General features: G+C 49.4%; 1 protein-coding gene across 3 annotated transcripts; it reads left to right on the top strand.

Moving 5' to 3' along the window:
- The first annotated feature begins 28,119 nt into the window (after positions 1 to 28,119).
- CRHR1 (corticotropin releasing hormone receptor 1) lies at positions 28,120 to 55,799 on the top strand. 3 transcript variants are annotated; one of them, XM_072028828.1, is made up of 13 exons: positions 28,120 to 28,508; positions 36,688 to 36,772; positions 45,155 to 45,274; positions 46,761 to 46,846; positions 47,953 to 48,059; positions 48,318 to 48,438; positions 48,795 to 48,948; positions 49,168 to 49,228; positions 50,099 to 50,171; positions 51,235 to 51,320; positions 53,086 to 53,221; positions 53,406 to 53,447; positions 55,237 to 55,799. In XM_072028828.1, exons 1-13 carry the CDS (start codon positions 28,212 to 28,214, stop codon positions 55,375 to 55,377), a joined length of 1,509 nt encoding a protein of 502 aa, XP_071884929.1. In that variant the 5' UTR covers positions 28,120 to 28,211; the 3' UTR covers positions 55,378 to 55,799. The 3 variants fall into 3 exon arrangements, with proteins under 3 accessions (XP_071884929.1, XP_021130379.3, XP_021130378.3); XM_021274704.4 differs by lacking the exons at positions 28,120 to 28,508; positions 36,688 to 36,772; positions 45,155 to 45,274; positions 46,761 to 46,846 and adding an exon at positions 47,599 to 47,734; XM_021274703.4 differs by lacking the exons at positions 28,120 to 28,508; positions 36,688 to 36,772; positions 45,155 to 45,274; positions 46,761 to 46,846 and adding an exon at positions 47,687 to 47,815.
- The last annotated feature ends 14,809 nt before the right edge of the window (positions 55,800 to 70,608 follow it).

The raw sequence follows: 70,608 nt of genomic DNA, 5'->3' as shown, positions 1-70,608 counted from the left end.
CCAGGGATGCCACCACATCCAGTGGGGGCCAGCATGGTGCACACAGCCTGGGTCTGGGCAGGGAGATCAGCCCCCAGGCATCCCCTGCAAACACCACACTCTTCAGCCTCAATCTAATAATATACAGAGCAGAAAGCCTTGGTGACATTTAGTTCCTTTAAAAGGATTTAGCCATTCTGCACAGAAGCAGCCACATTCGGGTCTCCAGACCCACAGCAAGTGCACTATGGGCTGTATCCTGCAGGCTGAAAGCCCTCCTGGGCAGGCTTGAACAGCTCTCCTCCAAGAAGCAGCTGTGAGCTGTGTGGCCACATCCCTTTTCTAGGATAATTCAAATACAAAAGGGCAAAACAAGCAAGGCAGCCACAATGAATCTGGATAATTTGGCATCCCCTCCGCACACCCATCAGAAATGGCTCGGGCTTTTTCCAGGCAGGTGAGAAAGAGCTAACCTGCCTCCACCATGAAGGGGTGTGGGGAGCAAGAGACAAAACTTTCCAGTGTCAGGTGAAGAAGCTCATTTCAAGGGGCTCTCTTCCAAAAATCAATTCACAGGTGCCAAACCGCTTCCTCCGTAACCTAGGCTTGAGATAATTAAAGAACATTTAAAGTAGTGCCTCCGACACTCCTGAGCTAATGTGGCACTCTGAGCCAGGACATCCCAGGGATAATTCTGCAGTTTCTGAAGGTAGATATTTGCTTGGAGGCTAATGAAGTCCAGGCGGTGTTATTGAAACCACAGGGCATTAGTTACAGGCTAAGGAAACAAATCTCATGGCATAATCCTGAGGCGTCTTTCATGTTCTAATTAAACCTATATATAGCAGCTGCAGGCAGGAACAATTGCCTGAAAAACTTTCTCATCTGCTTAGTATTTTTCCATCCACCCCCCGCCACTACCCCCACCTCCCCTAACCTGGAGAGGGTCTGAAAAAGATCCCTCGCATTGATTTGGAAGGAGAAAGAGAGAGAAATGCCAGGCAGATAGAGATCAGCAGCATTTCCAATCCCTGAATCCTGTCTGAAAGGCACAGTGCTGCTGACACTCCCTGATAAGACCCACTTGTGCTGTGATAAGGCAAGGCCAGCCCAAGCCACTCACTAGGGGTCGAGCACAGTATTGTAGGCACCGGCTTTTTCTCTTTCTCTAATTGCAAAGGCAGGCTGGAGATAGGACAATAAACCTGAGGTCCTGGGGAAATCACAAAGGCTGTCCAGGAGAATTAGTGTTCAGCAAAGGTCGGGAGGGGATGGGGCAAACTTCTCAGCCTTTTAATCTAGGAAGGGTCACAGAAGACAGAAAAAGGAGGGCAAAAGCCTGCCGTATATTTCAATGCTTAGCAGAGCCATCAAAGTGATGGATGATGAGTTTGGGAGACAGAAGGCACTGGCAGAAGCTATTTCATTGGGACAGTGAGGTCACAAGAAGTTTACAGGAGGCACTGGGCACAAACTGGAGCACACTATCTGAACACCGGGAAGTGTTTCTTCACCGCTTCAGCGCTGACAGCACTGGCACAGACCGCCCAGAGAGGTTGTGGAGTCTTCTCCTGGGAATTCTTCAAAAGCCTCCTGGATGTGGATTTGAGTAAACAGCTCTATTCTGTGATTCTGCAGTTCCGTTGGACTGGGATCCTAGTGTTCACAAGGGCTTGATGTTGCTCAAGCTCTTAATTTTTTTCCACCTTGCACAAGTGGTCTTTTATCAGTTAATTTAGCATCCATGTTATGAGCTTTTGTCCCCAGCATGGCATGCACAGAGCTCTTGATGCTCATGGAGTAGAAGTCAGACTTTCCCAGGATCTTGTGGGGGGAGCAGTGGGGCACACAGTGAGGTTGCACTTCCAACCGTATCAGACATGGGGAGGCTGGAGTTAGTTTAAAGTGCAAATCCTGAACCACAGCACTGGCTGAAACCTCTTCTAGCCATGTCAAATACTACCCAGAGACTGGGTTTACCCCAGGCAGAACACTTGTAAGAAATGTATCTGCTTTAGCAGACCTTTCACTGAGAGTGACAACATAGTCTGGGGTACAGATTCCCATGGGAGCTCCCTGGGTTGTCCATGCTGTGACAGACATGGAAATGAGATCCTCTATCATCATACCAGGGGTATCTGAAACCCCGTATCTTTAATTTCCCTTCGCAGGGTCTGCTTCAGAACTAACACTGAGGGTATCTTTAGCCGCAAGGCAGCAGATGAAGGGCTGAGCCTGCCGACAAGGAGGCGTACTGAGATGTTCATTACCACCCTCTCCATGCCAAAGGAGCCCCTCCCACAGCAGGGATTATTCTATAATTAGCTTAAAGAATAAAGAACTTTTAATTAAGGACTGAAATTCAGCAGGCCATCTGCCTGGTTTTATTTGCAAGCAATAGGCATATTCTACTGGCAGCAACATTTTTCCTGGTTCTTTTCTCTAACCCTCCAAGGCTGTCTCCTGGGCTGACACCAGGACTGAGCATGTGAGCCAGTGTCAGCACTTCACATCTATGCTGCCCAAGACACTGCATTGTAATTTGTTGGTTATTACATTTCAAAGCCACTCTCAGAGACAGGCACGACAGCAGGGAGGGCATCTCAATCTCCTCGCAGTCTTCATGCCACCGCTTCTCAACTCCATGACAGCATCTGCTGCAAGAAACCCACCCAGAAAATCTCAGCAGATGCTCTTGCCATTAGTTCATGGATAAGCAATTTAGGCTGCTCTGCAAATACTAAATGAGCTTCAGGAAGACCGGAGGCACAATTCCTGAAGCCTGCTTGTCTTGCACAATTGTGGGAGGTAAAATAATTTGGATAGATACTGATCTGGGGGCCACTTTGACCAACCTGTGAAAAGATGCAGGATCCAAAAGGCTCCTACAATTGCACAATTATTTTAACACCTCATTACATTCCCCTTTTATAATCCATATGATTTCTGAATCCCATGGAATAAGACATTTCTTCTTTAATATCCTTTCTGGACCTGCCATCTCATAGTTCTTACTCATTTAAACCAAGGTGAGACAACATTTAATGGTCTTGCAATGAAAACAGAAGTTTCCATTCTGACAACACAGACATATTTCATGTCAATCAAAAGCTGTTAAAATATTTTGACATCTCCAAAATTACTTTTTTTTTTTTTCTGTCCCTCAAAATCTTCTGTTCCCTTTATCACACTTGTAGAAATAAGCTGCATTCAGAGTGGCTCTGCAGGAAAAAAAGAGATGCTAGGGTAAAGCCTCAGTTTGTGGCTTGGTTCCTACAGGAATGCCCATGGGCATCTCATGTCCAGGAAAGGCCTCACTGACAGATGTTCCCCTGGTCCTGCCCATCCACCCTAACACAACTTCAGTCCCTGCAACTCCTCATCAAATGTATTTTGGGGGAGTAGAAAAGAAAAAGACTAACTAGTTCATCTCCCCATGCCATCCCTCTCTGCCTTTTCATCCCATCTCCAGGAGAGTAAGGGCTGAGGCTTAGGCAGGGGAATAGCCTTTCACAAGGGCTGACTCAGGCTGAATTCAGATGTTACCACCCATCAGCAGAGCCAGGGTGCTTGATGGTGTGAAGTCATGAAAATGGGTTAAATGGACTTACCCTATTTCTTTTCTGGGTGGGCCAAGAGGGGGGAAATAGTTGATTGCTATGGCTTAACAAAAGGAAGAAAGCTGCTAATTTATCAAACAGAGACTGCAACTATTCCCAGAATGAAAACCAGCTCATTTTGTAGCACACATTGGATCAAGTCCACAGGACACAAGCTGTTAAACGGGGCACCCAAGACATCTCTGATATTCATTCATTCATTCATTTTCTTGTGAGTTTCTCCAGCTCCATTCAACAGCTACAGCCACACAGACAAGAAATCAGCACCACGTCATACTGCCAAGCCACACCATTCAGTCTCACCCCTCCTCTTTGCCCTGCTTACACTTTTGTATTCAAAGGCTGTTGTTCTGGGCTTGAAGTGAAGCACCGCAGATCAGAACCATCTCTGGAACTCTTCATAATATCTGTTGCTCAGACTTTGAGGCATCAGGCAGCTTTTCAGAGCCAAAAGATAAAAACAAGGTGTAGTCTGCCAGTAATGCCTGAACTGAAACTGGTTCATAAATATATTTACCCAGTTGCAGATGGCTAACTAATGCATAGGAAACACACTCTGCTATTGTGTGAAGACAGAGGTACGGAGCAAATCCATCTAACAAATTATCTCCACAGTCCACATGAGCAGCTCACAAGAACATCTATCTCACCAGGCAGGCTTTCAGGCGGACACTAGTAAGGTGTGTGTTTCAGTAGCACAGCTGCAAGTCTTCATTCATTTATTTATTTTTCTTTGCAAAGGAGAACAATTAATTTCTAACCAGCACATTACTAGCTTTCAGCACCTAATCCTCAGGTCGAAAACTGCTTCAAGAGTAATATGAGGGAGGCATTATGAAAGGCACAACAATGAAAAAATCAGACAGTTGGTGACTTCGGCTTAAAGTAAATGATCATCCTTCCCCCCCTCCCCTTTAATTGAAAAAGTGGTACTGAAAAAAAAAAAAAAACATTGAAGGTATGAAAATGAAAATTAAACACAAAATTAAACAGCAGCTGAAAGCTTTCTCTGTGGAGAGGGGTGTTTGCAGAGCACTTTCCACAGTCTGTCACAGTGACAGCTTGGAGAATCAATAGGAGAAAGGAGAGAATAGCATATCAGGGTATTTTTGGAAACTCATGAAGGCTTACAGGGAAATTCCTTTGCAGGCAAAGAACAAATATTTATTGCCCTTGCTTTATTTCTTTGGCCCACTACAAGACACGAAGGGCTCTTTCTCAGATCTCAATAAACAAAAGCTGACATGCATCCTCTGATCTTTTGGTCAGGTTTTGATTAATGCTGAAAGACATGAGGAGCATAAAGAACTAGTCTGATATTAGTCTGGGGGGCACCAGTGGGAAATACCAGAGATAGAATCCAGAGGAGAAATTACCTGGATTGGGTTTTGTCCCTAAGTTTACTGAGAATCCCAGCCAGAGATCTTGAATGCCGAAGATGCAAGTACATGCCCAGCCTGAACTGAATGTCCAGCCCAAGGATCTGCTCCAAACCAAGACATGGGGAGATGCTGTGCAGATCCGACCCAGTCTGAAGGTTGTTGTTCTGACAGCCCAACAAGTTGTTCTCCCTCTACAATAGAAAACCTGGCAAAGTTTAGCAGCCAAATAGACTTTAACTGTATTTAAATCTACAGGCACAGATCTGTGGGCAGGAGCTCAGCCCTCTGGCAGCTGTTTTTTGAACTTCTTGATAAAATGCAAATCCTGAGTACCACCTAGGCACACACGTGTAACCTGCCATCTCAGTACAGGCAAATCTCTCCATGCTTGAAATGTTTATGGTTTCCTCTTTTTGCTTTAGAAGGGCAAATATTTATGATGAGAAAATGTCCTGGTCTGACAAGCAAGGTTTCTTTTCTATTTCTTTCACTTGCAAATGCCTGATTTTGGAGAGGAGATGAGGCAACAGGTGTTTTCCTGTGGTGGGGAGTATCATTGCCAAACGTTTGGAGCTCATCAGATGAAAAGTGCTATCTGTTCTCCAACCACAGACTACCTCAGGCCTTTGCTCCAGACCTCAAGTTCAGGCACAATCCTAACAGAACAGCCTTTCCCCACTCACACCTTGCTAATTTGCACAATTCCTATCACCTCCTCCAGCTGCCAGACTGCCGCCACCACCAGCACAGCTTAAACAATGCATCAGCGGAGGAAAGTACCCCCATCCCAATTAGCGTGGCGAAGACCTGTGACAGCCCTGATGAGGAGCTGCTGTTGAAGTAGTATTTATTCTACCTGAAAACCCACCCTCGCTTTCATGACACATTCAACAGCTTTCAGAAGGAGAGCTCTGCAGCATTAAGACCTGCCTCCACGTATTGGAATAAATATGAGAACACTCAGGAACAGGACCTGAATCCCATCGTGTTTTGCTGCATTTGCTCGTGTCACAAATTCAGGCACTTGAAAGACTGAGTCATCCTCCTCCTCCTGACTCAAGCCGAGGGATTTTGTCCAGTTGTTTCTCCTATAAGCTCCTGGTGATGTTTTCTTCTCTGGCAGCCTTCTTAGGGGGTGATTTCACTACAGGTTCAATGCTGACAGCTGGCAGAACAAGCCTGCTCGTGTGCCAGCCCATGGGGCTGGTGTTGCAGCTTCAGCTGCAAGACAGTGAATGGAGCAAAAGGAATAAGGCAGCTCACCAGCCATAAGGGCTTGTGGTTGAGTAAATGGAGATATCTAGCCCCACGTCGGATGCAACAAGGTGGTCCTCAGCCTTTGGCCATCTCTTTTGATGGGTCTATTATTTCCCACTGTCCCATGTCATATTTTCCAGCCTCAGGGATCTCCAGATAGCTTGCAGCAACTCAGCAATAGGTATCAGTGTTTGGACAGCTGAACTGCTCAAGGTGTCTATTTTAGGCGACATCTATTGAAACCATGTGGGACCAAGACAACATTCCTGACCCAAAATGGTTGGAGCTCTTGCTGAAATACTTCTATTTTCTGCCAGATGCTCTAATTCTACAACTGGAACTCTCCCAACATCAAAATGTAGCATTGGAAAACCTATTGCTCTGGCTCTGGGTGCATATTCCTGTTTTCCAGCAATGCCCTGACCTCATGCTCATCTCCTCTGTGCCTCAGGTCAGATGCAAGCAGAAGGGAGCATTGACTTCTTGGTTTGTGCTCCCTGGTTTCTGAGATGCTGAACTCGGTGCTTGTCATGCAAGCAACATCGTCTTGCTCCATGGCTGGTGGGTGGCTGTCTGGAAGTGGAGTGGAAGTTGTTTGTGGAATATGTAATGAGAACTTTGCATGTATGCAGATCACTTGGAGATTGGCTGAGCTCAGCATCTCACAATGATGCAACCTCCTTCTTGTCTCTTTTTGGTTTTCTCAAACACAGGAGAACCCTTCCGTTCCCCCATCCAGCTGAAAAATCAGGATTCTTCCTTCCCCTCTCCACCTGTTCCATCAAATTGAGGTGACTGATTTAAGTCACAATATTTTAGAAACGATAATTGACTCTGGGTGTCTTCAAGCTCCTACTTGATTTTCTGAGCCTGGAAAAGTAAAGATTTCAAACTAAACTGCAAGCACTAATCCTAGACCCATGTTTTAAATGGTAACTGGATTTCCAGCACCATCCCGGATTATTTTTTTTGATGGGACCATTGAGAATTGTGAAAGGAAGTACCATGGATTTCATTTTATTGTCTATTCCCAGTGCTGCAGTCTGAAGTGTCAGAGCAGTCTTACAAGGAAGACAGCAATGACAGAGCAATAGTTGAGGCTGGGGACTCACAGCTCCGAACCAACAGGGATAGGGTATTCCTGCGCCCCTCACCCAGGGTTTCTAAAGAGCACCTTGCTTCCTGTGGCAGCATTTGCAGATAGTGGACAGGGAGAGAAAAGTCCTTTTTTGTTCAAACCTGGAAATCAATCTGAACTTCTAGAGCTGGAAGGGGACACCTTGTCCATCCTGCCACTAAACTTCACTTTTTGGGGAGTAAAATTATATTTTACTTTGAAGCTGTTTTGTTCCTGTGCCAAGGTGTGTGTTTGTTTTAGGTCTCTGCCCTCCCTCTCTCTGTGTACCAGAACCCATGCTCTGTGCAAGGTGCCCTGCTCCATCCTGTCTCCCAATCTGTTTTTCACATCCTTCATCCCTCCTTCCTTGAACTGGGCTTCAAGGCAAGTGCTTGCTACAGAAACACTGGCTCAGATTGGGGAGGGCAAGGAGGGCAGAGGGATGGGATGTCAGCAATTGCAGTGGAAGGGAGAAAAAGACAACAGAAGGGCAAGGGAGGAGGAAAAGTATTTGCACCTTCTCCTGCAAGACTGTTTTGTTGATTATGAAGACACTGTCAGTAGAAAGATAAGAGAATATGTTTTTTGTCAGTAAATCAGCTGCATAGCTTCTACAGTGCAGAAGTCCAAGCTCCTGTTCACACAGCTCTGCTGACTCTCAGCAAAACACTTCCACCAAGAGACACTGAGATGCCCAGGAGCACCAGCAGTGTTGCTGTACTCACTCTCTTAGCCCTGATATTTGGCTCGAGTTCACAGCGGAGGCAGAGAGAAAGCCTTGGAGGTGTCTGGGGAAGCTCAGATTCATATTTCAAACAGCATTGTTGGCTGAAAAGTGTTTGAAAGATGAAGTGAGAGCCACAACCCAGGGCACAGGAATTATTTTGGCAGCCTTGGATGTGAGGAATGCTCAGTCTATCCACCTATACAACTGCTTGCTGCTAGTAGGTGTCTGAGATGTGCAGTGTCTCTGAACAGAAACGAGTGAGCAGTGGGACGCTTACTCCATCACTTCTGCTTCCTTCTTCTTCCTTCTTCCTTTTCATTTAGCTTTTCCTGGAGGCTTCAGTTTCTCACATCATGTGCTATAAATGATCACTCGGGCTTTAATGTGCTTTGTATAATTGTATTATTTCCAGAACAGAAGTCAGAGGTTGCCTTTGGTTTTTCTTTTGAAGTCTTTTAAGAAATAGCTTCCTCTCTTATGAAAACAGTGGTCATTTCTTTCCCCTAAGAACATTAACTGGGTTATTTCCAGGCTTGTTCTTTGATGAGGTTTCATTCCTCTGTATGTCTACATCGCCAAGGAACAGATACTGGCAGCCTTGAAAAGATCTCCAATAATATTTGGGGAGGGGTGGAGGGTGGGATGACTGTGGGTTTTTGGTTTTGGTTTTGGTTTGTTTTTGTTTTGTTAATAAAGAAGCAGAAAAATATGCTTGTATGACATGAGAAAAATAAAATACTTTCCAGTCCATTAGGAACTAAGGAGATTGTCAACCAGCATCTAATAGGAACAAAACTATATTTATATAATTTCAAATTGATAATCCCAGATAATTTTCATTCAGAAGCCTTCCAAAAGCTGCCAAGGAGCTCTCAAGCATTCTGATATTAAATGTTAATGAGTGATGAGTCCTTCTCCCTATGGGGGAACTTGCAGAAGTTAATGGAGCATTGTGCAGAGAGAACAAGCAAGGTGTCACAGACCACAACACATTCATAAAGCAGACGTCACTCAAGGGCATGATGGGGAAGTTGATCATGGGATTCAGTTAATAGTGAGCAAAAGGCTGGGAATGTCTTGCCATGGGTTGTCTGAGGCTGTCTCTGGTCAAGTAAATTTTCAGCCTTACACTTACGGTTGATAAAAGTACCTGCTCTTGTGTGATTGATTTCAGCTTCTGAAAGGCTGTTGGCTTAGCACTGATTAAAAGGTTAGCATTAAGCCCAAAGACGGCTTGGTCTGCCAGCTGGACTGAGAAAAGGTATCACCTCTTGGGCCAGAGCCTGGCTTGCCAGTGTTAATGAAGCACATGAATAAAGAGCTGCTGGGGAAATCACCTTTGGATGGGATGCTTCTGGGGGAGTGATGCAGAACTGCTTCCAGATGCTTCCCTCCCATTTCATCACCACCATGCAATAAAGGCATGTGCAAAGCTATGTAAATTGGTGAATAGCAAAGCAGTGAAGACAGAACAATATCACAACTCTCCCTTACAACAAGCCTGCTCTAATCCATGCATTTGTGCAGCTTTCTTCCCTTCAGCTCTCCCCAGAAAGAAAACTCGGCATTGAAGAACAAGCCAGGCTTTCCCACAGCAGGCTGTATCCTGGAATTTGACAGAAGATGAACCAGGCTACATAAGCACTGAACACCAGTTTGGCTCAAAGGGCCAGAGGCAGTGCATGCTTGCATTGCAACCAGAAATGGTCAGCTAATAAACGTGTGCTACCCTGGCTCTGCCAGAGAGCCTACATGAGCAGCCTGGGTGCTGTTTGCGTCTCCCATCTGTAAGAGAAGGTGAAAAATCAGAAGGGACTGAGAGCAGGAGTCAGGCGTGAGTGGAGACAGGAAAAATGAGGTAGTATGGGAGATTTAAAAAGCTCCGTCTGGTTAGCTGTTCAAAAAGGGGAGGGGGGGGAACAGACTTAGCGGTGATTTGATCACAAGGAGTAAGTGTCTCCCTGCAGAGAAAATAGAAGCTACTCAAGCGCTCTTGAATACAGAAGAGAAAGAATCAGTGGTGAGGATCTGAACCAAGGCAGCTTTGCATAGGAAATGAGGCAGAAGATTTTTCTGCAACGAGCATGACTAATGCATGCAACAAGGCATTAGCCATCCTTCTGTCATTCCAGCCATGAATCTAGATGCAATCTAGATGAATTTAGCAGCCTGACCATGTCCAGTGGAAATGATCAGGCTCAAGAGCAAATGATGTGAAAATTGAATAGTGACTTTGCAGTCCAGTCCAGGCTCTGCAGCAGCAGAGAGGCTGGAAATCATGGGCTCAGCTATGTGTATGAGCCCATGGCTGGAGCAGCCCAGAGCAAGGGTTTGTCCAGCAGAAATGCAGGGTCCTCAATACATGCTTTTTATCCAAATCTGGGATTTCTGCAGAAAATTGAAAATATTTAAACACTAAAAGTCTGCTTTTTATTTTTTGCTCTGGTGGGACACATCAGGCCTTTGACCTGAGCTGCAATGATCCAGATATTGGGGACAGGACATAGAAGTGCACAACTGCTCCAAAAACTGCTGAGAAACTGCCTCTGCAGAGAGTAGGAGTCTTTAGCTTCCTCTCATCTGAAGCACTGCGTTATCCCCAGATTTACCCGCAAATAATGCACATGCCAGGTTAACTCCTGATGAGTGAGTGCCATCCTGGTGGGGAATACAGCGCAGTGTCAGTGACTCAGCCTGAGTGGGAGAATGTGCTGAGTACGAGGCATGGGGGGGGATGACTCACAGCACAGGAACAGGGGTTTGCAGGTCCAAAGGCAGCAAAGGAATGTGAAGTCCCTGGTGCTGGAGGATGATATGAATCAGGCACAACTTTACACCTTTCTCATCCGTTAATGAAAAGGAAAAGTAGGCCAGATTGGAAATAGCTGGAAATGGAAACCCTCACTGGGCAGGGCTGACTCCACTTCTTTGCAAGTGGCATCTATGGTGATGGGGAAATTCCAGCAGCCTCCAATCAGAACAGCCTGGGCAGCAACAGCCTCCCGCAGTTTTAGGGAACCATCGCTCCCCTAGCACTGCCCCTGAACACCAGGGACCACCCAGTAATCCTGCCTCATCCTGAGGACTCCTAAGGAAAGATTGCCCCTCCTGCAGTGAAAGAAAGTTCATCAGATTCACACTAGCAGCAGCATAAACCTTCACAAAGGAGCTAATATACCCCCTTCTGGAGTGCCGTGTAGTTTAAATGAAAGCTTGCCGACTAATTAAAATCCCTTCATCCATCTCATAAACATCCTGGAATCGCTTTTCTCTCTGACTGAATTATTTAAGAGTCCATTCCCTCAGGATTCCAGATGATTGTTTTAGTGTTGCATTGCTGAAAGTTCAGTGTGGTGAGAAACCCTTTGGCCTCTAAGGAACTTCATTTGTATAATGAACCAATACTGAGATATTGTGGCTCTGCATTTAGACATTTTCCTTCAGTGAAACCTGCCACTGGTGCAGGAAACCAATAACGCAAAGCCTTCAAGGACACCTCTGCTGCCCTCGTGCTTGCAGAAGCATGGGAAAGGGTGAGAAAATGGGGCAACTCAAGGCTTCGATCAGTTCCCAACTCACTTGGCAGAGCAGACCCAGAAATTGCACCTCCAGCACAACCAAGAGGTTCACATGGGATTGGGCTGGAGGAAGAGGAGGAGGAGGAGGCAGGAGCTGCTTAATTAGGCCCTGCCACCATGGAAAACAGCTGTGGCATCATGACTAAATGGTTCAGGGGACTTGTAGGATATAACTACACAGCCGAACAGAGGGGCTTCTGCTAAACTGCCCCAGCAGACTCCCAAGTTGTTCTCTTCCACAGCTCCAGCTGAATTTCAGCCATCTGTCGGTGGCAGCCAGACACAGCAGGACAACAAGCACTGTCAGGGCTGGCTGAAGCCCCCGGCAGGCCTGGTCAGGAGGCCCAGAGTCCAAGCAGACTTGCTGATGTTGGTACCTTTGCTTCCACTTGTACCTTGCAGCGTGCTCTGCTGGACAGAGATGCCACAGGGGAAAGGAGCTTCTATTGCTACAGCCTATGCCATATCTTTACCTACAGCTAAAGTTCCTGCTAGCCCAGTCCTTCAAAATCTGCTTCAAAATCCACCGCTGTTCCTTTTTGTGACCCCTTTGGTAGGTCTCGACCCACCAACAGATGGGCCTTCAACTCAGGCAAAGCTCCTCACCCGTGGCAAGGGACAGACACACACCAGAGCCTGGCATTTCCCATCTGCTTAGCTTCTTGACCCATGAAAGATGCCTTTGGCGTCCCTCTTTCTTGGGCCAGGCATGTATGTGGCAAGGAATGATGCCTCCAAATGACTTTAATAATGTGGAGAAGTGATTGATCGAGGCATTTCACATGAGCGCTATCACTTTGCCTCCCTCACAGTCACTCTGGAATTGCTAATCATGGTACATCAAATCCAATTTAATTTCAATTACAATCTCTCTGAGAAAGCTTGTGGCTTCTCTCCCCATCCCCCTTCGTGTGCTGCATGCATCCTGCTCTCACAGACACACAGAGCACTCAGAAAGGAAAAGAGCCGATACATTTCTGTTGCATTAACAAAAGTTTTCACTGGCTTTTTGCTCCTCCACACATATAAGCATAATGAGAAAGTAGGAATATTATTAACAAAATGTTGCTTGCAATATTAGGAGTTAATAGATTCCCATGGGAAGGAGACACAGTTCTGACTTCAGCCTGACACTTTGGAAGAAGTAGAATAAAGAACTTGTTTTATTATTTGAATGACACTCAGCTTGGAAAGCTGAAGAAAATTGCATTGATTTCAACGAGGTTGTGGAATCATTATGAAGGATCTGGCTAGAACATAGAATAGCTGTTTACCTATTCTGCAAATGACATCTGCAAGCCTTTGTATGTTCAACAGGAGCTGTGAGATTCAGGGAAAGACAGAAGTGATCTGTGTCTGCACAGCTCCGTGGGAGACGAGGGAGGGGGGACATGCTGCAAGCAGGAGGGAGCACTTGGGGAGTGAGGGGAGGGAATGGGCAGAGAACTGAGGGACACAACCCAGGCTGGGACCTACCTTCACCGCTGGAAAAAAAAAGGGGGGGGGAGGATAAGGCCATGGCCAGTGGCAATAAGATGTGCTTTGTTCTTGGCTGTGGTGTGCATGGCCCAAAACATGTGTTTTTATGGTCAAACTTCCAGATGTGCTCATCCAGCTCAGCAGTGCCCTTCTGCTTCGTCTCAGGCCTGACACATACATACACATATATATCCGTGGATTTTATAATTAATTCCCACAAGTAGGCCAGTGGGGCTTTGACAGTGCTGAGATTGCCTCTAGCATTTTCATTTTTCCCTTTATTATTTTTTTAACTTTGCAGCTGCTCCTGCCTGCTCTACAAACCTAGTTCGCTTTGAAAAAGAACATGAAAAGTGGAGAAGACAAAAGCAGCAATTAGCTATGTGGCCCTGCACACAGTCATTAGAGCACGGGAGATCAGAGCCTCCCTCTGAAGAGCAAATTACGGCTGGCAGCTTTGTGGGGGCAACGAGACTTCCAAGGAATGTCACAACCAGGGTTACTTTCATTTCTGTTCCTTTCCAGTTTATTGCAATTGACTCTGATTTGGAAAATATCATTTAAAAGAATAATAAATTGGAAGCTCTCAGTAGCAGCTCTTCACCGCTACTCTGGAACGTATGGGGTTCACCCTGATTGCAATGTGGCTGGACCCAACCCCATGCAAAAGCATGGGATTTTGAAGAGGTTATTTGTTATTTTATTGCATGCCAGCACAGTACAAGAGCCTTGAGAATCTTCAAACACACCCAGACCCGCCACAGGTGAAGGCTTGGAGGACAACCTTATAACTTGTCTCTCTTCCCTCCTGTATAGAGATAGCAGGGAGAGAGCTGTGTGCTGCAGTCCCCCTCTTCCCTTCCATCTCTTACAAGAGAAATAAAAATCTATATCTTCCCCCCTCCCCCTCTCAGTTATTAATTTTTTCTCTATTTCCCCTTCCCAGAACACTTTTTTCTTTCTTCCTTCCCACAGCACACGTGCTCCCAACTTTCAGGAGTTAGCTCTAATGAGTTGCAGCCCTTTGGCACTTCTCCCTGAAAATAAGCCTTTTTTATTTCATATCCAAATACTTTTCAAATTTCAGCAAAGCCAAGAATCTGCCTCCAATTGGAAGAGCTTTTCAGAAATATGTCTCAAGCTGAAGCATGAGCCTCACCGGAGCTCTATACCCGTGCAAGTGAAAATGGAAGTTGTCAGGAGACAATGAGATTAAATCTTCACAAAGTGTGAATAGCAAATGACCAGACTGCTATGAAAAAGAGAGGGTTGGAGATACAAAATGCTTCTAAATACAATTTCTAAAGATTTTGAAGATGAAATATAATATAATAAGGAAAGAAAAGAAGAAGGAAATCAAAGGCAACAGGAGAAGCATTGACCCTTTGGATGGAGAAGACAGCCAGAGCCAAAGGTCATTCAGGGCTGTCTTTGGCTGGGGACCAGGAGGTTGCAGGTGGGGTGGCTCTTCCACAAGGGACATCGGGGCCACCTCCTCCTTGCTCAAGTCCCCAGTGACATGATATGCACTGAGCTGGTGCAGCCAAAACTGTGTCTGAATTGAGGAGGGGGCAGCACAGGTGTCCCCAGGCACTACCTTGGATACTCCTGTGGGCATCCTTTTTCCTTTCTGAGGCTCCAACCCTAGGACAAGATGAAATGTGCCCTAGAAGCCCCCAGACTTCCTTTATGGCTTAAAGCGTGATACCCCTAGCTTAATACTTTTATCCAGTTTCTTACAGGAGTGACTTATTAAGCAGCTGAGTGTTTTACCAGCTCATCCTTGCCCAGAAGTGAGTATGCCAGTGCTGGAGGAGAACTTCAGTGTGAATAAACCTTGACCCTTCGCTTTGTAGGGGTCTGCTATGAAGAAAAGCAAAGCTTCCCACTGCACCTGTAATGAGAGCTGGGTTATGAACCTGCTCCATTGGCTTCCACAAGATCCCTTGTTTTCAGCAGAGAGCATCCTAAATCAGAGTGGTGATGCCTGACCAGTTCATGGATGGTGGTGCCAGCAGGGTGTGGTGAGCAGGACTTTGCTTCTCTCCCCACACGCTTGAACACATTGGACTCAGCTCTGGAACTGAGCTAACCCACATACTCAAAAACATAATGAGAGTATTGGAAAGAGACCATGTGAGAACTGATTGACCGTGCATATGCTGACATCAGAAATTACTTAGATGAAAATGCCACCCAGAGCCAGGAGGGCTGGGGCAGCCTCAGCTGCCAGGACACAGGCGATGGCACTCACTCTGCCCACACCTGGGACTTTCTCATGTCCTCTGGCACTACGTGTTTTTGTCAAGGCAATTAAGTGCAGAAACGCTCCACTTTCTGATCTAGCAAAAGTTCCCTCAGGCAGTCCCTGGTGGAGCAGAGCAGTTATCAGAGCCACAGACAGGCAGAGCTCTCTGCGGATCTGCCTCCCCCAGGCACTGTCGCTGGACCAGGCGCCCTGCCTGCAGCCTGGCACCGCTCACTGTTTCCCAGCTGATCCTTTACATTTGCTCTTTGCCTCCGGCAAATCCCTCTGCATGGCTGCTGTGCTGTCAGCCTGGCTGAGATGAAAATGCTGTTGAGCACCTGCCTGGTCCTCGCTCCCTGCACCAGCAGCGCTTCTAGTGTGGAGAGTAGAGGACAAACAGCCTTGTCCATCTCTGTTTTCAGAGGTGAGCTGGACTCTGCTTGCAGGTGATCATTGTCATGACTGGAGCCACCTTCAGTCATTCCTTGGGCCCTCTGAATTATTTCAGCAGAATCCAGCTAGTCCAGGTGGATGAACAATGTCCACTCCTTGCCCTGTTGGCTCCGAGGAGCTGCTCTTCTCTCTGAGCACACCGTGGTCCTTCAAACCCTCGCAAATACAAACAGCAAACCTCTACAAATCATGGTGGAGCACAAGCCTGCTTTTTTCCAGTTAATGCATCACGCTGTGCAATTTGTGAGCCTTTTTTCTCCCGCTGGTACCAACACTTACATCCCCTGGGAACAGCTGTTATTGAAATAGAGGAACTGGGGAAATAACTGCATCCACACCAAGATATATATACAGGCAGAGAGAGAGACATCTAATTACTCTACTTTTTTAGGACCAGCTTTTTTCCTTGTAGGATGTAACTTTATTGGCTTACAGGTTATACCAAGGAGCTCACGATGTGCTGCAGCTCACCAGCATCCCCCAGACCAGAGTCTGATTTACTTCATCTCCAGTGTTAGTGAAACATCAAAGCTTGAACCCCTCCAGTCCAATCCAAAGTAATTGTCAACAGGGCCTCGGGTCAATGTCAGCAACCCTGGTTGGTTTTATTCCTTCTCTGAGGTTTCTTGGCATCACAGCTGAACACAGGGAACCTCTCTCTAGCTCTCACTCATTCAGCTCTCTCTGTGCCACTACATTTAAGTGGAGACCTAATGCATTGCAGCAGGTAGCTTGTCACAACATATTAGCGGGGTATCTCTGGATAATTCCCTTCCATCAGCTGAACTACATCTCACTTTCTGGGAAGATTTTAAGATTATTTTTTTTATGTGTTGTACAAGGCTCAGGAAATAGCTGTGACTTGCTTTGCAGGGCTACAGCACAGCCTGGATGGTCCTTCACCTGCTGATTTTGATGTATGCCTTGAACTGATTTTTTCCCCATATCTGATGACTTTCTTCCCCTTCTACCTTTGTCTTGCTGAAGCCTTCATTCGTCTGACTTGTCATGACGATGTCTCCTATGGGGTGGAAAGAAAGGAGCTTAAGGTGAGCAGCCCCTGTGCGGAGACCTCCACAGAGACAGATGACCACCTTCACCCAGCCAGAAAGATAAAAGTTGGAATGAAATGAACAGAAAGGACAAAGGTGAAATAAGTGGTTTTGCTTTACCAAATATTTCAGTGCCTGAAAAAAAATCTCCCAAGCCTGACACCAGGATACACTTAGGCCTTTTCCCACTTAACATCATTTCCCAGCCGCCAACTCATTTAGCATTAAATAATCCCAGTTGCCATCACGGGGCTGGTTAAATGGCAGGCAAATGGATACAGATCAGCCTGCCTCATCCTACAGCACAGTGATTACATGGAAGATGTATTGGCTGGGTAAGACTCGCAGCGCAGCTATTAAGCTGACTGGGGGCTGATCCAGGTCCTTTGGCTGGAATAACAAGGTTAATCACACAAACTTGTTTCATGACAATTATTTTTGTGGCTCAAGCTCCCCACGCATCTTCATCATAGCAGTATGAACACAGCATAGAGACCATGGGAATGGCATTGAGGAACAGAAATCATTTGTAATTCACTGCTGTCTTCCTGGGGTTTGGGATGAAGCTTCATCTCCTCTTCAAAGGGAGCCCCCTGAGAGGGGATCCAGGCTCTGGGATCACCACAGTGTTAGGAAACAAGACCACAAGAATCTGGGGATGATCTCAGCTTCCAGACACTGGATTTAGGGATGGAAACATGGCTGAGCCACTGCCAGAGTCCCAGCACCCCACGACGAGACCCTGGAGCACAGCAGCAGGGTTTTCCTTCCCCTGATCAGACCTGCAGCCCTACAAAGCTTGTGTTAGAATAAAACACAAATAAGCTCTTGCAAAATGTACTTTAATTTCAAGGGACCAGAGCAAGCCCCGAATCTGATAGGGTCACAAGGAAGAAGGGCTGGTCCCAGACAAGATGCACAGGTTCCTTCTTTCCACCAAGCTAAGCCAAGCACTTCTGGTCCCTGGCCAGCTGAGCATGCTAAATGATGACAACAAAGTGAGAAAAGGGACAGAAAGACATTAAAGGCTGGGGAAAGAAAATAAATAAATAAATAAATAAATCATCAAGATCTCTCTGACTTGGGCAACGCTTAAATCTCAGGAAGAATTTGAGCATTTTAACATTTTTCTGTGCATCCAAGGGCCCTGACAGAGGTCAAGCCAAAGGTTTTTTGGTTTGTGGTGGTGGACCTTTGCTCTGAGAACAAACCTCCACCCTTGTGTCTGCCGCCAAGGAGCAATTTGCCTCTGCAACCCCCTGAGCTTATAAAAGCTGACAAAGGTCCTGGGTCACCTCAGGACAGACAGGATTGTATTGATGGTGATACCTCAGCCTGGCATGAACATAATGGTTGTGTGCATTAGTTATATTTATGCATGTTTTTCTTCTTTCCTTGCTTAAAAAAAAAAAAAAAATAAAAAAATAAAAAAAAAAAAAGATGTACAGAGGTCACAGCCCCATCTCAGTAGCTGGGGGGCTCTTTACCCATCAGTCTCTCGGTGCTCCTCCACCCTTTGACTGCAGCAGGACATCCCTGGCACTGTAGAATCACAGAATTGGCCAGTCCTGCCAGCTACAGTAAAACTGAGCCCTGATGAAACTGCTCAGCAGCAGGTATAGTCTGAAATACATTAAATAAATAAATAAATAAATAAATAATCAAAAGAAATAGCTCTTGTCCACCAGCCAAGCACTGGGGCAGTGGCAGGTGAAGACTGCTGGTTGTTTCTGCTCCCCCTTATTTTGGGGCATCTGTGATTTTGTTTGCAGTTCTCGTGGAAACCAGGAGGCAGTGGAGTCTAGTCTTGCTTGTGTCCCCTAGGTGGCATCTACAGACTATGCCATGACGTTCCCAGCGCTTTCTCGGGGGTAGCCTGCTTTCTGAAACTCGGCGCAGCTCTTCCCACCGGGCTCGATGTTGACTGCTTGTGTTTGCAGCAAAGGGGCTGAAAAGCCACCAACCCTCCCTGGCCACATCTTCTGGGTTAGTAACATCTCCACCAGCTCCAGCTGAATTTCACCCCTCCCCTAATGCTCGTATCTCTTGATGGATTCACCCTGTAAAATTCCTGCTTGAATACCACATTGGGATCCTGCTCTGCAATTCACCCTGTTAAAAGCATTTATATATGTTATAGAGGCTCTGCTTTGCCTCTATAAAGTTCTTTACAAGCTGGGAGTTAAGCTTAGTTTGCAATATGGGAAATGAAAGCACAGAGGAGCCTTAATATGCCCAAAACGGTGGAGCCAAGCAGATTTCTCATAAGAATGAAAAATACTGGAAAAAAGCCTGATTTCCCTCACTGCCCCTGGTCTACAGCATATGTGGAGGAAACTGCATGGGGTGATGTTGGTCCAGGTCCCTCTTGTGATGTAGGGATTGGCCTTTGAGTGTCCAGTTTGCTTTAGCCCGATTTTTAGGCTTACCTCTGAAAAGGTTCCCATCTGCCTGGGGTCTGCTCTTCTGCAGCTGTCACCACTTCCCTCCTTCCCAGCACCCCTCCAGGGACTGTCACACCTCAGTGCAACCAGGCTGGAGGCAACTGCCCCTGTGTGCTCCGCCCAAACTGGGAATGAGAAAAGGAAACTGCTGGGAAATCCCAGCTCTGAATGCAGGAGCTAAGGAAAAAACAAGCAAGGACAGACCCCTTCAAACAAACATCTGCTGGATTAAGCTCACAAACAACACATTGTAGGACCCTTGAAATAATCCTGGACTTTGACATCTCCTCCCTGGAGGATAGTGGGTGGTGAGCAGTGGTTTGGGGTCACAGTCCGGAATAACAGCAGCCACTGCGCTCCTGTGCACCTGTGTCTGGGAGCAAACTCCAACAAGGCAGCTCATCCTTCCCTGGTCAAAAGGAAGAAGGTGCCTCAGAGAAGCTGCACTGTGACCTACATGTACTTACAGGAGGACAGGAGGTTGTTCTGGACATCCTGCTTATCGAGCACACATGTGAATTTGCTGGGGAAGCACGCTGCTCTCAAAGGGATGGGGTGCAGCAGGCTGCAGCGCTGGCTCAGCATCTTGGAGCGTGACATAAATCACCACCACTGCTCTGTCCAGTGAGTGTGGGGGATGCATGTTCCCTATAGGTGCTCCACACAAGATAATAAATGTCTGATCTCTGCCAGGAGGCAGTGACAAATCAGCAACATGTATAGTTCTGACCTCCTTGCACATGGCACTGCTCAGGGGCTGGGGATTCAGCCACAGCAGAATCCACTGGGACATGAATTGGCCAAGGACAGGGACACATCCCTGATCTTTTAGAAATTTTATCTTGCTAAGGCATTTCTTATTCCTTGATACGGGGTTTCTAAGGACACCAAGACTTGAGAGCATCTCTCTGGGGCTGGACCAGGCTCCCATCCTCTTGCAGAGCTTTGGCTGCTGTGTGCTCCTCACCTGAAATCCCAGCAGCCCAGAGAGGTCCCTGAGGGTCCCTGTGACCATGGCCATATCCATAGGAGCAAAACGAGTCTGTGGAAGATACCCTGACCTGCACTGCTTGCCCGTGGGGAGGAGAGGATACCTCTTGGCAACACCACCACATGATAAATTACCAGTCCTGTGACCAGGTTGAGGAGACAGAGCAGGTGACGCTGAGAGAGCCTGTGCATTTCTGGGCTGGGATTAGATGTAAGAAAGAATAGCCAGTGCTAGAAATCCCAGGAATGGAGAATAACCACACTGGAGGCCTGGGTGAGCAGCCCAGGCAGCCACTGCCTCCATGTCCTGACCTGCTTCTCCCTGCCACCCCTGCCTGCTGCTCCTTGGCTAATTTTAGGTTAAAGGAACTTTATCAGCTGCCGAGCCTCCAGCATGCTCCAGGCACTCTGTAAGAACCCAGACTGCTCCCTGTGGCTTTCCAGAGGGAAAAATATTCAAGAGGTTTTGAGGGCGGCAGAAGTGACAGCTTGCTGCGAAGCAGCCACAGCTCCTGCCTTGGAAGAGCCTAGGAAAACATATCTCCTGGACTGGAATTTCTTGAGGACCATTTCTTGGCATCACTGTGCTTGTTTTGGCACCTTCATCTTAGGGGAGACTCTCATTTAATGCTGGAGGAGGCATCCCAACTTCCTAGAAGGCCTCAGCTGTTAAACGGCCTAAATTTCCAGATGCTTTATACAGAAAAGATCCACTCTGGGCTTCTTATCCTCACAGGTTTCGTGCCTTTGGATCGTGTTTCTTTGCTTTCATTTTCTGTTTTTCCTATATGAACAGAAGAAGACAATTCCTGAAGGTTCAGGAGCTGGAGCCTGAACACAGACCAATATGCTGGGGCTCCCAATAAACCTGAGCAACATGAACAGCTCTGCCTTGAAAGCAAATGAAACTTGTTCCCTCCCATGGCCTTGCTCTCAGCCTTGAACGTGGCAAAAATTGCATCTTGCACCTTACTAGGCTCACCTTCCAGCAGGAGGTAGCTTTGAGCAGACCAGCGCACTGAAACGCCGAGATGGAGCCAAAACTTGCAAAAATGGGTTAATTCCGATGCATATGCTCAAGCTAATGGGAATGCAGGGACTTGTGTTGAGTCATCCCGTGGTGCAGCAAAACCACTAGTAGAAAAAGACCCAGGAGACCACATCCCTGCCCGGAGTGGGTGTGATTGCCCTTCTGTAAAGTGGATGAAGCCCATGAGTGGGGAAGATGGACCATGTCTGGTGGCGCTGAGCACAGTTTTCTTCTGCTCGTAGGTCATAGTGATGCCAGCACACCTTCTGCTGGCACACGAACAGAAGCAGCTCCAGCTGCTGCCCATTTCCTTCCTGCACTGAAGATCTAAACCTGCTGCTCTCTGTGCTGCCATCACAGCTGGTTTCTGGGCTGCTTCTCTTGATAATTGGCAAAGCACAAGCAGCAAGATTGATCGGAGAGTGGAATTAGATTCTGAGGCTGGTAGCTGCATGTCCCAGCACCCTGGAGACTGTAATCGCCTCAGTGAGCATCAGAAAGTAGGGGAGATGGACAGGGAGAGAGGAACAAGCTGTAGCAGGTATCTGCTAATGCCTCCATGGGGCTCTGCTGATGGATTCAGCCCTGTGGAATTGCAGCGTGGAGAGGTTAGGGGACAGTGTCCTTTCTCAGGGCAGCACACCCAGTGTCAAGCAGCTGGGAGTGAGGATGTGACAAGAGAGGACTTGTTCTCCTCTCCTCTCCTCTCCTCTCCTCTCCTCTCCTCTCCTCTCCTCTCCTCTCCTCTCCTCGTTTTTTCTTTTTCAACCAGAAAATAGCAATGCACTTCTCCAAAGGCAGCTCTGACCTGTTATTAACTCTGGAGTTAATACAGTTTCTACAGTGATGCTCTCCGTGTACGTGGAGGGAGGAGTGGGCTGCCAGACACAGCTTTCCCACTCACATGCAAAGTCCACCAAAACGACATTCAAAAGCATATGTCAAAGAGGGAAACACATCCCCCATCCAAACTGGATTCCTTTCTACAGACCAGCTTTGTGATTTCCTTCCCCTTTAATAAACTTTGGTTGACCCTCACTCAGCAGTTAATTTTACTTAATGAAAGCAAACTCCTGCTTGAACAACGATGGAGTAAAACATTCACGAGGAACACAGTTAACAAACTGCCAAGTTCTTAAACTCTATGGAATCGAGCATTAGTCCTCTCTATGCTCCTGATGGTCTTCATAAAGCAGGACAGCAGACCAAAAGAAACACCCAGTAAATTACTGGCCTTTCTTATATTTCCCCAGATGAAGCAGCAAAAATCTACAGGATCACAGTTACCATGTTCCTGGAGAAAAACATTTGATAGAAGTAGGATTTTTACCTACATGGCCAAACCATTTTATCACAACTAGTAGGCGAGATAGTTATCCCATCACTTCTCAGATCACCCACCTCATCCACATGCAAGCCACGGCTGGAGAACCAGAGGATGTGGAAACCTGGGGTTCATCAAGTGTCAGGAGATTGCCTGTGACATTATTGTAAGGAAAAAAATGTGCCAACATTCCCAAAGACAAACACAATAAAAATACAATAAAGGTAGAGAGGATATAGAACTGCTCAACACTTTGTCAGACTTCTTTTGTGGCTGCCCTGGCAAACTGTGTTGTACCAGCATTAACCACAATAGCCATGAATATTTTCCAGAAGCCACAGTCTTGGGCTCAGAAGGATGGAGGAGAATGGCTTTGGGGGATGTAGGCTTGCAGAACACCTCAGAACATCAGTGGAGTTCAGCTTGGGGTTGCAATACCCTAAAAACAGATGGAGATGGGGCCTCATACTGGCCTTGGGTGTTGAAAAGAGACCTCTCATTAAGGAATCATCCACCCTCTCATTAAGGAATGAGGAAAGGAAGAGGAAACCTTCAGCAAAATCCCAGCAAGAGCATAAGATCTGCCCGAGCAGGCAATGATCTTGGTCCCCCTATCCTCCCATACCATTCCTGGCAGGCTCTTGCTTAGCCTCCCAAGCCCATCGACCCCAAGGGCGCTGGGCCATCTGGTCTCTGCTCTTCATGCTACCATAATGATGCTTTTTATAGAATTTTCCATTATGTTTGTTTTTACTTTACTTTTATTTCGCTGCTTTTTTGCTCTCTGCATAGAGGCCCCGCGCGTCATTCCTTCTGGGTTTTATTTGATTGCCTTTTGGAGATGAGAAGATTAATATTTCATCAAATGTACAGGGAATAAATAACCAGATTTGAAAGACATCCAGAGTCTCTCCTGCCTTGACTGGCATTTACGGGGCTGAAAAAAGGGGAGGTATTTTTACAATGAGACATTTCTGAGGAAGCCACAATCCTTGCCATGATCTCTGCAGGACATTTCCATTGCTTGTGGCACATCCATACCCACGATGTGGTCACGCTCAAAGTGTGCATTAGCTGTAACATTCAGCACACTGTGGATGTGGCTTTTCACCCCACCTTGTCAGTGGCACGTCCCCTGGGGGCATAGGTACGTCCTCATGTCATCAGAGCTGCTCTGGCTACAGTCCATGCAACAGCATCATCTACACCTATGCTACACTGCCACGTACATCAGCACAACAAAACTTTCCTAAGAGAGATGCAGCCACAAGCAGGCTGGCTGGATGCTGGCAGGTTCATGCATCTTTGTCACACAGCTCATGAAAGCAGAGCACTTTGGGCTGCTGGCTCATTGGGATGAGTCTCCGGCGTAAATCTGGGGAGTTTTTCCGGATCACAAACTGTGGCATTTTGTCTGATAGGGAACACGAACATGGCAATTGGCAAATTTGGGTTGACTTAGCTAAAAGCTTTTTGATTGAGGAAAATAATAATTATGACTATTATTGTGATTAGTTTAGCATCCTGCCTTGAGGTTTAATTAGCTGTAAAACAAAAGCTTTTCTCTTCCCATTCTATTCAAAACTGACACTTCCCTCCAACAAAAATCTGAAAAATATGACAAGCTATTTTAAGAAACTCAGAAATCAAATTAGATGTTCAGTGAGATCCCAGATCTTTGTGGGTTTCCCAGCTTCCTTGAGTTGCTCGCTTTTATTTGCAGATGCTGTCTCAGCGTTTCTGTTGACATGATGTACTGATGCACACAATCTGGGAGAGGAAAAAGAAAGCATGGGAGGGAATTATCCGTGCACTGAAGGAATCAGTCGCTTGCTGCATGGAGCAGTGAGTCAGAGCAAGACTCAGCGCAACGTGTGTCCTGGCTGGTTTTTCCTTCTCCTGGGAGTATGTTGGTTTCTCTCCCTGCATGACTGCATCAACAACTCCAGCCTTTCTGGTAGAGTTTGATGGGATGAGCAGGGGCCCGAAGTGTCTGGAGGCCACCCAAGCCTTTCTCAGGGTCTTCAAGACCAACAAACCTTTCTGCCAGCACAGCTCTAAGGCATTAACCATTACAAGTGGTTGCTGGTTGAGCAAGGAGCCAACCTCCCAACAATGTATTCAGCAGGTCTTTGGGTTAAGCTTTGCCCTGTAAGGCTTGCAGGGACAAAGCAGGCTATATGGAACTGATAAATACAACAAGACTGCCCAAAATTTGGAGCACAGTTGCACAATGTCTTGGCATGTGGAACACCTGGGCCCAGCAAACACTTTTTTGGGGCAGATAGAATTAGAGAACATCTTCTTCCCTTCACTGCAGGTCCAGAAGGAGAAAAAATGGTCAAAGCTTGGAGACAGAGCCTGAAACTGGATTTTAAAGCAGGTCCTCACTGTGACAGCACTTCCTGCACTGAACACCACACTAAAACCCATCCTCTGCTTTCCTCAGTTGTCACAGGAAAGGAACAGCCCCAACAACCAGAAGGGAAACTGAGGCCCATTGCCAATCTTGGCTGTATTTTAAGCTGAAAAGCCAAATTCCACTCTTCTACCAGCTTGACCTCTATGTCCATGACACTGGGGATTGCTTTTTGCCTGCGGACATCCCAGTTGGAAGCACAAAGTACCTGTGGCCATCACTGCTACCGGTGCCCCAAGGGGGAAGTGGGGATGTGTGCCAGGTTCCCCAAGGGCAGGGACTGGCTCTGGTCTTGTCCCTGTTGGCCGTGCCATGCTGGATGGGTGCACAGAGCAGTCCCAAGGGGGCTGGGAGGATGGCTGCAGGGTGACAGGAGACAAGGGAGGAATGCTGCGGTGGCATAACTCACACAAACAGCCCCAAAAATCCAAACATCCTGGAGCTGCTCGGAAACAAAAGCATCAAACCATGTGCAGTTACATAAAATAATAATATATCAAAAGCAAATAAAGTCAGGCTAAATCACTCCTCTCCCTCCTTCCTGGAGATCCAATATTTCTCTTCATTTTCCCCATCCCTAATACCCATCTCCTACGTTTGTCTCTGCACCGCACCAAGGAGTTTGAGATTAACCATGACGAATGGACTGATTTCCTTGTCTCAGGGACTGTTTTATTTTTCCTTTGCCACATCTGACAAGTTGCATTTTGCTATAAATCCCCTCAATTAGGCCTTTAAAACAGCACTGCAGTCATTTCCCTGATATATGGGGAAGGAATTATCTTCACGTCCCTGGCAACCAATTCCTTAACTAAAAATAGTTGGTGCTCACTTTGGCTTTCACCCCACACTCTCAGGCACCTGAGATGACAGTGGCTATTATTGCATGTGTCCTGGCCTGGACATGCTGGGATGGATAAGGACTAGCCCCAGGAGGGTGAAAATGGTGTTTTCTCCCGGCATTTCTGACCAGCACATGCCACAAAGCCTCGCTCATGGCGTGGGAGTGAGGTGAGACTCAGCACTGCTGGGGATCAGGTCAGACCTGTGGCTATCTGCAGAGGGGTGAATGCTCACCCAAGCCTGATCCTGCAAGGATGTGGGAGCAACACCAACTTAGGCAGTGTCAATCCTACAGCTCATAAGTTCAATACCAAAAAAAAATAGCTATTACCAGAGAGCTGAGCTGAATTTGGGGCATGGTGTGGAAACAGGGTCCCCAGTGCTCCTGGCTGTAAGGTGTCACCTGTGCCTCAGATATGTCCCCAAAACCAGAGCGTGGAGCCGTGCCCTAGCCCCATGACACTCTTAGGGAAGGGGCTGAATTTTTCTGCCCATGGGGAAATGCCAGCAAAAATTCTGCCTTGCCCCAGAAGACTCAATCCCTGCCTCCTCACCACCAACGAGGCATTTTTCCCTTAGAAAGTTTTGAAGAGAAAGGAAATGCAGACATAGCTCTGGAGCATGTCTTGTCCTGTCATTTCTGGGGGGTAGGGATATTAGGAGACTTAAGAAACAAAGAGTTTCCTCAGTTTATCAGAGCTTTACATATTTTCAAACTTATTTTCCAAAGCAGTGACACAGTTGGTTAAACCCAGCTAATGCCGGAAGATTTAGGTCTGGGTTGTTTATTCCCTTTAATGACTGGGCTGGGAGCTTTTACCCTTTGGGGTCTGGGATGGGCCATTGGTTGCAGCCCTGGCCAGCCACTCACACCTTGGTCCAGCAGATGCAGGAAGGACCTCATTCACCTTGTTCATGCTCTCTCCCGTGCTTCACAGGCAGAAAGTGGCTCAGCAAAGATGGATGGAGGCATAGGCTGGGAATCCATCAATGGACACTGCCCTCTTATTGATCTGTCTGCCACATGCTGTGGTCAGAGGCTGTGACTGGGACAAAGAGGGGTGCATAGTGCTACACCCTGCAAGGGGCTGGCAGCAGGTGCACCAGAATCAGGAAGGGGAAATGTCTTTTTTACCCTCCAAAATGGTGACACAGAAGGTTATGTCTGCCATTGTCACCTTCCCAGCAGCACACCTCGACTCTCCTTATTTTCTCAAGGAAAATGGAACCATAACTTGCTGCCTGGCTTTCTGCTGCTAGGTCATTGAGCCAGGCTGCCCAGGGCAGGCGAATCAACCATGGCTGGAACAAACACTCCAAGCCCCAGGTGGGTGCAGAAGGGATGCCCAGAAACTGTTCTAGCTTCACCCAGAGATTCATCCAGCCCAGAGGTGGACTCAAGCTTGGCCATGGTGCCCCCAAGAGATGTGGGACACCACCCCAGAAGCTCAAGCTGGAGGCTTCCAGGTGATTGCACAGAACAGAGACCCCTTAACATCCAAGTTTTAGGCTGGAGGGCATCTGTTAGCCCCAGAAGCACAGTCCAGGCCCCCACTGCTCTCACCTTTCCCAAAACACGTGTCCCCCAGACCAGTGCCCCCCACTGTCAGTTCAAGTCCCACTGCTCCCACCCCATTGCTTCTGCCCCTTCTTCCACCCATCCTATGTGAAAAACAGCCCTAAAGCAACACCCCCTCCATGGCTCAGTTTGCCCTGTTACGATCAATGTCTCCAGCACATCCCTACTGCATGCAAGGACCCACGTCCCCCCCCTTGTCCCTACAGCATCTCCATCACGAGGAGGGGCTGAAGCCCTTTCTCCCCCATCCCTTTGGGAAGTGGAAGGGGGCTCCCACCTCCCTCCGATTCACCAGCCGGTTTGCAAGGCGCTGCCAACTGCAGCAGGGACGGGAGGGGAAGCTTCCCCTTCCCCTGACCCTGTGCCAGAACAAAATCTGTGAATGCATCAACCCCCCTGCAAACTGCAGCCCAAATCCCGCTGCATGCAGGCACAGGTGCCCGCAGCCTCCGCATGAGAGCCCGCAGCGCCAGCAGCAAAATGCCGGCTTTTGCGGGCAGAGAGAGGAGAGGTCCGGGTCCTGGGGGGAGGAACGGGGGGGATGCGGGACCTTTCCGCTGCCGAAGATGCTGAGGGAGAGGAGAAAGGGAAAGAAAGAAAAAAAAAAATAGTTGGAAGGCGCCAGGGAGGTGGAGGAAGGAAAAGGGGAGGAGGAAGAGGAGGAGGTGGGAAGGGGGGAGTGGGAGGCTGATGGGGAGGGATGCAGCCCATCGGCAGGCGAGCTGCAGGGTGGGCAGCCGGAGGGGCGGCTTCCAGGGAGGTTATAAAGGCAGGAGAGGGTCTCTGAGCGAAGCGGGGGGAGTGAAGGCACCTACTCCGTGCGGCCCCGGTACGAAGCCCCGAGGATTTTGTAGCCCCGACGGCAGAAGGAGCCCAGCAGAAGCGGGGAGTGCTGCCGGCCATGCCCCGGGGAGCTGGGCGCAGAGAGAGTTAAGGATGGTGCCCAGCCTGCGTCCTGCCCTCCTCCTCCTCCTCTTCCTCCTACAGGTAAGGTGCTCGCCAGCCCTCTGCTCCCCCGGGGACCCTCCTGCCTCCCTCCCCTCGGCACCCTGCCCCGCTCGGTGTCTCCGCGACGACTTTTCCCTTTCTTTCCAGGAAGGGAAAAGTCAAAGGAGACACAAAGAGCCCCCGGGAAGGCTCCTCCACCTGAGCATGGGGTCTTGGCAAGAGCTCACAGTGCCCAAAAACTACCGGGGAGGGGGCTAGAGCCAGGGACTCACCACCAGGTCCCCTCGAGAGCAGCCCGGCTCTCCCAGCAGCTCCCCACCTCACGCCTCCCAGTGAAACCAGCTGCCACCAGTAGCCCTTAGCTGCCCCCTCCCAGCAGCCTACTCTGGGGGGTGTGATGGATGGGGACAGCACAAATGCAAAGCTGAATTATTCCCCCGCCTTTGACTGATTTCCTAAAGAAACCTCTCCTTTTTCTTCCCCCACCCGCAAAGCTCAAGACTTTCCTCTCTGAATTGCTCACGGTGGAACTGGAGCCACTGCTAATTTTGCAGCTCTGCACAAAATGCAAATGCTTTGTCAGAAGCAATATTTTTTCTCCCTGAGGGCTCATCAAGAAAGCAAATGCTCCCAGCCCAAAGCATGTTCAGATCCCAGACCCCAGGGAATGAGGCGAGGAAAATGTTTCCTGAGCATTATTGTAACAGACCTAGGTGGGCAGTTAAACAAAATGACCAAGTTTTTGATTAAATCTCTGTGTTGAGAGTGTTAAAAAATAAATAAATTTGCCTGGCTCTCTGCAAAATGCTGTCTCAGTGGCCCAGTTGTGACTGCAGAATTAAAAGGACGGAAAACACAGAGGGTCAGCCCGCACCGTTAGCACCTTTGTGGTTCGTACATGCAGGCTGGTTTCTTACCACCCAAATTTAGCTACACCTTTGGATAAAAAGTTCTCACCTGGGTGAGAAGAGCTGATGAGCACCCAGTGACTGCCCTGCCAAGTTGGTGCTGCCTTTTAAAGCTTCTTTGACTTTTAAATGCACAGCCCCATCCTGTTTTATAAGAGCTTTGTTTTTTTGTTTTGTTTTGTTTCTGGGGGGGGAGGGAGGGTTGTATTCACTAGCTCAGGTTTTGCTCGGCTCCAATGTAAGCAATGAAGGTGAGATAGAGCAGGAGCTCTTTCCCCCACCCAGGTGCCCCTTGGCTGGTACGTAGGGACACCGTGGGCAAAGCCACCACCCTGCTGCAATAGGGTTGGGATCCAGGATAAGGACAGCCAAGAGAGAATGACAGTTCCCTGTAGCTACCGTGGGAGCAAAAAGTAGTCAGAAAAACAGTGCAAAGGTACTGAGACACAGCTCCCATGCTCTGCTAGACCCCGCCAGGTTTGGGGGTTTCCTTAGCTGCTTCCACCTGTTCCCCAAGGGTGGTCTTCCTGTGAGGACTGGGGCTGAGTCCTCAAAACCCTTCAAGAGTTTGAGATAGAAACTATCCAGCGCTGGGGCTGGGGCCAGAAAGAGGGTCACAAAAAGCAGCCCAGGCAAAGAGGAGTTTTCCCTAGCCAGCGCTGAGCAGAGCACCCAAGCTGCAAAACACTCCTTCACAACACACCCATCTATTTTGTCTTAAAAATATGTACAGTGAGTATTTAGATCCTTTTTTAGCATTATCCTACACTCTCAAAGAATGTAATGCCCTGGCTCCATGATTTTCCCAGTGGTGTGGGGACTGTCCCCAGAGTCTGGCAGCGCAGCCCAAGCTGTGGGCAAGGCCAAGCCTCTCTTGGAGACAGCATTAGCTAAAAGAAACAGGAAAACTTCAGCCTCAAGCAAGCCCATCCCTGCAGCCTGCAAGCACAGAGACCTGCAGCAGCTTGGCTCCAACAGAGCCAAGGGACAAGTCTCTCCTGCTTGGGCAGGCTTTGCATCCTGCAGATCCCTGGGCTGGCACAGCTAAGGTGTTCGCTGTGCATCAGCTCTAGTCCAGCATTGGTTTGGCCACCTTGCCATGCAGAGCAGACATCCCTTGAGAGGGTCAGACAGACAGACAAGGAGGCAAGCAGCTAACTCTGGGTTATTGCTCTCTGGCATCCTGCACATCACTTAAACAAACTAAACACGTGGTTGAAAAGAACAAGTTCGCATGCAGTGATGTCAGGAACTGATGACATTTTGAGGGCTGATAATACTGTAGAAATGTCTTACAGAGCCAAGGTCTGACAGTGGGGGATGGTTTCCCTTCTTCCTTGATCCACTCCAGCAGCAATAAGCCCCAAAACCAGCTCCCCACCCCTTTGCTGCTGTGTAGGACACACACAGACACTGGGGATCTTCTCCAGTCCTTGCATTCCTTAAAAGCTGGAGTAGATGAAGTGTGTATGAGCTCACCCCCGTGATTTCACATCTTCAATGAAAAAGTGAATGGAAATGGCACAGCTTGTTCCCAGAATAGCTGCTCTCTCGCCATAGGAAGAATATATAGAAATGCAATGAGAATAGCCTGCACAGAAGGCTCGATCCTGCCCTGAAATACAGCCCTGCTCTCCAGAAATCCCACACAGAGCTGGCTCAGAAGTTAGTTGGGAGCGACCAGCTCAAGCTGAGGTCCGAGGCTGCAGCACTTGGAGAGGTTACATCTGTGTTTTTAACAGTTGGGGTTGGAGAAGGATATCCAGACCCAAAGCCAAGCACAAATCTTTAGTGGAAGTCCCCAAGTAAACAACCCAAACTGCCTTTCTCCAGTGCTTGAGAGTTGTTGCTCAGGAGCGGTTGGCTCTTTCCGAAGATGGGAGAACGTGCCCAGAGGCCCATCTGTTGTATTTTTTTTTTTTCCTCAACTGTATTTTTCCTAGCAATACCCTGGTTTGTCAATGAGTCACCCACGGAGAAGAAATTGCCTCCATTCAGACAGCAGTGGGCAAAGGGTGTTGGCCTTTTGCAGACAACAGCCCCCATTCCACCCTGAAATCCTGCACAGCTCAGCCTGAAAATGCAATGACAAATGCAGCTGATGCTTTGCTGTGCTCAGGGTTTCCCCAGAGGTGAACGCAGATAAACTGAAGGAAAATTATAAGTGAATTGAATGGCAGATGTTCAGCCCAGGGCATGACCCTCAAAAGATGATGGGTGAGGGAGAGTCATGGGGCAGGTGAGATCTGGGTTGCGGGAGGCAGCTGGGGACAACAAATCACCCCCCGAAGTGAAAATATCTGAATGCACAAAGGTCCCATAATTAAAGTCTGCAGAGGACCCATAATTAAATCCTGCAGAAGAATTTAATACAAATGCCTCAGAAAAGCAGTCCTGTGGATGTGCCCATCACTCCACGTCTTCTCTAGCAGCCTTTGCTCTGGCCAACCCAGAAGCCATAGGAGCTGCTTTGATTTACAGCGTCTCCTTCCCCAACTTGCTTGTGTCTTTAGCTTCCAGCACCCAGATTACATTATTCTTTTTTCGCCTGTCCCCAAAAATCTGTGTCCCTTTTGATAGATAAATGAAGTCAGAATTATTTATGTGCAGCGAGAGACTGGAGTGTAATCCAGGAAAACCTTTAATTGCCCATAAATCAGGTTTTACAGGCACTCATTTAGCCTTGATTGATATTCTTTTGTTAGGTTCCACATCCAGCATGCTCAGAGAGAGACTCCAAACAGAATAAATGTTCACACCAAAGCCTCTGTCAGAGGCTGGCCCTCTAACATGGCTAAATTCATATGTTCCCAGATTTTAATGCCAGATGGAAGCATTATCGCAGTCTGCTCCCTGTCTCCTCCCCCCCCCCCCAACCCTGGGTAGCATTAGCTATAGTACATCCCTCCAGGTTCTTGCTTTGAGCCTTGATCTGCTGCTTTGCCTTGATGCTCGCAGGGCTCTCGTTGTGGATTTGCACAAAAGCAAGAGAAGGAACAGCAGTTCAAAAAGCAGGAGCTCGAAGAAACCTTAAATCGGGGTATGGCAAAGCAGGTGACTGTCAAGGCATGGGGTCATACAGGGGGTTTTCATGGGCCAGGAGCTCCCTGGGGTTATCATTTGTGGCTTAGGACTATTCCAAGGGATGAAAGCCCTTAAGGTGAGGTGGTAAGAAGTTGAAGTCAAGTAGCTGAGGACAAAGGTGTGAAAACAAGAGACAGGGCAGGCTGGAGGCACCGTGGCCTCCTCCACTTGCTGTCTAAGGGCAGCTCTTTGGGTGAAGCTTTGCAAAGGCCACCTCCAGCCTGCAGCTGTGGTGTCAGCGAGTTGGGTTGCCCTGTGTCCTCCCTGCACACCTGCTGGTGTTGCTCTGCAATCCGAGCTTGGCATCCAGCTCCTGCCATGCTCACTGCATTCAGCACCCCCAGTCTGGTGCCTTTTCCTGCAGGCTCATGTCCAAGAGCAGGATCGGTCCTCAAGGCAGGTCCAGGACAGAGACTGCTCAGCCCTTCCCCAGCCTGTATGTCCTGACTGTCCCAGGAGGGACTTTCTTCCACGCTTACTTTTGGGCAAGTGTGGAATGGTGTTACAGGGTGCCAGCAAGCGCGGCTGGGCTGGAGGGATGGACCAAGAGGTGTGAAAGGTCCCTGCAGAAAGGACACAGCAGGGTGGCTGGTGTTGCACCCATGTTGTGGAGAGAAACCATGGGCATGTGTCCTTTGGTGAAGGAGCCAGCAGGGCAGAGCTTCTGGAAACCAGGTATTAAGTGCCTCTGACCAGGAGCAGAGGCCATAAAAAGTGTCTCCAAAGATAGATCCTTCTAGCTCAGGTCCTGTCCCTGAGTGGTACACACAGGAGGACGTGAAACCCCTTCCAGATGCCTTCATCCTGAGGGATTTCCTGCAGTGACTGAACCACTGGGGCTGCTTTCTGCTGCTCACAAACTCCCCCCCCACCCCCCCCAACTGGGGGGGTCTCGGATGCTGTCACCATCCATCAGTCCCACTGACCGCTCCGATTCTGAGCAAAGCCACTTGCTCGTGTCTTGCTAATCACTCTGCTCTCCAATTACAGCCCTGTTGGCCACGGAAAACCCAAGCCCCATCTTGGCTTGCTAATTAGGCCACGAGCCATCTCTCTCGCTGCTTGGAGCTGTCAGCCCTTCCTGCCATGCAGATCCGATCTTGTTTGAGGCAATGAGATCTCAAGGGGGGGAGGACAAGCCTGTCTCAGTAATATGGGATGGGGGGGTGCCGTTTGACTCAGATGTTAATTCATTAATTAATATCTGTGGATTGCTTTGGAGAGAGAAAACACTGCAGGGGAACATTAATTCCTAATTGTTGTTAATTGAATTTTGCTGCTAGGTCAGTGGCAGGTCAGAGAGACGGATGCTCTGTGCACACACATGTGCGTGTGTGTGCGTGCGAGTTTGCTGCTCACACCCAGATCAGCAGCGAGATCCTGAGCATCCTTGTGCTGATGAGCTGGAATACCTACCAAAAAAAAAAAAATCAAGCAGCTCAGGGCATGGCTGGTGGGATGGGATGGGGACATCCCACCCTATGTGGTGCAGCAAAGCCTGAGCAAGATGCCCTGTGTGCCTCTGTTTCCCTTCTGGCCCAAGCTTGATGTGCTGGGGGTGGGATACTGACCACAGCTGGTGCTTGCTGTGGACAGCACACAGCAAATGCTGGAGCAGCAGCATGTTGCGGTGTCCCAGTCATGCTCTGCAAGCTCCAGGCTTAATCAAGTATCCTCAGCATCTGCTGAGATGCCTCCACATGTGAAATGGATATGTTAGCAGAGCCTGGGAGGGAGCTGGGTGGCTGCTGAGACAACAGCGGTGGAGCCATGGGTGGCTCCAGATGGAGGAGAAGCTGCTGCCAGCACGGGGCCACGCAGTTCCTGGCAGAGCATCATCCTTGTGGGAGAATGCCCTGGCTGAGCAGGACCTCTGTGCAAAGTGGTTGCTTCTGCAAAAGCAGACTGCTTGTTTTAGCCTGCACAGCTGAACGCTCAGCTGAAGCTCTCTGGGATTTTGGCAGCCTGGGAGAGGTCGCAGAGGTTTTCCTCACTGCAGAGCATGGTTTTCAGCAGCGTGTGTCAAAACAGGACAGAGAGGGCAGAGGGAAAGAGACGCTGGGGCATGCACGGCTCCATCTCAGCCAGGCTGGGACCTGCTGGGTGCCATGTGGCAGCTTACAGCAGGGATGCTTTGGCAGGCAGAGCTGTGCAAGGACAGAGCTTTGACCTATTCCTTCTGCAAAGCCTGCGGAGGGGTTAAAGTAACCTGCGGGGGACAAAACACACAAGAGAGCTTGGCCATCAGGCTAAGGGGCAGAATGCTTTTGGTTCATGCAAATCCACCTGGAGTCACTACCTTATCCCCTCCAGCTTCACAGCTGACATGAGCAGGTAAAAAGGCTCTGGTGTGAGCTTTGGCCACATTGCCATGAGACAACATACAGAGTTTGGTTTAAAAACAAAAACTGATTGTTTCATTTTATTTGGGGGATTTTTTGATTTTATTTTTTTTTTATTTTGCAGCTTTAGCTCACTTACAAAGCCTGCCCAGACCCTGCACTCCCTCTCTCCATCCTCACCCCCTCCAGCAGTAGCTCAGTCCACGTTGAAGCCCGGTGCCAAGACCTCTCCCTGTGTCTGCAAGGAGAACAGGCACTGCCAGGCTGGAGCAGGCTGTGATTAGCACAAAAAAGTCCAATTAACACTTGCAGGCCTGTTCAGGTAGGCAAACCATCCCAGCCCCTTTGGGGAAGAAACCTTTAACTGCAGCTGCCTGTGCAAAGAGCCACCAGATCCAGCTTGCACCGAGCAGAGGGGATCTGGCCCCATGGCACCCTGGTTTTGTCACCTCTGGAATTCGAGCACTCTCATCTCTGGGCTTAGCTTCATCCCCACAGATCCCAGAGCATCACTGAATGTGCTCAGATCCCCTTACAGTGCTTGGGGCAGGGATCTGCTGCCGGATCCCCTCTGCCATCTGGAGCAGTCATAACAAGGAAGCTATTCTCAGCTCCGCTTGTGTGTCTGCCTGACATCTCTCTTGCTGTCAAAACCAGCTTCCTAAGGCAGTAAATAGTTGTTTGGAAAAAGAGCAAGTGGGTGCTGAAGCTTGTCTCCCCGTCTGAATAAATTCCACTAATGCTTTGGTAGGGTGCAGGAGATCTCTGGGTGTGCCAGCAAGAGGAGCCGGTGTTTGTATGGCTAAAGGGTATGGGGAGGACTGTGTCCTTCATGTGCAGGGTGGTTTTGTAGGTAAAAGGCACTCAGGAAGGGAGATCAGGCACGGAGAAAGAAGGCTCTGGGTTCAGCCTCGTCCACTGTTGGTGTCCATCCCCTGAGCAGAGGGATCAGCCCGGGTCACCCCTCTCAGGTGAAGCAGGAAGCAGGCAGCAGTGCCTTGCCCTTGCAATCCCTTTCCTCAACTTTAATTTCCCCAAGCTCCTGCAAAAGCCAAAGAAGCAGCAACCTGCAGTCCATGTGGCCATCTCCATGTCATCCACCATGTCTGCCACCACATCCAGCCTCTGCTGGCAGAGTCTCTAGGGCGTTCCTGCCACACAGGACCAAAGGGCTCATTGCAATTGGTACTGGAAACCATCATTCAGGAGCAGCTTTTTCAAAACAGCTCCCCAGGCAGAGGGAGTAAATGGTTTTCACTTCCAGAGGAGCTGCAGAGCTGCTCGGGAGCAGTTCTGGAGAAGCTCTTGCTGATGGGATAGTTTCTGGTCAATGCTTGCCAATACAGCAGGAATGGCAGTGCTTGTAGACAAGCCTTTCTCCTAAAAGAAAACTTCATCCAGACCTGATTGACTGGATCAGGTCTCCTTAAGGATGCATATTAGCATCTTCCCACTGACAGCTTACAAGGCTGTGATTTTAATAAGGTATTGCAAATCTGAGCGCAGTGTCAGGCTCATCATGTTTCCCCTGCCTGCTCTCAGGATGCAAAGATGCTAAAACTAAAAATGTTGGTTAAAATGCTAAATAGCTCTGAGGCCTAGTGGGGGCTGTGCAGGGCTGCAGCATGAGTCGCTGGGGAGGATGTTTGGGGCAGAAGATGAATAATGGGTGGGAAACACAGCAGAGAACATTAGTCCCCCAGCCCCAGGCTGGGAAACCAGTCCCACAGACTGGTGCACATCCACCGTGCAGATTTTGGGGTGACATCCATCAAGACATAGGCAAGCTCAGATCTGACCAACTTGCTGCCACATCCAAGAAGGCACGGGGGAGCTGCATATTGTGTGTATAACCCTGCTACCATCTGATTTCTCCCCACGCAGGCATTTCTCCTCTGGGACAGCCCAGTGGCAGCCTCCATCCAAGAGCAGTACTGCGAGAGCCTGCCACCCGCCACCAACCACACAGGTGAGTGTCCTGTGTCCCCAGCCTGCCCTTGCCTTGCTCAGAGCACCTGGGGCAGAGGTAGTGGGAGGAGGGGGTGAGGGGGGTGTCTCTGGGCTGATCCAGCTCCTTTTCAGGGGGTGGGGATGTGCTGAGGCTGCATTGCAGCCCCGTGGTGAATGCTGCATCAGCACCTTTCCAGGGTGTCAGTTGAGGCAGGTGGAAGATGCAGAGCTCAGGAGAGCTAAAAATAGAGAGAGTAAATGTGCGTGGGGCTGAGCTGGGGGGGGAGGTAGGCAAAGAGACACCTGCCCTGTGCCTGCTCCAATGCTGCCCCTTCTCTGCATATCCAAGGACACCAGGAGCCAAAGTGGTCCTTGGTACCAACTGGGGACCTTTGTCGCCTGTGTCCACACCCCACTACGTTACTGACAGATTTAGGGAGAGGAGCAGTGGCTGAGGGAGAGGAGAGGAGCTCCCAGGGACCAGGAGAGAAGCCCTCCCTGGCTCAGGGTTGCTACAGAGTTCATTTTCCCACAGTTGAAAGAAGACAAAGCGTGCACTGAGCAATTGCCCTGCTTGCCCCAGTCCCTGCTCAGCAGAGCATCCCTTGCTGTTAGGGTGACAAAAGTCTGATGGGTGGCTCCCTGCCACACCGCTCCCATTAGCAGCAGATTAAAAAGTGTTTTGTGGGGTTTTTTTAAGCAATTCCAGCTTAACATCAGCTGATTCTGTGCCTGGCCCATTGGCAGAGCCCAAGGCATGGTGCTGGGGAGAATCCCCAGCCTGAGACATGGAGGTAGAAAGCTGAGGGTAAAGAAAGGCTGGAGGTGGAAATGGAAAAGCCTTCGTGTCTCTGTCCTGGGTGCTGTGCAGGTGGGAAGCCCGGTCATAACTCAGGGACTTTGCTCCCTGAAGGTTTCATTACTCTGCTCAGCAAGGAGTGTGTCCTTGGCCACATTAAGCTGTGATAAATTTTGCATTTTTCTTCTGGTTACTCTCCCCCCTGGTGCAACCTGTGTCTGACTCTGATCCACAGCATCATGGGGTGCAGCAGCCAAGCACCTCCAAATCTTCCCATGATGCAGGATCTGGCCCATGGCACAAGCTAGGGTGGCAGCACCCCCAGAGCCTCCTCATGCCCATCTCACGGCCCTCATCATCTGCTGCTGTCACCTCCTGAGCCTGGGGCAGAGAGCAGGGAGTGGGGAGCATTTTCAAGCAGCGCGTGCTGCTTTTTGCAAGCACTGGGTTTTGTTCAGTTGGGATTTGCCAGTGCAAAGCCGTGCAGGAGTGAGTGCGCCTCAGCCCCCGTCACTCTGGGATGGAGAACACAACAAGCCAGGCTGCAGATTTGCAAAATCTCCACTATCTGACCTGTCATGCCTGGGTAACTCGATCGATTTGGGATGGGAATGGTGCACGCGAGAGTTGCTCCCAGCTCGGGGAGGGGGCTTTGAGCAGGAGCTGACACTAATTGGCTTACGTCTGTTGTTTGGTAAGTGGAGCTCAGCGTCAGCCCTCATCCTTGGGGCCCATTTAAAGCCCTGCCTGATTTAGGCAGCAATTCTGAGGGGGAGATATTTACAAAACTGGCAACTTTGTTTCGAGGCTATTTAACATGGAGACTTGTTAGGATGATGCTAATGAGAATTGCAGCAAGGCCGCGAGACTTAATTTGTTAATGTCTGCGTAACCCTCAGGAAATGGCACGTGCTAACAACACGAGCCCACGGATCCTCAGGCACGTGGAGCAGTGGGGCATCAGCTGGATGCAGAGAGGGGCCACGCCACAGAGTTGCTCCTCCAAAAAAAAAAAAAAAAGCCCAGCCTGGTCTCTCCCCCCTTCTCCCATTGCCAGTCCCTTCATTACTTAATTTCACACTTTTTAATGAGGATGCACAGCTGTGCAGTGCTATTGCTGGGTGCTGGCACTCTCCAAAGCATGCGCATCGAGCTGAAAAGGTCTCTGCTCCCAGCGGGGTGGTGCAGAGAGGTCCGGGTGATGCTCACCAGCTTCATGTCCATCATCCTCTAAGCATCCTGTCCACAGCGCCTGGTGGTGTCCCTTGGCATTCAGCCTCATCCAGAGCCCTGCACAGATGTGGTGGCTCAAGCTGACTGAAAATACCTCTTGCTGGGCCTGAATCTGGCTGGTTGGCATCTGTGCATGTAGTTTAGCTGCTCCATCACTGAGGCTGCTTTTCTGTTTACTCCTCCAGGCAGAAATTATATCAGGCTGGACCTGAGATCAACAAGGTGTATTAGAAAAAACAAGTCAGCTCACACCTCCAGATGTCTGGAAGCCAAAAAATTCCCAGGTTAGGCTTAATTAATCAAAAGAAATAATGAGGATCAACATCCCTTGTCCAGGGTGGGAAGGTGCTGATCCCAAGGGCTTCATGCCTCCAGATCACTGCAAACAGCACGCTGTCTTCCTGATAATTTTGGCTCCCCAGGGCCCGTGCACAGCTGCTTCTCCCTTTGCCCTGCCACAAAATGGCTCGCAGAGGGACGAGGTCGTTTCACCCATGGGGATGAAGCATCCCGCTGTGGTCACAGGACAGTTTCCCACCAGGGTCTTTTCCGGGGAAAGGAATTAAGAACCCGAGCAGATGGGAAAGCCTCTTCCTAATTAATAGATAAGGCTTTTCCAAAGCAGCCCAGCAGAAAGCACTCGAGCAAAGCGAGTGCTCCCAGGGTTATTTTGCTTTTCATAACATTCAAGCTTGGATCAGCCCAAGGAGCTGGCACCCAATTGCTAATAGCTCTGGCTGCTCCCGGCTGCATGATTTACCACTTTAAGCCGTTAAATTGTTATCACAATAAATTGTTATCACAATAAATTGTTATCCTCAATCTCATGTGTGTGCCCAGGAGTGAGCATGGAGCACAGCTGATTTCTTCCCAGGAAAGAAGTGCTTTGGGCCAGTGCATGTTCAACTAAAGCAAAGGAAAATGACACCAAAGGCAGAAATGAATAAAAATGTTTGTTTGTTTTTTAAATGAGCCTTTTTCAAGGGCAGAAGGAAGCATTTAAATAAAGCAAATTGAGCTGGTCCAGATGCAGCAAAAACTGGTGGCTGAGAGGCATGGGAGAGCAGCAAGCAATGCGAGCATTTCCTTCACATGTGCTTTTCTGGACAGGTCTGGAGACACATTTTGCAGCAGGTGACATTTTGACCAGGAGCCTTCCCACCCGCTCCAGCCCCACACCACTGACACCACGACAGCCGTCCCTGCCCGAGCCGCGGCTCTTTCATTCACTCTCTGACTCCTCCGGGGAAGAGACTGGAATTTAAATTCATAAAGGTCAAATTAACAACATCACTGCCTCTCTTCCCTTCAGCCTCGTTGGCATCTCTCCCACTGATGCAGAAATACTAATAAAAGGGCTAAAGAGGCAGCAGGGAGTCCTGGCAGGGGCTTAGCACCAAGGGATTGCAGTGATAGGCTTGGGAGCTGAAAATTTTGAACTCACCTATATGAAAAAAATCAGGGTGTTTAAAGTGTATGCTGGTATTGATAAAGCCATTCTGCTCCATCGTCTGGGAAACAGGGATGTCAATAGAAACTTGCTTTTATTCATAGGTTTTGTTGTAGTGGAAGAGGGAAGACAGTGATGATTTGAGGTTTTCTGGTAGGAAGCAGCATGCTGGCACGTCTCAGCGGCAGCTACACCAGTTAAACTGCACTTTGGACTGAATGCAGTAAAATCCTTGCCAGCTGCTCCATTCCATTTTAGCCAAATCAGAGGGGAAACCTCTATCAGCAAGGGATTGCAATCCTTTGCTCACCCACCAGCAAAGCCCAGGCGAGACCAGGGAATAAACCACTGGCTGCTGCCCTTGGCTATGACACAACCCCGATCACACCATGGGGCGGATCAAAACAAGATCTGCCCCAAACCAACCCACTACACTACATATTCTGTACAAATATACGACCCCAATCTACCACATTATATACACAATACATATATATGATTCACATAAGCTTGATGTGGGTCAGTCTCAGCTGACAGCATCGCACAGATGCATCCCATCGATGGCAGAAGCTAGGCATGGTCCCTCCTGTTTATCCTTCTCCAGAACAGCAGCAAAGACCTCAGGGGGCAGCCAACAATGGTGAATAGCAACAAGCTGAAAATTCATTACAAAGACACTTTGCTATCATAATGCTTAATTAGCCTGTGTAATTATTTTTCTTTGAGGATCATGAAACTTGAATGCTTGGGAAGATTGCTGGAGATTTTTCTAAGGTCTGGGCTCTTACAGAAATAAATAGTCAGAATACGACTAAAGCAGTGCTGGATGTAGGGTGTGAGCAACAATTGGGGTATTTTGAGACAACCACAGTGTTCCCAGACATGCTGGGTATCCATCCTCAACTCAGAGGGAAAGCAAATAGCTCCAGAACCCCAATTTCAGCCCCATATTGATGTAAATTGCCCCTCGGTGCCTCCAGGTGTTCCTCATAAACATTCAGCACCTACCCCTCCTGAGCACATCAGAGCCTTTAAATAAGAGCATCCCCACCAAAGCCGTTATGTAGGGGTAATAAGATATAGAGTGGCTCCTTCTGCTCTACCAGCATGGTAGAGCTGTCTGGGGGCATACATTTTTTTCACAGTGTGGGTCTGCCCTCCAGGTGCTGCCTGCAGTGAGTGTATTTTGGTTCGACAAGGAGGTTAAGCCCTGATTATTAAATAAAGGCCCTCAGAAGTGATTGCCAAAGCAGAGGATGTCAGCCCGCTTGAGAAGTGGTCACTGAGGCCGTCGGGGTGGGCAGAGATGATTGTGGTTGAGTAAGATCTCCAGACGGGTAGAGATATGAGCTAACACATCTCAGCTCTTACTCAGCCACCTGGGACACCTGAGATGAATAACTGTATCACTCTCAGCACGGAGTGAGTCTATGATTCAGTTTTCTGTTGTGTCTCCTTGCCCCTTTTGCATTGTGCGGAGGCAGAGAGGCTTTTCCTCCAAGCAGCTGTAACTTGCTGGGAATGCAGAAACAAACTGCAATGCTGTGTGGCTGCGAAGCTTTACTGGGGTGTGAGCTGGGGCTGTGTTTATTGACACTGCTGCATCAGCACAACTTTTGCTTTAGCCCTCTTCATGCCATTCTAGTAAGGGTTTGGTGGTGCAATCATGTCCCAGGCCTCCTGGCACCAGCTTGACGGCACTGCAGCCACGCGTCTGGTGGTGCTGGCACAGGACAGGCTTGCTCTGTCCTCTTTAATTTTGTTCCAAATCTTCTGGTGGATCAGATGGGGCCAGGGCACTTTGCCCTGCCAGGCTTTGTATGTCTGTGTGGCTTTAGCCTGGAGCCATCTCAGGAGTTTGAGTTGTGGAGGAAGGCTGGGGAAGGCTCTTTTATAGAAACAGAAGGGAATCTGCTGTAGTTATCCTGATGCAGTTATGTTACAGCTGTCTCAGGGTAAGTCCCTGGACAGGCATTTTTATTTTCAGGAGAAAGGAAATGCTTTGCTTTGTTCCAAAGCTGCAAAAGCCTGAGGGAAATAGGGTGAAAAGGGATTTGGATGACTTCCCCTGTGCCACATTCCCTGTCTCAAAGCAGGACCTGATACAGATGCTGCGTTTCTGTGTAGGAGGGAGCAAAGTCTGGGGGATTTGTGTGCACGTAGGAAAGTCCCTGACCTTTCTTGCTGCAAAGACCAAAACTGTGGCTGCACCGCCAACAGTACTGAGAAACCCGGAGCAGGTGTCTGAAGAACCTGGGAGAATAATCCCTCTGCAAATAGGATGGGCCACGAAGCAGATCTGAAAGCATTTAGCACTGATACATAGCATTTCCATGCTAAACAGAGCTCTAAATACTGGGAGCTGCATGCCTCTGGGGAGCAGCTGGAGCAGACGGTCGTGATGGGCAAAGGGGGCATCACAGCCCTCCCGGCACTCTTCTCTTTCACTGGTTTACTTTAACCCTTCCCCGACAAGAGACTTTCCTCCCTACATGCTGGACAACACAGCATTTCTATGATTCAGAAAGTGGGTGAAACATTATAGCTATATTATTATTTATTATATATAATTATAATACATAAATATAAACTAGATTCAAAACTGTCTGGACGGACCTGCAAATGCCATTTCCAGCAGCACTGGGGCAAAGCCTGCTCTGCATCAGGTGCAGTTCCAGGAGCTTTCCGCAGCCTCACACCACTGCAGCCCCAAGCCCAAATCCCACCTAACCCGTAACCTTGATCTGTGGTACACAGAGGGGATAAGGTCCTGCTGATGCTGATCCACCTTCTGCTGGCTCTGTCCACCCCGCATCCCCACCGTGGTGGGATGTGAGACCCATCTGCTGTCTTTGTCACCTGGCAGGTGGTTGCAGTGCTCTGATGGGAGTGCCAAGCAGTATTAAATCAAATGCTTTGGAGAAATATAGAGGTATTACATCCAATCTTGAGCAGAACTATAACAGCACAATGCCTTTTTGCCTCATCACATCATTTCCACGAACTTATGGTTTTGGTTATTAATGGTATTGCAGTGGTTTTGCTTTACTAATTGGAAGAGTGCTGCTGCCAGCCTCTGGCTCTGCTGACTTTTAATTGCTGAGTCTTGCTGCTTATCCCCCATGAGCAGCCTGCATTTGTGCCCCAGCACAACCTCTGGGAGGCAAGAAGAGAAACTGAGGCATGGGAGACTGGACTAAAATGGGGGCTGTGCTCAGCCCCCTGGAGGTCACAGGGAGACTTTTTGCCATTAGCATTGTGCAAACCCCATTTTCCCATACCAGGTTACTCCAAATGAGTATTTCCTACTGCAGGTATACGGGTGGATTCCCAAGTGGCTAATGGGGGAAGGGGAGGGGGGGGCACTCACACTTTAACTTTGTCCTTAGTAGAAGCAATCACCAGTTCTTTGTCTGAATGAGTATTATAAAATTTTAAGCAGGGACTTCATTTCCTATGACCCCCCTATTTCTCTGTCAAGTTTAGGTCAGACACCTAAGGAGCTCAACAGTTGCTAATAGATGCAGATGAGCACGGACATGCACCCTACATGCGTGATTAAATGCACCTTTTTTCCCAAGAAATACTGGCTTAGAACAGTTAACTTAAAGGTTGCTACAGCAACCATACACATTAGGAAAGCTAAAAGCAAAGGTCACTGTTAAAATTAATTTCTCCCTACAAGCTATGGAAGGCAGAAGATAATGTTCTGCACACTCGGATGTTTCCCCAGCTCACACACTGGGAAGTGTCTTTCTCTTGTAAAGAGATCTGAACCAAACCTTCCTTTTCTTCACACTGAGAATTTGCTCTAAGAGTGTCCCAAGAAACAACGGTATCAATTTTTCAGATAAGCGATGAAAAAAACACTACACTTCCCCACCCCAAGAACTTTCATCATGCTAATAAAGTAACGCTTTGCTTTTCTGTTCTGCTGTTTTTTTACGCAGCTCTACCCGTAAGATGTCTTGGGAAAGGCTTCCAAATAGCGACCTGCTCTGTGTCAAGTCCTAGTGGAGAGGAAACGCTTTGTTCTCACACCCATGAGCTGCAAATTGGGGGGAGTTTGCCTTTGCAAATGGCAATGTCTGGCTCTGTGCTGGCAGCACAAACATCTCCATTACCCAGGAGCGGTTTGCACTGAACTCTGCCCCTTCCTGGGTCTGCTGCCTATCATCCATCTGCTGCCTGCTAGGGATCGCATTGTATTGATATCACAGCCGTTGTGCCTCCTACCTCACTTTGAGATGTAGCTAGGACATATTTAGCTACAGTACATGTTGTTCTAAATATACACAAATTATACATAAAAAAGCCTGCAATCTGGCCTACCTAATGTCTACATTAACACACTTGTGTAGCTGGGAAAAGCACACAAGTCCTGCTTGAAATCTGAAATAGCAGCGGCAGACTTGGAGCTTTCTTCTTGGGAAAGGCAGGAATAGACCAGCAGGGATGGGCAGGAAGGAGATGTTGGAGCCAGGAGATGTGAGAGGCTTGAAGGAGCTCTGAGGAGTGTCCCACCAGCACCAAGATGGAGTTATCACAGGGATAGTAAAAATATGGCTGTAGCAGGGCCAGATGCCTAAGTCATGGCTGAAGAAAGAAGAAAGGCTGGAGGATCAGAGCAGGGGACCTCAGGTGGAAAGCTGGGTCAGAAAAGCAGCCTTGTGCAGAACCAGGCTTAACTTGGGTGCTGAGGCAGAACCTGGGCAATAGATACAGAAAGGATGGATCAGTCAGCCCCTGGGGAGCCTCAGCACAGACAGCATTTGGCGTCTGCCTTGAAGCTTCCCTCAGAGCTGAGCTTGCAGCAACCCATCAGCTCAACTGGGACCAAAACCCCAGTTCCCTGGGCAAACCCTGAACCTTCAATGGCCTGGAGACCTCCACTAACCTTCAACCCTTCTCCCCACCAGGGCCCCAGTGCAACGCCTCCGTAGACCTGATTGGCACGTGCTGGCCCCGGAGCGCAGTGGGACAGCTGGTGGCTCGTCCTTGCCCCGAATATTTCTACGGTGTGCGGTACAACACCACAAGTAAGCTGGGCAGCACCGCTGGGACAGGGTGGGTAAGGGATGGGGGGTAGAGACATGGAGACACAAGTGACAAAATGTCCCTGGGTGCAGAGCTTGTTGAGGTGCTCTGTGGTATGTGTCAGCCAAAAAGGGAAGAATCCTTCATCTCAAATTTCGGAGAGCGAGATTGTACAAGGAGATGCTCCTGGGCATGCACTCATGAAGGGGAAGAGGGCTGACGTCCCCATCTTGGGGACAGAGAATGAAGAGGAAGCCTGCCCTGCTGTTGGAGGTGCAACACAGGTCTACAGCCCCCAGCTGAGCAAGGACACGGGGACCTTGCAACTCATCTCCCAGCACGGGTGACTGAGCTGTCACTGCCAACGACGTGCTGGGAACAGGGGATGAAGTGAAGGCACTTGGAAAGCCCCCAGAGCCATTCCTAGCACACAGATGAGTTTCTGTCCACCCGGATACTACTTCTGGTGAAAGAAACATCTTGCTTCATGCAGAAAACATCACATTTTCTGTCCCACACCCTTTCACCGCTGCAGAAGATCACACGCATACGGCTCCTGCTTGGCAGCACCGTTCATGCAGCTGCAGGAGTCTCCTTGCATTAATCTGCACTTATGCCTGCCTAAGAGCCATCCCTGTCCCATCATATCACCCTGATGAGGCTCGTGGTCTCTCCTTTTAATAGCAGAAGCCCAACACCGCCCTGGTGCTGATGTTAATTGGAGGCTGCTCTGGGGCCGTCAGAGCTGTGCCTTCCCAATTAGCCTTGCCTCCTCTTGCCATCCTTGCTGGGAGGGGAAGAAAGCTCCTAACATGGAGAGGGGAGGGCAAACTTCATGCTGCCTCTGCAGCAGCACTCACTGGACGGTCGGTGATTGCTGGAACAAACGGAGGCGTTGTTTTTGTGCTGCTCCTGCTGCATCTCAGTGGTGGGAGGCATCGGGGTATCCCAGCACTGAGGGACAGTGCTGGTGCAGACCCAAAGCCCTTGAATGGGACTGAAATGTTCCCATTAAGTTGTAATTGCCTCTGATTTCCAGGTTGCGTAGGGAGTAGAAAGAGGCTTTTCCAAAAGCAATTCTGTCCAGGTCTGGAAACACCAGGATGGGCTTTCAGATCTTAATGCACCATATTTTCAGACCACGAGTGATTTGGACGGCTTGGGGAATCATCCCAAGGGACAGATCTTCTTGAAAGCACTTCCCCAGGCCTTGCTCTTTCTGGGAAGAAGGAAAAAAAAAAAAAAAAAAAAAAAAAAGCCTCCTTGTTTCCTATCTGTAAAGCTTTATAGAACAGTGGTAGCACCTGGGGAGTTTGATCCTGTGGTCTCAACTGAGGCAGCATCTGAGCTGGCTTCAAAGGAAAAGACACCACAGGTTTGAAAACAGAGACCCCACATTAGTGATGACAATCAGGTCGCATCTGCATGTTCGGGGTTTGTGCCCGTCTCCAGGTGCTGTTACCCCCCCCTGTGCACCCTCTCTTTCAGACAATGGCTACAGGGAGTGCCTCGCTAACGGGAGCTGGGCCGCACGGGTTAACTACTCCCAGTGCCAGGAGATCCTCAGTGAGGAGGTAGGAGCTTGGTGGTCCCTTATGCTCTGGACAGGAGGGTGAGGGATGGATGTTGGAATTTTGAAGGGCACCAGCACCCAGGTCAGGAATGGCCCAAGGGATTTGTGGAGCTGGGTGTACACCAGCAGCCAAGTATACAAGTTTGCATGCAGCATACGTGACCCTGTTCTTGGTGCACATTTTCGTTCCTTAGGGAAAATTTTACCATTCTTGGTTCCTTTCATGTTAAGCCAAGAGGGTTTGCAGTGTGGGGTGTCCTCGTCCTGGGCTGCTCGGTGCAGATTGGCATGTCCTCCAGCCCCATTACCCTCCTCTGCTTCTCCAGCTCCTTCCCAGTACAAGAACACAGTGCAAACCTCATCCCTCCCTGCTGACAATGTAATAAAGGAGATATTTAGGAAACTGAGAGGGATGAAAAATGGGTACCATGAATTACAAGGCCCTGAGTAGGTCAAGGCACCCCTCAGAGCAGAGGAGAAGAGATACAGGCTGTTCATTTGCAGTTGATAAGCACCTCTGGTATTTGGGATGCTGATATCTCTTGCCAGGAATGGTTTTCTCACTCAGTTAATTGCTAATTCACAGGTTGGATGAGTGCCTAACAGCAGGAGCAATCAATTAATTTAATTATCACTCATGCCTTCCTGTGATCCCTTGCTCCCTTTGCCCACATTCAGCCCAGCCTCTCAGCTGCCCCTAGGGCTAAGGGGAATGAACTGAGACATCAGATGTCATGTTGCCGGAGAGCTCAGATGAATTACAGCAGGATTTCCCCAGATGATGGCTCAGGGATGCCCCAGTGCTGAGCAGGGCTGCTATAGGAGCAGCAATCCTGAGCTGTCCCAGTGTGGGTAGGATGTGAAATGCCTGAGCCCATTGCGTGGCCAGGTTTGTGCATTTCTGGTCCAAATTAGCCCCATCTGACCAACCCTGGTGCCTTCCAGCCTCTTCTCCTCCATCCTGTACCAGGTGGGCTCCAGTGGGCTTCTGAAAGGGGTCCCCACGTCTGCAGAGCAGCTCTGGGAGGTGACATGGTGGAGGAAGGGGGGTTGTGGGGTGCTGGGGTTTCTGCTGACCCCTTCCCTGTCTCCTTTCCCCCTCCCCAGAAGAAAAGCAAGCTGCACTATCACGTCGCTGTCATCATCAACTACCTGGGACACTGCGTCTCCCTTGGGGCCCTCCTTGTGGCCTTCGTCCTCTTCATGCGCCTGCGGTGAGAGACCTGACCTGCTGCCCTGCTCCTGGCAGGGGCATGAGCCCAGAGAGGTCACCCCACAGCCCTTGGGATGGGGACAGACCTGGAACCCCTTTGTTTTGCCATGTCCCCCCCCATGGCTATTTCTCTCTCCTCTGGAGAGATCGTGCCTATCTTCAGTGCCACATATGGCCCTGTTCTCCCCTGCAGCCCAAATGGGGTCAGTCCCCAGACCCTCACCATTATTCTGATGGTGCTTTCTCCCCCTGTCTGCAGGAGCATTCGGTGCCTGAGGAACATCATCCACTGGAACCTGATCACAGCCTTCATCCTACGCAACGCCACGTGGTTCGTGGTGCAGTTCACGATGAACCCAGAGGTGCAACAGAGCAACGTGGTAGGTGCAGCCCAGCCCTGGGGTATGTGGGGAGCTCAAGGATCCCAGAGACAAGGCCAAAAAAAGCATCTTGGGAGATCAGATAGGGTTGCTTGGTGGCTGAAGGACAATGAAAGTCTATGGGAAAGCCAGGTTCAATTGCTGTGCTGAGGTCTGTGTTGCTGTGTGCCTCGGTCTCCCCACTGTAACACACCCATACTCTTGCCTTTTACTGTGGCAGCATGGAAAAAATTGTCATGGTCTGTTTGGGGCATGGCCCCAGTGGGAACAACAATGCTCCATGGGAGGTGACCAGTTTATTGTCTCTGAAGTAGCTCTGCTCTTCACTCTGTGTCACCTCCTAACCCCCTCGGCAGGCGTGGTGTCGCGTGGTCACTGCCGCCTACAATTACTTCCACGTCACCAACTTCTTCTGGATGTTCGGCGAGGGCTGCTACCTGCACACGGCTATTGTGCTCACCTACTCCACCGACAAGCTCCGCAAGTGGATGTTCATCTGCATCGGCTGGTGTAAGTACCAGTGCTTCCCCTTCACCCAGTGGGTGATGCCCACCCCCATCCTCTGCTCCTGCTCCTCTTCCACCTAAATAGCTGTGAAAAGGCTTCCAGGAGCAGGAGGATGGGAGTTGCGTGCCTGTATCAGCTCGCCCTCTGCAAGAAAATCACCGTTATAGCATAGCCTGGTTGTGATATCACACCCCTGAGGCCCATCTGTGTGTTCATCCACAGGTATTCCTTTTCCCATCATCGTCGCCTGGGCCATCGGGAAGCTGTACTACGACGACGAGAAGTGAGCATCACTGCTCCCTGCCTGCCCTCTACCCCAATTCCCTGTCTGTCGGTCATGCCAGGAGCTGTGCACCAAGCGGGCACAGATCCCACCTGCAAGGGCTCATAGGAGGCAGGGTACACGGAAAGGGTGGGAGGAAAAATGATATTCTTCCATTCTTTCTTTTATCCCACCTCTAGGCTCTTTGTGACACGAGCCCTGCCTGCTGCTGCATTTTTTCCTTCAAACTGCAAATGAGATTTTTAAAGGGGCAAAAGGCTAGATTAAGACAGAGCTCCTACAAAGTGTTTGCTAAATGGAGCTGGGATTTAATCTACCAGTAGAGACATAAACTACCACCACCTGAGCCATTTTCACAGAGACTTGTTAATGGAGGACTTAACAGGAACCTGATGAGTTCATCACGGGGATGGTGGAGCTGAAAGGAGCCCGCTCAGATGAGTGGCAGCTCGCCTTGTTTTGCACTGCTGGTTTTGCCCCCTGGCTTCAGCAGCCCTGTTAAACACCGGAGAAGCACCAATTTAAAAGAACCCAACTCTCAGGACACTGATACCTGCATGAGCTCCTGTGGGGTCTGCTGGGGACAGAGCCACCCTAGTCCTGTGTGTGTGTCATGTTGTCCTTCCATGCCCCAAAATAATGAGTTCCCATAAAGACCCCATATGTGGGGGTTCTCGGAGAAGCTATTCTATAGCAGCTACTCACTGCTACAGCAAATTAAGTCTTTGTGCCTTCACCCTATGGACAGCGACCTACAGTCATAATGTAAGGGCAAGAGTAAATCCAGGTTGCTCATGCTGCAGGCTTGTCCCTAACACCTCTTGTCCCTAACACCACATGTCCCCAACACTGCCTGTCCTTGCCTTGCAGGTGCTGGTTTGGGAAGCGAGCAGGAGTTTACACTGATTATATCTACCAAGGTCCCATGATCCTGGTGCTTCTGGTAAGAGCAAAGTGACCTTGTTTGCAAATATTGGGTCCTCCCACCCGAACTGGACCTTGAGCAAATTTGGGCACCTAGCCCAAATAAGAATCCATGTGTGTAGATCCTGATGACTTAGGATAGGCTAGGAGGGTGGTCTGGAGACCTTGCTCTAACAGGGATGCTCCCATCAGCAAAATCCCACAGGCATCAGTGAGTCTCTGCCTGGGCACTGTTTGGGTGCACATTGGTGCTTTGCCAAGCATCAGGAGCTGCCTGGGGACCTCATCCTCATGCCTTGATCTACATCAATTTGCTGCTGGCTGAGCAGCAATGCTTGAACCAGAGGTCATATAACCCCCTCGGGCTTCCCTTTTCCTGGAAGGGACAAAAAGGAGCAGGGCTGGCAGGTCACAAGCAACAGTGCAAGGCACTTGACTAACAGGTCCAGAACCAAGCACAGCTTTTTTTTTTTTTTTTTCCCTCCCTGCCCAATGCTGAGAAAACCTGAGAGGCCATTAATCACCGGCACCAAGCAGCCTCCCCTCCACGTCCCTGAATAATCAAGACTGCTTCTCATTTCCCAGCCCGTCAGGTAGCTGGGCCACCTCTGATCTGTGCCAATTGCGCTCAGCCCCCAGCTCTGCCAGCCCTGCTCTCATTAGTGGATCAGCAGCCAGGAGATCTGCTCCCTGCTGTGATGGCAGCCAGCCTCCCCAAATCTTTTTGTCAGCCTTATCATCTTTGTCCCCACTTTCCTTTTTCTTCCACCCTTCCCTCACCCATCTTCTGGGGTGCCCTTCTGCCCCTGCTCCTCTGAGTAAACTCCTAAATCTTATTGGAAACATGCTTTAAACATGTTAAATGCAGATGTCCTGCCCCTGTGCAAGGAAGGCAGTGCAGGTCATAGTGAGAAGCAGGTCCACGTGTACCATACCAACTGCTGCTTGCTTTTTTAGCTGCCCAGGCTTGGTTCAGGCTCAAGAGATGTTCCCAGTTCCCCTGGCACAGCCCATTTCCTCTGCTGTGGAAATAGAAGAGAACAGGGGGAGCCGACACTAACCAGCTTCCCTCTTCCTTCCAGATCAACTTCATCTTTCTGTTCAACATCGTCCGGATTCTCATGACGAAGCTCCGAGCCTCAACCACATCAGAGACAATCCAGTACAGGTAAGAGCATGGAGGGAGAGAAGGCAACTAGGCAGAAAGAAGAACTAGAAACAGTATTGGCAGGACTGAGGGGGGACAGGAACAGCCCCAGTAGCCATGCAGCAAGGGGATGGGACTATGGAGACATCTAAGAGCACCTCAGATGCTTTCTGAAGACACATGGCCACTGCTTCAGTGGTCATTTGAGAATCCTGGTGGAGGACAGCTGGATCAGCCTTTGGAGGGAGCTGAGCCCTTTTCCAAAAACATCTGCTGGGGGGACCCAATCAGCTTGTTGGGGTCAGGGATGCAAATCCTGGCATGGAAGTGAGAATTGCATTGCCACGAAGCAAAGGGTGATGAAGGAGCAACGAATTGAGGCCACCCCAAAATCTGCTCATGGAGCTGCAGGGAGGCAGCATGCAGCAGGAAGATTTAACCATTCCCTGCCGCAGAACATGTCACAGGCAGCTTGGAGGCACACGGTCAGAGCAGCTCTGGAGCACCTGGAAGAGGAGAAGAAACCTTGGACTTTGACCGTGCTTCACCAGATTGTTTTCTGAGCAGGGATCAGTGAATCTCACTGAGTTCAGAGAAGTAGGTTTGGAGTCGAGGGTGGCTTTTTTCAGCTAAAAATGGAAAAAATTCACATGCTGTCACTAGAAGATGCCAGCTTTCCTTGTCGCAGAGTATTGAGCTCTGGGGTGAACAAAGTTGAAGACTATTGAAATAGGCTGGTTTGCCTCAGGCAGCAATTCTGAGAGAATTTTTTTTCCAGCATTTTCCTGCTTTTGGCAGGGAAGATTTTTCACCCTGGGGCAGAGGAACATCTCCATTTCCCAGAAACATTTTGTGGGACAGGAGAACTTGGACAGCTTGAGTGGGTATAAACTGTGCAGTCCTGCTTAACCCAGAGCCTGGAGGGCTCCTGCTCACGTTATACGATGGCTTTTGCTAAAAGCAGATGGATACTCCACTGCTGTGACTGTTGCCCTGGGAAAGCTATATCAGAGCAGGTTATGTCCTTTATTTTTAATCTCAAATTCCTGTTTCTTTTTTTGTTATGCTCCAGTTTGCCAGCTGAAGCCCCCTCTGTCCTCAGTTATTGCCAGCTCTTCTGTGCCATCTGCCAGTTTGCATCGGTGGCTGGGGCTCTGCTGTAGGTCCCATCCTACCCAGACCCATCAGGGATGACATTTTGTGCATTAAGCTGCTGTTGGAATCTGTCTGTTAACAGAATTTTTAAGAAAGAAAAAAAAAAAAAATGTCAGCTTGGCACTGTTGTCATTCCCTAATCAAAATGAATGAGATACTGAGCCCCTACCCTTCCTGTGCTCTCTTGCATCAGCACAATCACTTTTCACAAACAGCACTTGTAATCTCATCAAGAAAAGATATCAAATTAATTAGCTGAGATAAGTTTTTCATAAACCCGTCTTGATAGGTTTGAATTATCTTACCCTCCTTAATTCCCTTTTAACCGAGCCCTAGATCAGCCAGGCAGTCATGTCACAGCAGCTGAAGGTCGGGTCTCATTTACCCACCTGCTATCCACCACCCGTCCTGGATGGAGAAACCAAAGAAGGTGCCTGCTGCACAAACCAGCCCAATCATTTGGGGGTTACATTGGGAAACAGCCCAACTCTGCTCTCTCCTCCCCTTGCCACTAGTTGGTCCAGACCCAGCCCCACCAGTCCCAGTGATGCTGGTGCTGGGAGCAGGCTGGGGCCAGTCCCCATGCCTAGGGCCATGTGCTGGTGGCTCAGCTCAGTGGTTTCTCCCCCAGAAAAGCTGTCAAAGCCACGCTGGTGCTGCTGCCCTTGCTGGGAATCACCTACATGCTGTTCTTCGTCAACCCGGGGGAGGATGAGATCTCCAGGATTGTCTTTATCTACTTCAACTCCTTCCTGGAGTCCTTCCAGGTAAGGTCCTCAGCTTTGGCCCCCATCCCAGGCCCCCACCAAGGGCTGTGGAGGAGCACAAGGTGTGACTTATGTCTCACCCTGCTCCATCAGAAACACTGACCTCCCCAAACCTCAGGGTTGCTCCAAAGCCACTCAGCCTCGGGGTGGCTCTGCCATGACTCTAACATTTGTCTCCTTCCAGGGTTTCTTCGTCTCCGTCTTCTACTGCTTCCTGAACAGCGAGGTGAGCACTGGGGGCGCTTGGCGTGTTTGTGCCCATCCTTATGAGAGGATGTAGGCTCAGCCTGAGGCTCTGCCCCTGCACAGGCACTTAGGTCCCCAACTGAAGGTGTTTGCAGAGTCAGGCCGGTACCTCCAGCTACAGGCACAAGCACAGGTTGTACCTAGATGGGAAACTGGTTGTTGCCTGGCTCTGTTTTTCATCCTGCCAGTGGGATCTGGCATGAAATGGGAGTTGTTTTTCATGGGAAATTGAATATATGGTTCCAGCTCCTTTTTTTTTTTTTTTTGGTGAGAATAGCCCATGAGTGCCCCATCCAAATCAAACACAGCTGACAGCTTCCAGGGCTTGGCAGTGTGGACAACTGTCCCCAGCCTTTAAAAATTATTCCCCACAGGCTTCACATTCATTGTGGCTGGTTTGGTCACTGGGTTGGGTTTAGTAGGGATGCTCAGCCTCCAAAAATGTGAGAAACTGAGAAATTTTGTTGCATCTTTCACATGCAGCAAGAAAGGCAAGGCTCTTGGGGAGAAGTGTCAGCCCAAATGGACCGTATCTCAGAAAAATATGTTTCCCATTGTTTCCTCCTAATTGGAGGAGGAAAATCCACCCCTGAGAGTAAATGTTCCGGGGGTGCATCCATGCAATTTGATGCATCAGAAGGGTCCAGAGCCCCATCCCTTTGTACACACTCATGACACCTCTCAGGTTCTGATCCAAAACACACCAGCAAGCAAAGGAGGTGAGAGCAAGGGCTGATCCTGGGACTGATCCATTCCTCCTCCTCCTAAATGCTCTCACACCTTTGCTGGCTGTGATACAGCAGCTGAGCAGGAAGGCAACCAGCAAAGCCCCAGGGACTGGCAACATAAAAAGCATTTTAAAGCTCCAGAGATGATGCAGACCCCTCTCTTTTACAAAATTCTTTTCAGGAATAAAAGGCAGCTGGCAGCATCCTGACATAACAGGCTCAGCTGTGCTAAGTAACTCACTAATGCAATACAATAGCAGTATTAATATACAATATACATATATATATACCATAGGAATTGTTGATGTAGGAGGAAAAGGAATTATGCCAGAGCTTGCTGGTGGATCAGGAACACCTCGTGCCATGCAGCTCATGGTCCTTCAATGATCTGCATCCCTCAGTCCCAGCTGGGCTGGCTGGGGATTTTGGTGTTTGTCTCAGCCGCTGTCGATGAAAAGGCATTTCTTCAATATTCATCTGCCATGCAAAGCACTTGGGCAGCTGTCAGCCAAGACTGATGCTGAAGAAATGCCACTAGTGCAGACCAGAGAAGCCATAAACATCCCCAGCTGTCACTCACATCCCTCCTGGCCTGTCACAGAAACCATGAGGATAGCTGGTGCCTTGGAACAGCTTTGGAGCCCAGTTTGATGCTGGACCTGAGTAGTGAGACCAGAAAAGAGGAGGGGGAATGGGATGTCTGGGTGCCAGCAGGACCAGGCTCTGTGCCCTGGGCTCGCCTTTGCCATGGGGGAAAGACCACCCTGCTCTTTCATGGTTTGACAGAGGAAGGGGTTAAACTGCTCTTGGGATCTGATTTCCAACACAGCCTAACTTAAAAGCAGGATTTGCTTCCTGCACCTACCACTTGTTAGGATGAGACATTTCTGTGCCTCAGTTTCCCCACAGGGAAAAATAGCACAACACCCCCAATTTCCACCACTTTTTGCAAGTGGGGGTGCAGATAACCCCTTCACAGTGCCCATAGCTCAGTGCTTGCAGGCCTTTGGTTCCTAAATGTCCCCTCTGTGTCACCTCCAGGTGCGATCGGCAGTGCGGAAGCGGTGGCACCGATGGCAGGACAAGCACTCCATCCGCGCCCGCGTGGCTCGTGCCATGTCCATTCCCACCTCCCCGACCCGTGTCAGCTTCCACAGCATCAAGCAGTCCACAGCCGTCTGATGAGCCGGGAGCCAGCTGCCCAACGTGACGGCATCCCCGTGTCCCCCCCTGCGTGGGTTCCCCGGCACGACGTGGGAGCAGGGTCCTGCCCGCAGAGGGTGCACGAACTCGCTGCAGCTGTGGGAAACCCTACGGAAGCTCCTGTCCTGCTTGCCAGGATGAAGCTGTAGGATGGGACAGCCAAGATGCTGCTTTGTCATCACCACGGCTGCAGTGCAACCTGCCGGGGTGGCAGGAGGAGTCCAGAGGGGTTGCACGGCCGTCCTGCCTGCATCCATCCCAGGCACGATGCTGCCTGTCCCATCTCTGCCTCGTGTTTGTCACTGAGGTGTCAGGACACAGGGACCCCCTAGGGACAGCTGATGGGGTTAACCCCTTGGCTTGGGATGCTGCTCAGGGCAGGCAAAAGCCTCTGGGTCGTTGGAGAAGAAGAAGAGCCCAGGGCTGATTGCAGACTTTGCTATATGCAGCTGTGTTTTTAAACCACCGGGGTTATTGGAGTCCCCCGAGTCCCTCACCAGTCCCCCGAGTCCCTCACCGAGTCCCAGCCAGGTTGTTGCTCGTCTTGACGCTGAGGATGCAAGGCAGAACCTGGGTGGGAGAGGGCAGAGAGGCAGGAGATGAAGTTAATCCAGTGCTCCACATTGGTGGGTCTCCAGGGCTTTGCTCCTGGACCTCAGCGCAGTCACTGAGCAGTGGCTCAGGTCCCCTCCGGCAGTCCCCCCGAGGACGTGCATGTCTCTGCCCTGCTCTCCTCCTCCCTGCCTCGCTTCCACCCTCACCGTCAGCTCTGTGCCAAAGCTGCTCCCTTCCCTCGTGCAGGGGCCAGGGCCGAATCCTTCCCGTGCTGGGGTTAAGTGCCTTGGAGGAGCGGCTGCCTCCATCCCCATGCCGGCTCCTGGGCCCTGCCACATCCTTGATCCATCCCCAGTGCCCCGTGTGGTGTGGTCACACCAACCAGCTCCGTGTGCAGTGGGAGGTTTTGGCTCTGAGCTCCTCAGAGCTGTTTTCCCTCTCCGTGCAGGGCCAGGGATGCTCAGACAGAGGGATGCTTCTGGGGGGGTTGAGGCTGCTTGCTGCACCCCAGGGATTTGGCCTCCAAGGTCCTGCAGGGTCTGCCAGAAACACTTCACACATTTGTGCCTCAGTTTCCCCATTATAAAGAAGAGGCATAAGTGTTTTCCTTCCTGGGAAGGTTTAAGTAATTTTGGCATTACAGTATTCTGGTTTCCTCAGGGTGCACCATCAAAAGGAATAAAATCTCATTTTTTTTTCTCTGAAGTCAGGCACAGGCTAAAACCTCCAGGTTCTTTCTTTAAACATTTGCAAAATTCAATTGTTTGAAGCAAATCCCTCCCATTTCTGTCTGCGATTTCCCACCTGCATGTCTACCGTGCAGCCAAAACCAGAAATGCCATACAAGCTCCCCGTACAACCCAGTGACCACATCACAGACCATTCCCTGCACGTGGGGCAGGTTCTGGTCCTTGCACATTCCTCCATCACCAGCAGCCCCAGAGACTGCCCCTTATCCCATGTACGGATGAGAAAAAGACCCCTGGAGCAATCAATGGGAAAAACAGCAGGTCCCAGCTTTATTCCCATAAGGGGAGATTTGCAGAATGGTGTAAACCCTGAGGAAAGAGTGGAGGTACGCCCTCCTTGAGGCACACCTAGAGCTGATCCCAGGCTCCCATCCGGTGGCGGAGGCACAGAGGCTGACATCCTGCAAGGAAGGGGCTTGCTCTGGCCCCCTGGGTTGCTTTGAGCTCTGTTGGGTGCTTTGGTGGGCACTGCTGGAGATCTGCTGGCTGTGGAGAAGGGGGAACCCTCCCCAGGGAGCTTTTCCATTGTACATACAAGAGGTGTTACCAGAAAGCGATGAGCTGCTGGTGCAGTTTGGATGTTTCTAAAGCAGAGTCACTTTTGGTGGGAAAGAAGCTGTAAATTGGAAAAAAAAAAAAAAAAAAAAAAAAAGAGGGGGGAAAAAAGGAAAAAAATTTAAAAAAAAAAAAAAAAAAAAAAAGGAAAGGAAAGAAACCCAAACAAAAACATCTGTGTTTGTATCTCTGTTTTTTCCCTTCTCTTGGTGGTCGGCTCTGACTGATGTGACTTTGCTTTCCATTGTTGGAGAGGTGTGTGTGTGCTCAGCCTTGTCTGATTAAAATGACTTTGATTCCTCTCTCAAGGGCTTTTGGGGCATCTTTATTTTGGGGAGAAGGCACCCCCAGAGTGGCCCCTCCTCACTTCCCAGCTGCTTCTTGTGGCCTCCCTGCCTCAGGGCCCCCTGCCCAGAGGGTGGAGGGGGGATATAATTTCTCCATGAAGGTACCGGCCCCATCCCGCTGAGGAAGATGAGGAACACCCCTGTGGGTCTCCCACCACACAAATACCACCAAGGCTAGAAAAAACAGTTGCCCCTCCAATTTTTCCACATGGCATCTGGTGCTCTCTCTCACAGCAAAGCTAAGACAGAATTAAAAAAAAAATCCTGTGCAATTAAACCTGAATTTCATTTCATACATCAATGTTTACTAGGGAAATTCAGACACAAACATCTCTTTCTGGTCAAGCTCTTCCACTGCAGAATTAATTCCCTCATCACACTGAGCCTTGGAGAGCGCTGTAATTTGGTAAGCACCATGCACATAAATAATAATTACAGGTTCCTGCTGATTACATGATTGTGTTTGAAAGTATCGAGTAGTTCTGAGATTAATGACCTGCCAATCGCTGTCTCCTGTGCTCTTGACAAGGTTGTAGCCTCTAGAGGTAATCCTGCATTAACCCTTGATGTCAGCCAGGCATCTATTGGAGAAAATTGAGGCAGAGCCTGTCTGGAGCCCAAACGGAGGGAGGGAGAGGAAAGCTCAGCGTTGTGGCCCTCCTGGGAGGAACTCAGCTTTCAGCCCACATTCATTCAGGCCACCCTGGGCAAACATCCCAGTTCCTCCTCCAATGCCACAGGCACCATGCACTGCGCATCAGTCAGAGGGTTTATGGCTTGAATTTAAAGCCAGGCTGGGAGCATCATTCCCATCCCTCCATCCTGGCTCAGACACTGCATTTCTGGCTGGTTGTCCACAGCTTTGGGCCAGGGCTGGAGTTTCAACCTTCTCTGATGATCCTGGAAGGGGTGGGAGGTAGGGAGGGAGAGGAAATCACATTTCATTTTATAGCCCAGTGGGTGAATTTGTGGCCGTCCACCCAAGATGCCTCTCATATGCGATGTGTCATCCTTCCAGAACTGCCAAACCCCCAATAAATAATTCATCCTTTAATTCTAACGCCTTCTTGCTCACTGCCCTTCCCCAGCTCGCATCTTCTGCTGACATTTTTCACCACAGCCACAGTTAAATAGCTTTCAAAAGCATGTGGCAGTGCGAGACAGGCAGCCCTCCACCACCCTCATGAAATTTTCAGAGGGTTGTATTTTTCCAGTTTGGAGGAGATCTAAAGATCAGTGATGCAAGCAGAGCACCCTCAGATCCCATTGGACAGCCTGTCTGCTCAGCAATTGAGATAAGTGGGGCTTAGGGGCATTTTTGCCATTGGAAACTATTGCTTTCAGGCTGCTGAGCCTCCTGATAGTAGGGGAAACTGAGGCATGGATTTGGGCCGTGCTGTAGAACCAAGTGCTGGGCTCTCCCTGTTGAGTACCCTCCTTCAGACACTGCTGCAGAGCATCCTCCAACCCCAGCCTTCCAGACCTGGATCAGCCTCAGGATCTGGAAAGGGAGACCCTAAATTTGAATGCAGCAGAAGAAGGGTCACAGCTCCCTGAGCTCAGCACCATGCCCATGGGGACCAATGTCCGTGCAGGTTCCTCCAGCAGCAGTTTGAGATCCAGAGCCCCCTCTTCTCTCGTGGTCTCTGGCTGCTTCTTTTGCTGCCATGGGAGCTGGATGAGGTCCTTCTTGCAGGAGAACCACTTGAGAAGGGCAGCTGGAAAGTCCCAGCAAGCTGGTGGCTCCTTCAGAGCTGCACATGAAATACGGGACAGAAAACCTGGATCAAGCATTTATAGTGTTCCTACTGGCAAAAATGTCAGCACAGCAAGAGCTGGAGGCCTTGGAGGAATACAAGCAAGGGAAACGTCAGCCTGAGAAGCACACGTGAATGAAAAACACTGCAAGAGCAGTGTCAGAAGCTCAGTACAGGCCAGGAGAAAGCAACGTGACTTTGTCCACTGGGTAGAAAGGAAAATAAGATGAGATATTCAAGAGAAGTGTTGGATTATAGGCTAGAATGATTACATCTCTATTGAAGTTTGACCAGCATCACTAACCCAAAGCCATGACAATAGAAATGCTTATGATTCTGATGGAAATGATTTGGGTGGTTAATGGGAGCTATATTTTAATGCATTAATGTGGTTAAGATGTGCTCAGAAACCACAGATTGGCTAAGCAGATAAAAGAGCCCTTCTTTGTGCTGGGGGGACAGGGTGTTCTGCAGAGCTGTGCACGCAGGGATGTTTCTGGCTCCCTCCTTTGTGCCAGGCAATGCTGAGGGAAGCTCAGCAATAAAAAATGGCAAGGCAAAACCAAGCAAGATCACAGATGGTGGCAGGGAGACAAGCTAGGCTACCACTGCTTGTCACCAGCATGCCCCACCAGCACAATGTCAGGGACTTCTCCATGTCACGGCAGGCTTTCAGCATTTCATTCTCAGGTTTTTCTATTTATTTTTCCCAAAAGCACTGCCCCAACACACTGTATGATAGCAAGGAGGAAAAAACAAAAACAAAACAAAAAAATCTCCAGAGGTTTTCTCCTACAGAAGCTGTGTCTTGGGCATGTTCTGCCTAAATTGCACGGAGAGATTTCAAAGCCCCAAAGCATCACAAATCCCAGCCTGGCCAAACAACAGGCGAGTCAAGCACCACAGCCTCGCTGGAGAGGATGAAGTTCAGAGACAGTGCCATGGCAATTGTGGGAAATCTATGCAAAACGGGCAGCAATTAAATGAGAATCAACTGGGTTGCAAGAGGAGAAAATTGCTTCTTTCGAACCCTCTTGATTATAAAGCTGAAGCGGCCCAGAGCTCCTGTGGCTTATCGCCGGCATGAACAGATGAAGAGGCTGTTAATCAAGATTGTCAGAAGCTTTCCCTGAGCCAAACACCCTCGCTGGAGCTCCGGAGGGTCCCTTCGCTCTGCTCCGCCGTTAACCACTGGTGCGCTGGCTGGAGCAGGCAAGTAGCTCGCCCATGCTTCCAGAAATTAGGATTTACAGCGGTGGCCAGGAAGCCAAAACCTCCAGCAAGGTGTAATGCACACGGAGCCTTCACCCTCCCTTATCCTGTGCGGCCTTTCTCCGTCCTTGACATCCCGAAAGGCCAACTGTGTCCGCCGTCTGTGCCGCCACGCAGCCGAGGACGTGTCAGCCCTTCTCATGGCAAGAAGCACGGTCTGATAGCCTGCCAAGGGGGCTGGCTGCCAGGACTGGCTAAGGGAGGAGGAAAGTGTTATTTCTCCCCCCTCATCCACCCTCACTCCCCGGCAGGGCAGCCAGATGGGCCATAGCCTCTGACATCCACACAGCCCCAGGGAGGACCAGCAGGAGTGACACCGGTTTCAGGGCAGGACCTGCCTCCAGACAAGGTCAGACCAGGCTCTCTGACAGCCCTTTAGGCCAGACACCAGTTCCCCCAGTCCTGCAGCACTGAGAATGGTCTGGGGTGCACCTCCTCAGCTCCCTTAAGTCTTTCTGGGGGTTTATAGCAAGGAGGGAGGGTGGAAAATCATTTCACTTTGCAGCTGAAGCAAGCAAGGAGCACACATGGATGCACGACCTGGCTCACCCACTGCAGGGGGCTGCACAAAAACCAACCTGTCTTTGGCTCAGGGAGGTGACCACCACCCACCCCTCCTCACTAGCTTTGGGGAAAAAAAAAGAAAAACAACACAAAATAGGTGCCATGTGGCGCTCAGCAGCTGAGCTGCAGCTGCCTTCTGTGCCAATTACATACTTAAACTAACGCCGCGGCGTTAATTGTGTTAATAGTAGACTAATGGCACACCTAACAGATACAAACCAGAGCTAATTACCCAGCAGATCGGCGCAGAGCTGCCCGTCTCAGCGAAGCACGTCGCAGCTGGGAGCACCCCCGTGGTACATCACAACACGGAAAGGACGCGTCTGCTCTTGGCCCCAGCAGGAATTGTTCCCTGGTTCTCCCTGGGGTAAATTAAGCCTTTTAGCATGGGCTAGGAGACACATTTAGTTGTTACCTCCCTCCTGGGAACACCTATTTGGGAGCTCTCTGACCACGTGTGCAAGAGCGCCCTGGGTATGGCCAGAGGCAGTGGTACCACTCCAGGGACACCCAAAAAAAAAGGTCAAGGAATAGGTTGTGCCTGCCTGGAAGGAGTATAGAGGACTGGGGAAAGGCACTAACCCTGCAGAGGAGATGCAGAGGAGCCACGGGGCCACCCCAACCTCAAGTTTTGCTCCATGTTCCCCTTCCTGACGTCTGGCCCCATGCTTCGCAGCACCTCGCTAATACCTTTCCCTCAGCTCCTCCAGCTCCGGTGTATGAAAACTGAGCTGGAAACGTCACACAACCCCAGCCACACATCCTCTTCCCAGGAGCATCACAGCCCAGTGCTAAGCAGGCAGCGAGCAGGGCAGTCACGCAGGCTCCTTCCCAAGGGCTCTGTGCCCTTCTCCCTCTCACTGGAGGGTAATTAGTGCCTCTCAGCTTGATGATGCTGATGAACCAGCAGCAGTGGTGGGAAATAAAAGGGGAGCGGGGTGCAGCCAGATGATGGGACGCCAGACTTCAAATCTAGCCTTCAGCAAATGAGTAGACCTGTCAGGGTCTGACTGAGTTTAAGCCTGTCCAGCCTCCATTAGCAGTCTGCTAATGAAGGGCAGGATGCTTGGGGAGTGTTTGTGGCATGACTGGACACAATCATCAGCCAGCCAAAACAGCACCATCTGCCAAATACCCTTAGCTCTGCCCCTGTGATGCTGTGCAGGAAGCAAAGTGTCCAAGAAATTGAAATATGCTTGGGATGGAGGGAAAAGTAGGATGTAGAGGTAGTGATTTCAGATAACTGGAGAGCCTGAAATCCATTGATGCTCTTCAGTCAAGGCAAAGATGCATTGAGGAGGAGATTGAATGAGGCTAAAGGAGGACCTGAGCCAGTCTCAGGGTCCATGACAGCATTTCACCTCCAGCCCAAAATCCCACTTCTAAACACAATGTGGGCATTGAGGCACCCTGGGTGCAACAGTAAGGCTGGGGTGTACCCTGGCAAGCCCCAGGCCAGAGAAGCATCATCACCAACCCCATTACACACACAGGAGATGGCTTCTCCATAAAACAGACATTGGTCTTTGCAGCTTTCTCAGCACTGGCTTTTGGGGGGATTAGGAAAAAAAAATAAAAAAAAAAAAGGTTTTGGAAGCAAATTTCCACCCAAATCTGTATCCTGGGAGAGATCCTTAACATATATTTCTGAAATATCACAGCAAAACATTTTAAGCTTTAAGGAGAAAAAAGTCACTCTGGATTTGAGAGGAGTTTGACAAATTCCACCAGAAGCCCTACGCGCCCTGCTCTGTGACAGCACTGCTCATAACACAAAATACTTTTCTCTGAATTCTTATTTCCAGCCCCACACATTTCCAAGCAGGTACAGGCTGGGCTGAGTGGCTGTGGTTCCCTCTCGGCAGAACATTTTTCATTTTCCCTCCCAATTGCAACCTTTGCGGTGATGCTGTGCTGCCGACCTCGCTCCGAGGAAGGGGCTGCATTTCATTAGCCAGGGCAAAGTATGCAGCTTGCAAAGGAAAATCGATAGCTGACATCTGTATTTATGTATGAGCTTTTATTAATGGAGATTTTGGAGCTGGGCTGATGTTCTCTGTGGCTGTCCCTAACACTCACAGCTCCCTGTGCTCTTCCCTCTACAGTCAATAGCCATGCCTGTTTCCAAAGAGATGCACTTTAAAAAACCTCTGCACTGCTTACTTTACCCAGTGGAGTGGGGGGGGTTGTTTGTTTTTTGTATTTTTTCAGCAGCTCAATAATATTCATGTACAATATAAATTAATACAATATCCTTTGATGCCCTAGCCAGGTCGATGATGTTTCTCTCTTTTCTTTCCCATCTCTTCCCTACAGTAAAAGGACAAGAATTCCCAGGGCTTATGGTTCTCAGTCAAAAACACTGTTTTCTTGAGAAACATTTTGGGATTGATTACTGTTTTCTTCTTTTACAAAGTACCTATTTCTTTCTTGTTTTTCTTTCCCACTGGAAGATCAAAACCCCAAATGTTATTTTATTGGCAAAGCTTTCAGCTTTCAGTTGCCGAAAACCTAAGATGCTTTGGCCTGGAACCAAAATCACAGAATCCTTTCCAAGGAACATTTTAAAACCTCAGAACTGCTCGTAGTTATGTAGGTTTTCAGTTAAAATTTACAAAGTGGTGAAGCCCTATTTTTAACAAGCCCTGGGACAGATGTGGTCTGGGCGGGATGCTGCGCATCCATCACCTCTGTCTGCAGGTCGCATCATCCGTTGTGCTTCTGGGGTAATTACCACTTCTGGGGTAATTCAGTGTCTGGACTGCTTTCAGCTCCCCTGAGACCAAGCAGGGAGCACAGGGTGGGACCTATTTGCAAGGCATCCGTTTTGGGTAGCAACGAAGTACTGGTAGAAGTGGCTTTCTAACTGGGCTTCTCTCTGCACTATCAGTGAAAAATAATCCTCAAAAATGGAAAAGGAAGAAAGAAATGCAGACTTGAGGACCTTCTGCCTGCATATGCCTTTTGCCTGGTTCCTCAGGATGCTTTGAAGTCCTGGACTCTGCCAGGCTGTGGCCACATCTGGATCCTTTTTCTCTCTTTCTTCACCTCATTCACTGCCTGAGAATGAATTTAACCTGTGGAGCTGCTGCTTTCCCTTTGAAGAGAGATGCGATTTAAATGCGTTCTCCCCCTGATCACCATCCCTCCAGTTCTCCCGCAAAAAGAAAATGAGGGCTGGAAATCACATTTGTGGCGATGCTGGCACCAGCCTCGGCATGCACGGCACCGCGCCAAGGCAGCGCTGCGAAGCTTGATTGCGCTCAAATTGAAAACTAATGACCGCACATCAGCATCTATGTGCTGGAGCGGTTTTCTCCTCATTTAGTGAAAATGAAAAGGAGAGGCAAGGTGAGCTTCACTTGCACAGGTTCTTGATGAACCTGGGTTTAACAATCTTCCAATAGTGTTGCTCTCCATTAAAGAGGTTTCTCCAGAAAATACCAAATGCTGTAGGGTGGTGTCGGTGTGACCCCATTCCTTTTTTTTTCCTATTAAATTCCACCAACTATTTTCTTTGCAATTCATCTCCCAATGCACTTCTACACAAATTGATTTCTAACTCATCTGGAAATCTCCTTTCTGCTCCTTTTCAGGAAAGACAAAGAGCCGACACCCTCTGGGTGTCAAAACCCCGTGGAGCAGGTGGGGGGCTCAAGGTGACAACCAAGAGACTGAGCAGCTGGACACAAGCAGCTGGGCTCCTGCCAACCCAGAGCAGCTCATTTCTTTAATCTCAGCTCAGACAGCTCCTGGATCCTCTCCCTGTGCTTCAGGGAGGGAAGAGCAGTGGGGAAGCAGGCTTTCCCCATGTGGCGATTTCACCCATGGATGGGATGAGCATTGATCGGGGGCAGTGAACACCCAGCTGCCTGAGCCAGATGTGTTCAGTGGAGTATCTCCTGCACAGCGCTCTGAAATGCCTGGCTGGTTTATGGAGTAAACAGAGAGAGGGAGGCCGGGAGATGGGCTCCAGACTTGGGAGGGGTGTCAGTGGAGCCGCCAGATAGCAGCGGTTGACAGGAGCTGTGTACGGAAAGGAGCTAAAAAGGAGATCTGCAGAGAGATGGAAGTGGCATCAGATGGAAATTCCCTCTGGGATTGCAACCAGCCATAGTTTTATCCTAGTAACTCATTAACTCCGTGTGGAATAATCAGGTTTTCTAGTTTCATTAACATGCAAAGATGATCTCCATGAACTCTCTCCCGCTCTGCAGCATGCTCCTGGGGGAGCTGTGCTTGCACACCTGCAAAATTAAAGGCATGGTGCTAATTCAGCATCCCAAGTGCTGGGGGGGATGTGGATGCTTGCATCCATGAGCAGCCTAATGCAGTGTAAAATCCTCCACATAGCACAGCGGCATCAGTGCAGGCAGCAGAGCTTGCTCTTACTCATGGCCCTTGGAGGACACAGATGGCTCTGAAGACCCTGGCATTGTCCCAGGCAGGATGGGGTGGGGGGCATAGAGGGGGTTCCACCACTGCAGGTACATCTGTAACCAGCAGGGGTGTCAAGGTTATATCAGACCACCTCCCCCTTCAAGAAAAACAGGGCTTTGGCAGGCAGGGTTCCTCACCCTCCCAGGCTGAAGCTGCTGCATCATGTCTCCAATCCATGGGAAGAGCCCTGCAACTCTTCCACCCAGCTGGGATCAACCACAGGTGCCAGATCCAAACCACTGAGCATGAATTTGCCCCTCTCTGCCGAGCCAGGGGGCTGCTAAATGTGGCTGTGTCAAAACTGCGAGCACTTGCAGTGCCATCTGTACCCCCACTGTATTGCCAGGCTGTTGGGGATGCTCCGGGATGCAGGGCTGCAAGCAAAGAGATGGAGAGAGAAATTACCTCGTCTCTCTGCCAGTGATGGGGTCGGCAGGGGAAACGGCGACAACTTTGCTGACAGCTGGGAGAAATCACTGCTGCAGTCAGCCGTCCTGTTGTTTACAGAGGGATAGCTCAGTGTTTATTGCTGGGCTGGTTCTTGGTGGTTTCTTCCCTTCCTAACAGCAGCTAATGTAACAAAATGCAGGGATCTTCAAATCCAGCCATGCCACGGCTCGAAACCAGAGAAAATCCACTTAGAAATTTGTGATATATGGGTGGAGGATTTCTTGGACTGCATGGCTACATGGTGAGTGTGACAGAGCACTAAAACACCTTTCAGACAGGTGATAAATAGGAGCTGGGGTGGAAAGCCAGACTCAGCATGTGTAGCATCATCCTAAGGACATTTTACTGCTACCTCTAGCTTCCTCTTGTAATTACTGAATGTATTAACTTATGGCCCCTGCCCATTTTTGATTCCCCATTCTCCACCTCTTACAGGTGAAATTTATCTTTAAAACGTCCTACACTGGTCTGCACAGACAACCTTTAACACAGAAAAGAGAAGGAACAGCAGCCACCACAGGGTGGTTCCCCTTTTTCTCCCTGGGAAACCAATGATTTAGACCCAAACATGACATTTTTTTCTTTGTGAAATGATCTTCCGTGTGTATGTTGCTACCCTGGGGTTCTTTGTCACAGCTTTAAACCTAGAAAAAAATCTTCTGCAACATCCCAAAATGTGCTGAATGCAGTGCATTTTTCCACAGGTGATCAACAGCAGCACGTTGCAGAGATTTAATTTAACTTTATTCTGCTATCCGTGTGTTTCACTGGATATACTTTATATGTTAATTACTCTATAGCAATAATGGCTCATACCTAATTTTTGCCCTATTATCCATTTTTCACTGGAGCTAGAAAGAGCCCACCAGCTGCTAACAAATTGGATTAAATTGGAATCGATTCCACAAGTGTAATCAGAGTATGAGAAACTCCCAAAGGTTCAGCGAGGGATCCTTCAGCAGTAAATACCCACTAGTTCCCAGCATGGGGATACACATCTGTGCTAACACTCTGCAAGGCTTGTGATGCTTCCTAGGTTAAGCTGTCTGATGCTGTCCCACTAAAATCACTATTTTTGCATGGCTAGAGGAAGATGCTGCTTGACGACATCTGCTCCCCATTGCACCTCACTCAGAATAGGTCTAATATTAGGGAAAAAAAGCCCACAAGGGCTGTTTTGAAGTGATTTCTCCACAATGCCTTCCTGCTCACTAGCTAGGTTGAAAGAGTCCCACAGTCAGGTGTTAGAATCTAAACAGCAGTTTTGCTTATTTACCAATATTTGGGGAATTTCAGTGGCAACTCATTGCAAAGCCATGGGATTTGACTGTGATGTGAGCTCCAGCTCCCAGTGCTCAGCTCCAAAACCTCCAGTCTTCCCCTACTCAGTATGGATTTGCACCAAGACCTCTCTTTGCTCAAAAGCCTCTGCCAGCTGCCAGAAGGGTCTGAAACCCAGCTAAATCCCTGCCCAGCCCAGTTTCTACCTGTTTTTACTTTTTTTTTCAGGCTAATTGACAGCACTTTCTGTTTCAGCAAGAGGATCTTGCTCAGACACTGTTATGGGTTGCAGAGCAGCCAGAGGGGACTAAGGCTGGGCTCGCTGCCTCCAAAAAGGAGAGTTTTCCCAAATATCAACATAGGTGGCCCCCAGGCCATAATCAAGGCTTGCATAGAGGTTAAACCCAGTCTTTGCAATAACATCTGTGTCCCAGTGGTCTCTTAGTGCTGGGAAGGTCAGGAAGGAGCTGGTGTCCCAGAGGGCTTGTGGCAAGGAGCTTCACCTCCTGCAGGAGGGACCTGATAACCACGTGGAAGGGAAATTTAGAGAGGTGTTACATAGAGGAGCTATCTCCATCTCATAAACTCCCACAGCATGAAGAGCTGGAAGCCACGACCACACCTCCGTGTGCTTGTCCTGCTCTTTCCCTAGCACTTGCTCTTGGCCACCACCAATGTGCTACGTGGTGAGAAGGACCTCAAGCGTGACCCGTGAGGGTGCTCTTACACCAGGCAGGGGTGCGACTGTGACATGGGGACCTGAGCTTGTGGCTGAGACATCTGCTCCCTCCCAGGGCCAAACGCAGCAGCATGAGCTTGCTGAAGGAATGCCATCCAGGAGCATCTCCAGTGGCCGTGTATAGACTTGCAGATGACAGCAGCATCCTTCTCCTGGTCTTAACAGGTCTTCAGGCATCAGGGTGATAACTCAGACAGACAGGATCAATCTTCTCTGGCTGGAAATGGTAAAGAGCAGGAACAGGAACATCCTGAGCCTGCGTTTGACATCAATCAACTATGCGGGGAAATAGTCCGGTGGTGGTAACAAAGCCGCAGGGAGGAGGAGAGCCAGGGAGATGCTTGTGAATCACAAACCAGGCAATTCAGCTGCGTGATTGAAAGAAGCAGCCTGAAACCCACTGCCCACTCATCCCTGGAGGTGAGGGATATTGGAGACCCACGGAGCCCAAGCATCCCACCCAGCGCTGCTGCAGCAGCCCAAACCTGTGACCTGCCCAAGCACAGGGAGTTGCCTGGAGGGAGGAACCATGCTAATGAGCAGTAACAGCTTCTCCTCCTGGCTGCCTAATGGGCTGTATGAGCCATGCCGGACACCCTGAGGGAGTGAGCAGACGCCCTGGATAAAGTGGGCAAATGCACCTGATTTAATGCTGAAAGTCTCTGGGGACACTGAACAGAGAGATCTTGGCAGCAGCATCCTCACCTCTGCAGGGTCACACGGCTGACTTCGGGAGCTGCCTGCGGTGACACCATCAACCAAGTCAGAAAAATGTATTTTCTTTATGAAAAGACAGGAGGAAATTGAAATGCTCCAAATCCTCCTGAAATTGCCTGCTGGGCATGTTCCACTCAAAGTGACGGTCTCTAAAAATGGCTTGTCTGGTAAATACGTTATCACAGTCAGGAGATGAACAGCTTGGCTAAAGCAGAGGTTTCCTGAGAGGAGTCAGCAAATCCTGGCAGATGTTTGTCCGAAGCTTTCCCTAGTTGGTGTGTTGTGTGTCCTGGGATGAGAGAGGCACTAGAGGAGTCCATTGGTGGCTCAGGAGCGATTGCAGCTGGTTTTGCCTTAAGTAGTGTTTTATCTTTCCCCTGCAGGGAGCCACAAGGAGAATAGGTCTTAAAACAGAGCCATCAAACTCATAATAGGTGAAGTGACAGGACTTCCCATGCAGTATAATTATCAGCCACCTTTTTGCACCTCCAAAACCTCCCTCTGTGTTGCACCAGAGGCCCCAGGTGATGCGTGTGTTTAAGGATACCTCTAAGCATCCTCCTCTTGCTGCCACCATTGCAGGCCACCCTCTGGCCCCATCAGCTTCCAGGAAATGCACATGCAAGAATCTCTTGCAAGTGGAAATGGCCCTGCAGAGGAAGCGTGGGAAGGTACTTCCCATAAGTGTCCTGAAAATAGCTCAGTGTAGTCAGGAAGGGCTGAAAGCAGGGTTGAGGTTGTTGCCAGGCTTTTAAAAGGAACACACCTACACTGCCTTAACTCACCTGAAGGCAGCCTGTGATGCTATGGGGCAGATCTCTGACCTCCTAGAAGGTCTAACCCCCTATGCTTATTCTCTGTTTCGGTCCTCTGCAGCAGTACCTGGGTGCTGGTAGCACCACAGCAGGGATAAGAACAAGAGCTGGTGGGAGGCGATGCTGGGTCCCTCCATCAGGTTGTTCCCCTGCTAATGCTGGCACCCACAGCTCTGCTGCAGTTCAGCTGCAATCCCACTGCTTAAAGTGAATGCTTTCCTTCTGATTTAACAGGAGAAAAAGCTGCAAGGGTTCACTGAAATCCTGCAGTTTCAGAATCTTCAATCTCCACCTAACAGTCGTTTAGATGTAAACACCCTCCTGTGGACCCAGAGCTGCTTACAGCAGACAGATGATCGGGATTGAGCTCTTTATGCCATAAGGCTGTGTTTTATTTACCTGCCCTGGCAATAAAGTCTGGAGGTTGTTCAGCAGCAACAGTTCAGCAGCAGTTTCTCATTAAAACTGCAGCATTCGCCTTTCTTTCTTTCTTTTTTTTTTTTTTTTTTTCTTTTTCTTTTGTGTGTGTGTGTGTGCGCGTGTGTGTGCTTTCTTCCCTGCAATCCTGTAAATTCACCAGGTCAGGGGCAATAAATCAGTGTTTCCCAGGTGATGTCAATGAAATGGTGCAAGGCTGGTTCACATCAGTTATGGATCTGTTCTGCCCCACATATTTGGATTCACCGCAGAAAAAAATAAGAAATGTACACCTACTTAAGGAAGTAATTATCCAATCAGGGCAGAATTCTATGAAAGAAGGTGTTTTCTGCGGTGCAGATCGAGACTACCTTCTCCTACTTCTCATCTAAAGGATATTGGCAGGATGACCAAATGAAACCCACATCAGGGAGCTCTCCTCTTTATGTCTGATTGCAGAGGTCTCTGCAGCCTCATGCAGCCGGGGAGCTTACATCTCTCAGGAATATTTCAGTTCATCACTTCCCATTAAAACACACACACACACAGGGA

The sequence above is a fragment of the Anas platyrhynchos genome, chromosome 28 (assembly GCF_047663525.1).
Source record: "Anas platyrhynchos isolate ZD024472 breed Pekin duck chromosome 28, IASCAAS_PekinDuck_T2T, whole genome shotgun sequence".
Lineage (NCBI taxonomy): Eukaryota > Metazoa > Chordata > Aves > Anseriformes > Anatidae > Anas > Anas platyrhynchos.
The sequence above is the reverse complement of the archived record's forward strand: the minus strand, read 5'-3'. Positions and strand labels throughout refer to the sequence as shown.

Excerpts from the sequence above, each read along its gene's own strand:
- CRHR1 (XM_072028828.1), top strand. The coding sequence starts at position 28,212 with ATGGGGAGGGATGCAGCCCATCGGCAGGCGAGCTGCAGGGTGGGCAGC. Across the intron at positions 48,439-48,794 it reads AGGTGCAACAGAGCAACGTG|GCGTGGTGTCGCGTGGTCAC; the intron begins GTAGGTGCAGCC and ends CCCCCTCGGCAG. Across the intron at positions 51,321-53,085 it reads TCAGAGACAATCCAGTACAG|AAAAGCTGTCAAAGCCACGC; the intron begins GTAAGAGCATGG and ends TTTCTCCCCCAG.